This window comes from Phoenix dactylifera, chromosome 9, assembly GCF_051530095.1.
Source record: "Phoenix dactylifera cultivar Ajwa chromosome 9, Ajwa_hap1_PhDact_Kaust_v1.1, whole genome shotgun sequence".
Taxonomy (NCBI): Eukaryota; Viridiplantae; Streptophyta; class Magnoliopsida; order Arecales; family Arecaceae; genus Phoenix; species Phoenix dactylifera.
The window spans coordinates 19,444,533-19,516,621 of NC_143198.1; the positions used below are offsets into that span (position 1 = coordinate 19,444,533).

At 41.1% G+C, this 72,089-nt stretch overlaps 2 protein-coding genes across 9 annotated transcripts in view; one reads left to right on the plus strand and one right to left on the minus strand.

Annotated features, from left to right (window-relative positions):
- Positions 1–3,362: 3,362 nt before the first annotated feature.
- Positions 3,363–44,992, minus strand: LOC103721937 (Protein kinase superfamily protein). 5 transcript variants are annotated; one of them, XM_088704347.2, is made up of 20 exons: positions 44,450–44,992; positions 36,676–36,732; positions 20,879–20,906; positions 20,670–20,792; positions 18,324–18,435; positions 18,120–18,157; positions 17,952–18,005; positions 14,217–14,285; positions 14,009–14,125; positions 13,799–13,867; positions 10,094–10,173; positions 9,733–9,942; positions 9,383–9,629; positions 9,208–9,300; positions 8,938–9,105; positions 8,702–8,829; positions 8,452–8,581; positions 4,021–4,145; positions 3,760–3,900; positions 3,363–3,662 (listed from the first exon to the last, which is right to left on the minus strand). In XM_088704347.2, exons 1-20 carry the CDS (start codon positions 44,545–44,547, stop codon positions 3,623–3,625), a joined length of 2,127 nt encoding a protein of 708 aa, XP_088560473.2. In that variant the 5' UTR covers positions 44,548–44,992; the 3' UTR covers positions 3,363–3,622. The 5 variants fall into 5 exon arrangements, with proteins under 5 accessions (XP_088560473.2, XP_008810547.4, XP_026666161.4 ...); XM_008812325.6 differs by having other exon boundaries at positions 3,760–3,921; XM_026810360.4 differs by having other exon boundaries at positions 8,452–8,590.
- A 20,774-nt stretch (positions 44,993–65,766) lies between these two features.
- The window catches only part of LOC103721939 (ADP/ATP translocase 1, mitochondrial-like), a 6,543-nt gene continuing 220 nt past the window's right edge, over positions 65,767–72,089 (plus strand). The window contains exons 1-5 of one of the 4 annotated variants that reach the window (XM_008812328.5): positions 65,794–65,913; positions 68,042–68,214; positions 69,738–70,251; positions 70,338–70,709; positions 71,725–72,089. The exon at positions 71,725–72,089 is cut by the window's right edge and continues 220 nt beyond it. In XM_008812328.5, the coding sequence (XP_008810550.1) occupies positions 69,760–70,251; positions 70,338–70,709; positions 71,725–72,024 (1,164 nt within the window). In that variant the 5' untranslated portion in view covers positions 65,794–65,913; positions 68,042–68,214; positions 69,738–69,759 and the 3' untranslated portion in view covers positions 72,025–72,089. Of the gene's footprint in view, positions 65,914–68,041; positions 68,215–69,737; positions 70,252–70,337; positions 70,710–71,724 lie in introns of all 4 variants that reach the window. The other 3 variants (XM_008812329.5, XM_008812327.5, XM_008812330.5) reach the window with 3 other exon arrangements.

The following is a 72,089-nucleotide window of genomic DNA, read 5'->3' on the forward strand; positions in this document are numbered from 1 at the left end:
CCGGGCCGTGGCGGACGCGAGAGGGGGTCGGGTCGTGACCACCGGCGGCCGCAGGAAGGGGGAGAGGGAGGGGGTGCGACGGCGGGGCCTCGCAGACGCGGGAGGGGGGCCGTGGGACCTCCTTCTTCTTCGGAACCGTCCCTTTCCGTGACGGGGACATCATCGCCGGCGGCGGCCGCGGGAAGGGGAAGACCACCTGTCTTCCTCTTCTTCGGCACCTCCCCACCATGGGGGCGGGGGAGAGGGAGGGGGTGCGACAGCGGGGCCTCGCAGACGCGGGAGGGGGGCCGTGGGACCTCCTTCTTCTTCGGCACCGTCCCTTTCTGTGACGGGGATATCATCGCCGGCGGCGGCCGCGGGAAGGGGAAGACCACCTGTCTTCCTCTTCTTCGGCACCTCCCCACCATGGGGGCGGGGGAGAGGGAGGGGGTGCGACGGCGGGGCAGAGGGAGAGGGTGCGGCGGCGGGGGAGAGGGAATGGGGTTGGGTGGGAGAGGAAGAGACCGTGAGAATGTGAGAGAGAGGTTTTTGGGAGGAAATTTTTTTTTTAAATGGGGGTATTTTGGTCAAAAATACAGCGTTCCGAAAAAGCTGAAAACAGTATTTTCGAAAAGCTCCAAATTGGAGCTTCCCCCCAAAAGCTGTTTTCAGCTTCCCGCAAAAGCTGAAACAGCTTTTCAGAAAATTTACCAAACACCATTTTTTAGCTAAAAGTACTTTTGGAGAGCCAGAAAGTGCTTTTTGACCCTCCAAAAGCTCCCCCGAAACAGGGCCTTATTCTGGACGATGGTGTATGTGGGGTTGTCGAAGCTTTGCCAAATGGCGGAGCCGCCGCCGTTCTTGATAATGAGGTTGCCGGTCTCGCTGAGGGAAGCGGCTGTGACACCCTTGCCGGAGGTGTTGGACTGCCAGACGACGGAGCCGGAGCCGTTAGTTAGGCGGAGGTCGCCATCGGAGCGGAGCTGGAGTGAGGAGGCGGGGGCGCCGACGGCGGTCCAAACGTGGATGGCAGCGGACTAGGTGATGGCCGCAAGGAAGAGGGGGGTTCTCGGGGTCGGAGACGAAGCCAAAGGAGAAGGTCCTGTTCTCGGAGGTCCAGGAGGAGGAGTTGGAGGGGGGTGAGAGTGGAGCCCTGGGGGATGTCGGCAGCGCCGGCGAGGGGGAGGCGGCGGAGGAAGAGCAAAGAGGAGGGCAAGAGCAGGACGAGGGCAGGAGGGAAGGAGGATAAAAACCCCATTTCTCTCGGTCTCGGCTTCTCTTCTCGCTAGGTGGAGAGTTGGGTTAGAAATAGAGAAGAGGCTTTTCTCTCTCTCTCGCCATAATCCTGCTCATCCGCAGCTGCCAGATCTACGGCACACAGTCACGTTTAAGTAAAACCTAACGCTGGTATCGGTGGATTGGATGCTACGGATGGACGTGGTTTCAGTTGCTGCCAAAACGTGGAGCAGGCAATGGACCGGTCGAAGGCATGCAGTCTTGTCCGTCCGTAGCCCGGAGCCTTAGCCATCATCATCATCATAAGCATCTGGAAAGAAGAAAGGTGGAATCGGGCTACCGAGGGTGCGGGGCTGCTACAATGCGATCCCCTGAAAAACCTAGTGACGCGACCGCTCGATGTAAAGGCACGGAGAAAGGAAAGGCACAAGGAGAAACTCCGAGAGGGACATGATGCAGGGACAAGATTTTTTACTTGTGAACGTGTCGAGTCTCCATTGGCTGCATGGAGAATGGGGTCCAGGAGGATAGAAGCCCATGATCGTTCTTGGCTCCAATATCCTTGAAGGCAAAGGAAAGGAATCCATCTGCAGGGAGTGGCCTTGGGAAGGAGAGGGAGGGATCCACGGCATCTAACGGGGACGGTGACACCACAAAATCAGCGCATTTATTACGTTTGTGTAATAAACAGTAACTATGAATACTAGCATTTATTATCTTAGGGGTTGAAACCCGCACGAAATGAGAAGTTATTAGTTACAATAATATTTAATACTTTGCAAACGGGTCGCTCGGATCGGGCCTGAATTTATAAAATGGATCCAATTTTACAATCCGATCCAACCCCGCGGATCCTCCAATTCGGATTCGGATCGGATCTAACCAGATCAAATCAAATCGGGTCACGAATCAACCTGTCTCATTTGCAGCCTTATTTTCCATAAGGCCAACCCAATCAGCTAATAGGTTCGAGCTCAAAATTATGGCTCGAATAGGAAATCAGGTTGCATTGAAGTCAAGCATGTCCCAAGGCCTGGCTCGTTTGTTGCCTAAAGCATTAGCATACCCAACAAGTAAAGTTTATGCTATTCATTAATGAAAAAGGAAATAAAAAATAAAAAGAAATTAATAACCTACTCTCTTATGGTAGGTTATCAATCTCCCCATTTCTTATTGGATAAAAAATATCCTTGTTTTTTATAACTCTTAAGGGTATTTTATGTCTTTTTACAATCCCACATTAACTCACCCTGTCAACCTTCCAATTAATACTCTCTCCCTTTCTCTCTCTTCTGGTGTGTATGTATACGTATATGTATTTATGTATATACGTATGTGTATATATATACGTATGTGTATATATACACGTATGTGTGTATATATACGTATGTGTATATATACACGTATGTGTGTATATATATATATATACACGTATGTGTGTGTATATATATATATATATATATATGAGAGAGAGAGAAAGAGAGAGTATTAATTGGGAAGTTAAGAGAGTAAGTTAATACGGAATTGTAAAAAGATATAAAATATCCTTAAGAATTATAAAAAGTAAAAGTATTTTTTATCCAATAAAAAAAGAGTACATTGATAACCTACTATAACATAGAATAGATTATCAATCCCCAAAATAAAATAGGAACCGGCCTTAGCCTCACGAAGTCAGCCTTAGTCCCATATATCACCAAGCAACAGTTGTCAAACTCAATTTCGTAAATAAATCATATCAAAAATCTCCACAGCCTCCCACTGCTTAAAATATTTCCCTCGGTAAAAGAAATATCAAATTTCTTCTTTGATTTTCAACTTGCCTCACAACAGTTGCCTGCAATACTCACCGGCCACATTATTTACTTGTAATAGGGCAATTCTACCATTGTTGGCCCTTGTCTCTTCTGATGCCTATTATTCTTAATTGTCAGTATCTTCATTTTTATTTTCTAGAACCTCCTCTCTATTTTCCATATTATTCTAAACACTTGCATAAATTTTCATTTCCAAAACTTGAATCCTTCACCTCATCAAATTCCTCTTTAAACAGATTTGGAAACTAGTAGTTTTACTCAAGCAGCAACCAAACAAAATCTCTGATGAATAATAATCGCAACTTGAACAAAATAGTGGACAGGAGAAGGTTAAAACTACAAGCAGATGATTCAATTTTCATTGCTAGTTTCTTTAAACAGACAAGAAATTGCAAAAGATGAATTTTAGAAATACAATAACACAGATGAAAATGACAGAAATGATCAGGTACCAACAAGGCTGCTTGAAAGCAGAAATGTATAAAAAATAAAACAGAATTTTTCTTTTCAATTTATATGTACACTGTCAAAATTAATTATACATGTAAACCACAAATTGAACATAGATATTATCAGCATTTATGGTCCCTTCAAACTGAGTTAAGATCCTGAGAAACTTGGCTCTGCCATCTGCACCAGTAGATTCGTTTATTTAGCTTTCGCTTCATGCCAAACTCGAAAGAACTTGACAGGAGAAATGAATAGAAGTAAATTTAAGCACACCGACCTACTGAGAAGGAACCTGGCTAGTGGGCTTAGGCTCGGAGCCTCCAGTGATTGTGCATTCGGTTGTTTCTTGCCATCTGCCGGGTCGTTGGGTGCTCCCATTTTCTTTGTGAAAATGCTGGCTGCCAAATCATTAAGTCCCCTAAAGGAAGATTCCTTTGAGCTACAGAAGAGAATGCCCATCTTTCATATAGCTACAGAAGTATAATGCAGAAGGAAGTGGAAATTAAAAACATGAGAAAGAAGAGGCAAAAATTAGGACCTTCCCAGTTGTTGCAGCAAGTTGGTGACAAGAACTTCACAAGAGCCAGGTATCTGATACTCCAGATCCATCAGTGATTCAAGCACAGCATGGACAGTTGACCCTTCTGACTTATCACCAGTAGCCTGTAAGATAAAGGAGATTAAGCTAAACAACCTATATGCATTTAGATTCAGAATTATAGCCAAAGGACAGTAAAAAATGTTGCAACTTTAATTTTTCAGTTGTCCATTCTCAACAGCATAGATTTAATATACAAGACAGGGTGGCGTGTTCCATTCTCTTCACCACAGGATAGTGGTGCCCTATCTACATGTGGATTTGCATGTACTTCCCCATGGCTCGAAATAGTCAAGTAGTTACTCAATTGCTGCTAAAAACTGAAGACAGATAGGTGTGTATTTGACAAGAAAAATTGTAAAGAGTGTTGACATAGTTTACTGATGGAACAAATGATTGCAAAGAAAATGAACAGTAGCAGGTAGAGAATTGATATGGCAATCTAAGATTATTAATAGAAATGATGCAGTGATGTTATAGTCAAGATGGTATGTAATACAATGACAATTGCAACACATTCTATCTTATAGCACCACCGCTTCCAGACTACAGATGATTGACGACAGTGTAACATCTCTTAGGACCTACGCAGCTAAGCTCACAAGTGGATGAATTAAACATCCTTCAGAGGAGGTATATTTTGGTCATGAATTACTCTTCACCTTGAAGTAACATGACCCAAATATAAAGGCAATAAACACTAATGTTTGCTTCCCCTTATAATCGAACATTAAAGCTTTATAAGGTTGTTGGTGGTGTCCAACATCTGCTTTACATCTATCCAAAAAAATTTAATTCTCATAAGATCTTCTAAACTGTCGCTCAAAAGGTCAGATAATGTATGTACTTTGGACCTTTTGAGATAATTATAGATTCTGGAAGGCAATTCTGAAACATATGGCCAGTTCTGATGGAGGTGACTAATATGTAAATTTGTTAAGGCCAACTTAGAAGGCGTCAAAGAAATTAAGACCTACTTTGGGAATTAAGAGCCCAATGGTCTGGCTTTGAATGGAGAGACATAGTAAAAAGGCATTGAATGGCCTGGCTTTGAATGGAGGGGTGGAGAGACATAGTAAAAAGGCAATTATGCTTGATCATTGTAATCCACGATAGGGGTGCAATCGAGCCGAGCCGAGCCAAGTCCAGTAACTAAAGGCTCGAGCTCGACTCGATTCAAAATACTCGGACTCGAAATTCGACTCAAGATCGATCAAGCCTTATATCCCAGCTCGAACTCGACCCGATAAAAAAAAAAAGCCAATAATCAAGGTCGACTTGACTCGAAAATCAACCGAGCCATACTCGAGCTCAAGTTTGAGCTCAGATTCAAGCCTTGTTCATAATCAAAAAATATGGTTAAAATATAACACTATATTTTGAATATTAAATTAATAATATATATTATAAATAAAAAAATATTATTAAAAATATATTCGACTAGGCTCATGAGCCTTTGAGCCTAGTGTTTTGCTACTCAAGCTCGACCCAAAAAATTGTTCTAGCTACTCAAGCTCGGTAATAGTTGAATCGAGTCAAGCTTAGATCTGAGCCGAGCTTAAACAGTTCATTTAAGCTCGTGAGCTGCTCGGCTCATTTACACCGCTAATCCTTGAAGTCCAAGGACAATGAGGTCTAGGCACAAATATAGCATCGAGGAGCAAGTAGACAAGAAGACTTGGAGGATTCGGTTACAATTTAGAAGGGCTATATCTAGTTAATGCATGGGAAAATATGAATGTGCAATTGTTGTTGAGCATCAAGAAGTAGATTCTTTCTAGTTAATAATCGGCAACAAAATTGGAAATAGCTTTATCAATCCAAGGTTTGTAATACCGAAACCGGCACCCATGCCGGTAGACCAATGGTATGGTACAATACGCCCCCATGCCATGCCGTTCTGGCGTGAACTGACAGAAAAACCGGCAAGGGAGGAGGAGAAGAGAGGGAGGGAGAGGGAGAGGGAGAGGGAGAGGGAGGGAGGGAGAGCATCAAAATTTTCTATTGTTTTTTTCCGGTTCTGCCTTCCTTGATCCTATCCATGAACAATAAAGTAGGATGGACATATGACCATCAAAATTTTCTGTTGTTTTTTGACTCGCTCTCAACTTACATCACATGGACTCTAGTACAAGTGTCAGGTGGCGTATGTGTGTTTTAAGTCTTAGATCCTTCTAATCTTTAACACCATTTTTGGTCTAGAAATAGTTCTACAAAGTTACAAGGAAGGATAAAACGGAATGGATCTGTTCTTCCTTTTCATTCAAATAGTTTTATCTGAGTTAGGTAGAATAAGTGCGTAAAAAAAAAATGGGAAACTCACATATTGCTCATCCACCTGTGTCCTTTATTTCAGAGCAAAAATAGCTATTTCATGGAAAAAAGTGGAATAGAGGTTTATTCCAATTCATTCCGTGTTATCCACAAACCTTAGAAGTTTCTTATTTTCAATTGGTACCCACGTACCACAACCCCACCCCATTTATATATCATGTCAGTATAGGTAACAGTGAGTAAGGCAAAGAGACCAATAAAAATATGAGGGAAAATTAAAGACTCCAAGCAGGAAGTATGGCTCTCAACTATACATTAACCCTCAAGACTGGTGTTGAATATCTGGCCAAGGAATTTCTAACAAGACAAGCTTGCCATAAACTTAGAAGTCCAGTTGCTGGATTTGGCTATCTATCATCTTAGTAGCAGTGTGAGCTCATCCAACACAAGACCTGACAGGCAAGTATACTTCCCCAACCCTAAAGGCCCAACTGGCTCAATTAGAAAATTGGTTCCTCGAGTGAAAAACGAGGTATTTGTTAGGGTTGACTTTGTACAAGTCACCTAGCTTTGAGCTTCTTTCGAGTATATGCGAACCATTAGGCCTCAACAAGAAAGTTTAGTGGAGAAGTGCGTCAAATGGGGTCAAGTAGAGAAATTATTAAGCCGCTACTATTAAAATTCTCGTGAACCTTGCTACATAGTCACTATGGCTTATGGACAAGGTGTTTTTTGGTGCCACCAAGGTAACGGTCAGCAAGGTAAGTGGGTCTCCAACTCAAAAAAAAGGTTCCCGTATGCCTGTAAAGCCAAGGTAAGTTTTTCCCCCTTTTGCAGTAGGGTTGGGGGATGTGGAATTTGGGCATTTACTCTGTTGGGAAGCTAGAAATGCACTTTGGAGCATTGAAGTATGGTTATCAATGAGAAGCAACTCCTGGAAGGACCACGACTCTCCACTAGAACACTAGAAGCTCTTTTCCACCCCAGTTTTGTACTTATCGGGCCGTTCTTCAAGTCAATGGAAATTTCCTTATATAACTTTCTTGCATAAAAAAAACATCACCCACTATACCAATTCGTTTTTTTTTTTAAAAAAAAAAGAGGCTACTTGTAAGATATCAGCTAAATGAACCTTGTGTACACAATTCCAGAGTTCTCATGTAATCTTGTTCACCTATCTAGAGCATCTTCATATCCCTTTCTCCATTTTTCCTTCTACATTTTCCAAAGTCGGACTCTAATGGAAAATTATTAGAAGCCCTCTCATACAACAATTGTTTAAAGGCTGCTGTTGCTTTTCTCCTTGCTCAATCATGTCTTCACTCATTGAGTTCTAAATCCACCATCTAAAATGTTTTATGCTATAGAAAAATAGTCGAAAAGATATTATATTTAGAGTAGACTAAGCACCTAATGCAAGTTACATGTAGACATGACGGTCAATATAAAATTAAGAGTGTATTCCAACAGCATCACAAAAGTACTATGAATCTATCATTTAATCAAAATACAAACACATAAGTTCTCTAGCATGTTTCCAAGTGATAGAAACTAGCTTGTCTTTTGGAACAACATTATGACAAGGAAAAATTTCCCAAAATAAATAGTTGAGTGAAAATATTGCACATAATTTCCCATTTTATGATGGAAGATAAATTGTCTCTTCGTAATATATCAAAACTCAAGGGTCGAGGTATCAAATACCAACGGCATGATGGCCTGGATCTAGCACAGTACATCTAGAATTAGCATGTACATGTTGTGCCATACTAGTGCTTGGCATGCACTAGCACAGCTACATGCCAGTTCCAGTGCTGCTTGCTGGTAAGGTACCCCATCATGATATGTACCATGCTGTGACATGTTTGCTGATTGGCACTTTAACTCTATTCATATAACATGATATTTACAAGTTTTGATGCAACAATTATATATTCAGTTCTAACAAGTTGGAATCAGTATTTTGCTTAGATTCTAGTTGCCCCAGAAATTTATCAGACTTCTAATCAAGGTTTTCTACAAGCATGACTGTAGAATCATAATGATTAAAATAAAGTTATAGAACATAAAATGTATATATTAGCTTGTTACTCTGACCTCTTTCAGTGAAGGAATGATCAACAATGACAATGCAGGAGAAGCTGCTACTGCAGAAGCCCGGGCACTGGCTTGCACATCACTTGATTGACGTGATTTATTATGCAGTTTTTGTACATCAACATTCTCACTAGGATCTCTAAGAAAAACACATTATCACCAGAGATAAAAATCAACAGATAAATTGAACATTCTGTTGAATGATTAAAAGTAATTTAGCCATTAATTTGCAACACAATCAGTAATGTACCTAGAGGATTCAGAGTAACTTGACCGTTCTGCCATCTTAGTTTCAAGTGCATCCTTGCTGTGTTTGCTCAATAAGGGTCTTTCCCGAGCATTTCCTCTTCTTAGCCCCCCTTGCAATACAGCTTTTGCCTGAAATTAATCCAAGGGATGATCTCATGTATGAAGCAATAGCTAGCAATGAAATGACATTTATATGCATGGTATGAGTGATGGCGGTATACGTGTAACTGCAATCACCTCTGCAAGGTTTGCTGCACTATCTTCACGTGAAACACTTGATGCTTTTTCTTGGATTCCAAACCTAGACTGCGAAGCTTGAGGAGTCTCAGATTCGTCATGTCGGTCATGAAGAACAACAGTGCCACTGGTAGACATATCTTCAAATGAAGAGTATTTGCCTGTGGGCTAGTAAGAAAGGGAAAAAAGATTGAGATCATATGCAATCTCGATCACAAAGACAGACACATACTCCATAAAGCACCATCAATTCACAATAAAGACTTTCACCTTGGTACTTTGACTGCTTGATGCTGCATACATCTGACTTTCTCTTGAAGAACGTATAACAACAGTTCCCGATCCACTTATTGATAGGTGACCCTGGATATTAAGCACAACAATAGTTAATATTAGCTCATTATGCCAAAGTCCAAAGCTTAATTTTCATGGATAGGAAATCTACATCTTCTAAAGAACTTTCCAGTCTTTTAGAATCCTGTTCACTTTCGGCTTCTTTCCGCAATATGGTTCCAGAATTTGCTTCATCAAATGTGTTTCCCAATGCAGGCATCCAAGGATTTTCTCTATCTGCTGTCTTTCTTGTCACATTAGGATGATATGAAACATCAGATCTTTTTTCTCTCGCCATAGCAACTTGTGGTGGCTTTACAACACTGCGGACAGTCCCTGTACCCTGTGATCCATCCATGCTAACATACCAACTAGCATTTCTTAGGGCCTTCCATGACTAGAGTGAAATAGGAGCAAGTAAAAAGAAGAGAAGGAAATTAAGTAAATTATAAAAAATAATACCTCGAATGAGCATTTTCATCTCTTGCATCCTTCTTCACTTTCATGGTGCCCGTTCCTTCATCTCTTGCATCCCTGACAACTCTGATGGTACCAGTTCCTTCATCTCTCATATCCCTGACCACTCTGACAGTGCTTGTTGCATCCTCATAAACTTGTTGACCATTTCTCTGGGTGTCCATGCCATCCTTTAGATTAAGCTTTGGGCGCTCTCTATCAGCAAAGCAGCATGAAAAGATAATAGGTGCAAAACAAGTAGATAAAGTATGTAGACAATGCCAAGTAAAATCAGTTACCGTTTTAAGACAAAATAGTGGCAAGTAGCTATAAGGAGATGGTTATAGAAAATAAGACTAGTGTGAACCTTATTCTCTCCAATAGCCTTGGACTTTTTCTAGCATTTCTGATAAAACGATGCTTGAGAAGCTCCTTGGCACTAGGTCTCTGAAGTTAAGATGTTTAAGACCATATTTAGGCATGCAATATTGATTAAATAAATAAAAAATTTAAAAGCGGCCATACATTTCTCTAGCCTGTATGTATAGAGATAAAATTTGGTATAATTACAAAGTTGAAGCACTACACTTGGACTGGAGAAATTTAAAGTCCCTACCTGAGTCAAGATTTATCACAATCTCTTTTTGAGCGAACAAGATTTATCATAATCAAAAGGCTAAAGAGCAAATATAAAAGCAACAAAAACACTCTGTAATTCTTGCACAGAATCAGCCCAGAAAAATCAAGTTATGAGAAGCAACCACAGAGAGAAATTGGGTAACTAGGCGGTTGTAATAAACAGATAGGACGAAAGAGTGTCTTCATGACACATAATTAAGATTGATAGCTCATACTTTCCAATGAGTCTGATTTCCATTTTATAGAGGGCACAGATGAAGGCCTTTTTCTGAGGGGAGTAGGGGGAGGGATTGAAAAAATAGTATTAGTTAAATGCAAGGGATAACAATGGTATACTTGCAGTATTATTAAGAATTCCCTTCAACAAGTCAACAACAGCCAACAGGATTGAGGAAAATAATCACCAAGAGCTTTATTTGAGTTCTCCAAATAAGATGGTTGTGGCTTCACTAAATAAGTAAACAACCATGAAGGAACACCAACTATGAGATTAACAAGCTTCAGCTTCCCAAGGTGGAAAGATCAAGTTGATGCAATTAACAATAAGAATTAGATTATTCATGCCAAATCTCATTGTTACTGACAGATCAGGAGGTCCTTCTTAAGTTCTGTGAGTTCAAAATGTCAGCATCCACTTGAGGCTACCAAAAAATGGCAGCACTTGTGCATCTGCAGGACTGCAAATAATCCTACGGAAGCCAGCATTATATGCACATTTCCATTTATCAACATTCAGTTTGAATCATCCTGCAGTTGGTTCGTTCCACCTCTAGCTTTCAAGGTACTTAATTTTGGTTTCAAGATTTCTTCTAGACATAGTTCTGCATCTTGTATTTTGCTGATAGCATGTATACCCATATCAAGACTTAAGATTTTCGGAGAATATTACCTTTAACAATTTTGCTTTTCTTTTTCATATACTCCGAGCAAACTAAGATTGTAAAATTGTACTAATCCAGTTGCTTCAATGGACCTAGTTTTGAATAATCAGACTATCCTATGAAATTCATCCTTTGATGAAGGCCCCAGCTCTAAAAGTGCACCTTCCACAATATCCGATGAATAAATTTCACAATCATCTAAAGAAGCGCAGCACAAAACACATACAGAGGCTTCTTACATATGAACTCTTTGGCTCGTCAATGTTTTAGAATCCCAACCAACATAGCTTCCCACAAATTCTAGACCTGAGGTGGAAGCATTGTAGATATATACTACAAAAGCAGGGGCAACAAGGCATATATCAAAATCACAATATCAAGAAAGTAGAGTTTACTTTCCTTCAAAAAATGTAAAGTTTACAAAGAAACAATTCTTCTAACAAATCAGGGTTTTATATATATGAGTTGTTGTCTATGAAATTTCAATGGTCGTACAAAGCTCTGATACTAAACATTATAGAAATATATGCAAAAAGTATTTTGCTGGTGAGGTGCGACATGATGGTATGGATTGGCACCTAAAACCTTTCTATGTTGCATTTATTGTCATAGTAGCAGTTGCAATCTGCATTTGTTGTTTCCCTCCCTCTCAGGAAAGCAATCTCTTTCAATTCTTTATCATATGCTTGAGTAGGAATGGGCCAACAATGTATGTCAAGCTTAACATCCCCTTGCCAAGATGTGTGGCCTGGACTATATACATGGAGGAATTAACATGAGATATGTCAAGATGACAACCAGATTAGTTTAATAAATGATCGACTTAAGAGGGGATTTGAACCTACGACCTCCAACAACCTCAGCTCTCATACCTTGTTAATTAACTACTTGATCCCAAAAGCTTAAGCTGTTAAAGAATGAGTTAACAATGTACATCAAGTTTAACGAGATGCAACTTCCAACCTTTCCAGAGGTTGAATATATGCAACTTTACCTCAAAAATTTTTCCGAACTGGCCATTTTTCCTGGACTCTTAGTTAATCAACATACTTCTAATTTTTTAATAAAAAAAAGGAAAATTGCTTCACTCCTGCCTGTTTTGAGGGTGGCACCTGTTAAACTGCACCTTAACAAAGGATTGCACTTTAAAAGGCCGTGCCTTTGACCTCAACAAACTTACAATGGCAATTAAGACTAGTTTTTTAAAAAAAAATGTTTTAACAAAAGAAATAATGATGATAATTTATCTTAATTTTTACTATATCAAACAGTCACTCCAGTATGGAGCACACTAGTGTGCATTGCAAATTCTTTCTTTTTTAAAAACTAAATCAGATGACATTAGCTCAATGGAACTTGTATCTTCTATCATTCCAAATGCTGCTCTCACTGCAAGTGATTTATCTATATTAGCAAACTTATATGTTTTGTTTATCTTTGAATTGGCAAAGTATCTATCTTTTCATTTATACCCTTACATTTGATTTGCCAATTTACATTTATTTCCTCATTTAGCATTGCTCTTGCATCATCAGCATCCAAACAATTCTGATTAAAAAATTGCATTAAATGCTCCAACTACTAGTTTATTCCCTCACATAAAGTTTCTTGCAAGGTTTGCCAACCCGGTGCCAAGGCTCGTACAGACCGACAACCAATTTGATATGGAACGGGTTCATATCGTGCCATTCTAGGATGTACCAAAACAAGGATAGAGGGGTAGAGGGACAAGGAGAGAGAGGAAGTGACCCATACCGTACCATCCCGAGGCGCACCAAAACAGGGGAGAGGGGAAAGAAAGGAGAGAGAGGAAGAGAGAGAGAGGGAGGGGGTACCAGCTACAACGCGGTGAAGACAGGAGGAAGAGGGGAATCGAGCGAGGAGGAGGCCTGCTTGATGCAGCCTTGGGGGAAGTAGCCGGCAAAGGATCCAACTATATAGAGCTTGGTGGTGGGGCAAGCATACCAGATCAAGGGATCGACCGTTAGCAACTCGGTGGAAACATTGGTCGCCATTAGATTTAGGGTTTCTATAGTTCAAGACCTTGGCAATAAGAGATCAAGGGTTAGGATTTTGATCGCTCTATCTCTATCTCCTCTCTCTTGCTCTCGCTTGCTTCGATCGCCAACTTTCTTGAGTTCTTGGTCGAAGAGAGAGAGGGAGGGAAGGAGAGAGCCTCGAAGGCTCTCAAATCATCAAACCGCAGGGAGGGAATATTATTATAACTGAACCGAAACAAGGTACTGAACCATTCCAACTGGGTATGAACTAAATGGTTTCGGCGATCGCTGGTTAATTCCCTCACATAGCTTCTAGCTACTGGTTTCAAAGAATCCTCAAGCAATTAACTGACTGATAATATGAACTAAATGAGTATTGGCTATTAAAACAAACATGTAGCTACTAATATTATTTGTTAAGTCCTTAACTAGAACAACTGATTTTCTGCAACAAAAAAAAAAAAATCCTTCTCTAGTAAGCATTTAAGTTCATTATGTAACCTTCGAAAATAGAGAGAAGATAATGATTAAGTAATAAGAAGAAAAGATTACCTCAGCAGGAGTTTTCTTTAAACATAATGATACAAATTCCTTCATTGACCTAGAAAAGTGCTCATCAAGCTGCATCAAATCAACAAAATACTAATGTTTCTAAATGGAAATACCATTAACTTTCCAATTAGTAGAAAAATGTCAATATGGTTTAACTTCATAGGCCATAGCTAACAAAATTTGGAAATTATAGATATAGTCCGAGTAAACCTGGGGGGGATTTTCACGTGGTATCATGAAAAGAACTCTCATGGGATGGATATCCGCTAAAGGAGGTTCACCTTTTGCCATTTCTATAGCAGTTATACCTAAAGACCATATATCTGCCTGCATCAGAAATAAGATTTGTCTAAGAAAGAAAATCATCAGAAGTCTGAAAATAAATATAATGACAAACTATAAGATTTTTGTCAGGTACCTTTTCATTGTATCCATCTGAATTCTGAATTACCTCAGGGGCCATCCAAAATGGGGTTCCAACAAATGTCTGAGTAGGCTTCAACTTATAAGTATGAGATGCAAGGATAGTAGAAGTTGTTAAGCTAATAAACTCTTACCACTCAATATAGAATATAGATGCACCATTACATGATCAAGTCATGAAAATGCATCACAAAAAATCAAACAAACAGATCTTAATATACAAAAAAAGCAACCAGCACAATCTCCTTCGTCCAAAAATGAGAGTGCCCTTTCTTTTTAGGAAGATGTACATAGTACAATTAGAGAACGACTAGTTAATAAAGGCATGCCTAGAAGAAGACTAAATTTGAAGCCCTATGCTAAACTTTGAGTAAGAAGAAGAAAAAGAAACTCAAGCACCCCTCTTCCCCAACCGAGATAGAATCAAGAACAACTAAAAGGATAGTTTATAGCCTAGCAGGTCAGGAAAAGACAACCCAGGCAAATACGAATCCTTAGAGCAGGAACCTATTTAACCCTCATTCCAAAGCTACAGCAGTGAGCCTGTCCAACCATTATTGCAAAGTTACACTTGTGAACCTTTCTTCCTCAAGACCATTAATAAAAAAGTGGCCCTCAAATTTGATTATCCTTGTATAACTCCTGAATAACCGCATACTATTTCATAGCCTTATCTTTATATATTGTAGCATTTTTACAACTCCAATATTAGGATATAATGGCATTACTGCATCCTTTTTAAGATAAGTGTGATAACTCTTCAAAGTTCAAACGCTTTAACAGGTTTGAGATTTATTCCAAGAGAATGCTGCAATGCTGCAAATCAGCTAGCCAAATTTAGCAGAATCCACAAGTTAGCTAGAGACCGGTAACAAGGTCCCAAGAACAAATTTACCATTTAGTTTAGTATCATGATAATCAGTTGTAGCTCCTTTTATTATTGTATATGTTTAGTTTAACGATCTGGTGAGATGATGCATGCCCTTCCAAACTTGCTTAAATGATAAGGACCTAGGTTCAACATTTCAGGATTTTGACACTAGCTTTGGAGATGCAATATTGCGAGATATGGATGTTTATTCAAGATATCCAGTCTGAGATTGCATAATTCTGACCTCTTCATTGTCTTTGCAGAGTGAATGAATACAGCACAAACCTTTTAATTGTGTTTGTTCATGATGTGTCCATTTCTGGAATGTTCTAGAACCTCATTTATCGGTACAAAACAAGTATATCCATATTTCTTCCTTCTTGCATGGCCTTTCATTTTCAATAAAAAGTTAAACCATAAAATACTTATTTCTTACACCTCAAGGCTTATGCCTTGCCTGAACTGAAGTCTAATCACCTAACCCTAAGCCTTTGGAAAACCCTTAACAACGCTTCCAGTGATTTAGAAAGTTGGAGTCAGTCAGCTTGAAGGCCTGCCTCAACCATTGCTCATTTGTGAGGATAACTAAATATTTCATGTTGTTTCTACGGAAAAATAGCATTTAAAGAATCCAAAATTTTAAATTATTTTCATGTGCTCTAGGATTTTTCAAATGCACCAATGGGCATTTGCCAGTTATAATGCCTTTAGAATAGTTCTAAGAGAGGTTCTCTTTAAGTATAGTAATATTTGAAGTTCTTGAAATCCTCTTTAAATTCTTTATCATAAACTGCTAAAACCAAATTTATATAATAGATCCAAATTTTTTATATATTGTGTTTTTCAAAAAGAAGCTTCGTGCAGATAACAAGCAAATCTTTTACCAAATAAGGAAATGTAAGTCAATAAGTTCAAAAGGACGATATAAAGATGAGACGGAAGACCTACTATACCAAGCAAGACAGGTTCAAGTTCAACCATTCAAGTTTACACTTTATGGCCGATTTTACATAATAATATAGAAAAAGGCCTCCAAGATCATAAGAAAATAAATGAATATAGTAAACCTTGCTTGGAAGAGATGTAAGATTTCTAGGAACCATCAAGTGATCTCGTAATGGCCACTATGTATATTGACATGGAAAAGAAGATACGCATGTATGCTTGTATATATACCAATAAGGAACCCTGAGCATGCATCCAAATGTGCGTGCATGTACACACGCACATATGTAGAAACTATGCGTGGACTTAAATTGGGACCAATAAGGTAGTTTTTCTTACCCATTAACTGGCTTTCTAGACTTTATGGCAGACCTCTCTCTTGCCTAATGTTGGCTTGACAAAAATCCAGCACTAATTCATCAAGGGTTGGTGTCAGATTGACAACCGATCAGAAAATTTTGCTTAAATTTTTCCGTGGAGTATTCTCAACTTAGAGTAGTGCTCAAAGCTAACCAAATTTTGGTGGGGAAAAGGCTTGAATGATGATGAACACTGATGATAGTTATATATGAGCATTAACATAGTATGCAAAACTTGTACATGTGCATTCATGCATAGAGAGAAAAAGGTGAGAGGGAATATCATCTGCACATATTGGGAAATTTTAGCTAAATCTTGACATATTAATGGGGTAGATAGGAAACAGTCGATTTCTTTGAGGCTACGGTTACTTCTCCTATAGTGAGGTTTCATCACTCCATGCATAAAATGAGGTTACTTCTCAAATGACTAACGAAAGGTGCCAAGGAAGGCATCTCAAAATAATGATCAAGATATATCTACACACTCCTCATGCCCCAGTAGAACGATTCTTTTGGACTTAATTCCAAGCAACAGTATGTTGGACCCTTTGAGGTAGTATTTTGTGTTGCACTCCAAAGTCCAAGAATGTCTTCCTAAGTACTGGTCAGTAATAGTTCTAACTTCTAATTCTATAACCCATTGCTAACTTTAAATCTATGTTCATTACAAATTTTATTTTCCATCTTGCAGATATCTTTCAGTATGAGGAATGAAATTTCTTCTTAGATGCCCTATATCTCTACTCATCAAACTCCTTGCCGTGTTTTTCCTTGATAATGACTTGCACAAACCATATCTTTCAAAATCACTTGGCAAGAGAGTGTAGCTTGTAATTTTTGGCATTGTTAACCAAGGTATGCCATCTCAGTGCCAAGCCCCGTACTAGTGCCATCCTGTTACTATGTCAGCACACCTAGTACAAAGACTGGGTCAACATACCGAGTGTCGATACACTCCCTATACCGCATACTAGTACCAAGCCGGTACGGTACGGTATGCTCCATACCATCCAATTCAATATGGTATGGCATACCTTGTTTTTAACACGACCTTTCATGGAGAAGTGTATCACCAAATGGAATTCTAATTTTATGCACTTAAACCAGTGGAAATTTCATTAAATACGTCCCACTTTGCCACCAGAAAATAACAGATACTAATCATACAAGGACTTCACTGCCCATGACCAAAACCTTCCAAGGTTAAATCTTTGATCCTGGTGAAATTTTATACTCAAGAACCATTCTTTTGACATGTGTCTTAGTGTCTTTGGTGTCCAATCATACTTTATGCAAGCTAGCATTTGCCTTCTTAGCCGCTAGTAGTGTATCTTATGTCGTAAGCATTTTAAGGCATTTCATACGATAGCACACTCTCAAACATGTTTTGCTGCGAAAATATGCCTATATGATATTGCATTAGTCAAATGGTTTCTTTTTCTGTTTCTGATTTTAAAGTTATTGATATTGTATGGTTTCTATCATATTGTTCTTATTTTTGATTAGAACTATGTAGGCTTCGTAGGAGAAAAATATGTAACAAAAAGATGACCTTTCTTCTTGATATTGTTTTCGTCAGTTGTGCAGAAACACCAAAGTCCGCAACCTACAACAAAAAGGCAGCATAAAGAAGTAAATGCAACAGTTGACTGTAGAGTTTTACAGTGCTTCCTGTCTTTCATATAGATCAAGTACTCTTTAGGCAGTATAATTTTCGAACCTTGACCTCTCCATTTTCAGTAAGCAGAATGTTTGCCGCTGCAAAAGATCAGATAACAGATTGTGTTGGTATTTGTTATATTACTTGGATACAGACAAGACGAGATGGTCAGCATAAAAATCCAAAAGGCAAGTATTATATGTTTCAAACAATCTTGAAAATGGACTAATAAGCAACAAATAGGGACATAAAGCAAGTATAGACCTTTTATATCTCTATGAATTTTTCCTTCATTGTGAAGATAGTCAAGTGCATGCAGTAAGTCCCGTAGAATGCACGCGATAGACATTTCATCCAGCGGAGGACCAGTTTGAAGCTACAGGAGCAAAGACAGCATTATATATAAATTACTATATTATTAGAAGAAAAAAACGCCCTATTCAGATTTTCTTTTTTAACAACTTGCTCATGTAGAGCAGCAGTTAGAGAGAGATTAACAGCTTTTCTTTTGCTAGTAGAGAAAATAACATCATATTATTCTGGCTTCAACCACTAATAAATAACCTTTACTATGAATTAAAACTACACTTTCAGAAACAAATTAGGACCTCAGTAGCATATATACATCTATCACTCTCAAAAACTTTCTCTGGTTAAGTTCCATCACAGATCTCACCTAGAACTCCCTTAGAGGCTCAAGCAAATTGGAGGTGAAATCTATAGGTAATGATCTTTCATATAGCTAGAAGAATTTTTGACATGTATTTAAGAAAAAAAAAACTGGAAAAAATGCCAGTAGTCTGTAGAGAGATTCATTGGAACAGATTAAGCTAATCAAACTTGAAAAAATTCCACCATCACTAGTGTATCGTAGGAACCATCTTTTATTTAGTAAACTGAAAGCAGGTACAGTAAGAAATTTAAGAAGAAATCCTGTTAAACAAGCATGACAATAATCAGCACAAAACCAGTAGAGTAAGTGCAATGCAAAAATATGATGGTCAGGAATGATGCGAGATGATAATCCACATCCCACTACAGGTATTTACCAAATATGACCCACATTGACTATCAGGCAGATCCTCCCCACTGTGGTCCACATGTACTCAAGATCTTAAAACCACTTTAGGCCCTTGAACAAGGATCTGGTTTACAGTGTCGATTCCGCAACCAAGAAAGAGATGATATATTAATAATGTAATCTTCAGCGGAAAGTTTGGAAAAAACAACTTCCCACAACTCCAATGGAGCAATTAGACAAAGAATTTCTCAAGTTTGTATAATTCATCAACCACCCATAGAGGTAGTTTTTCCTCCTTCCAGGGACCTGCAAAAACTTCCTTTTTCTAGTAGAAAATAAACTTCCTTCAAGATCATCGCATGGCATAGCGATATTCATGCTTCACCAGGTACCAACCTTAGATGAATGTTCACCCTGTAGAACACCACCTAAAGTGGAATTCATATTCCCATGAAAAATCATAGATTATTTTCCATGTAGATTGCCTCAATAACCTTGATGACAAAGCATTAAAGGGGGCACCATATGATTAAGACAAAGTGTATGAGAAAGCCTCCATGTGGAGTTTATAGAAAGCAATACTGAAGAAGCGCTAAGTTGGAAAAAAAAATTGTTCTATGATTTATTAACAAAGGGCATTGGATGAGAATGTGACCTATAGTCCGTGCACCAGGGTCGGCAGAACCGTTCCGAACCAGGCAGCTCGGGTCGAACCAAGCCATCTCGGTGGCGGACTGGGACGGTTCCAGCAACGAAATGAAACCCGTCGCCGAAGGGGGAGGAGGAGAAAGAAAGAGAGAAAAAGAGAGAGTGAGCGGAGAGGGAGGGAGAGGAAGAGGAAGGAAGAGAGAGGTCGGCGGAAGGCCGGCGAGCCGCGCAGAGGAGGGCCCCTTTTTAATTTGGCGATTTTTAAGTAAAGTCGGCAAGCAATTTGCCGACTTCACTTAAAAATCGCAGAAATATAAAAAGGGTCAAACCTCTATTTCGAACGAAACAGAAAACCCAACCGCGGAGCCCTCCTCCGCCTGCTCCGCCCGGGTCACCAACTTCTGTCGACCCTCCGCCGACCTCTGCCACCTCCTTCTCTCTCCCTCCCTCTCTCTCCCTCTCTTTTCCTCTCTCCTGTTCACCCCCTCTCCCGCTTCCTTTACTGTGTCAATACGAGGCCGGCACGGAATAGTAGGGGGCGTACCTTTCCATGCCGCGGGGCAACCAGTCTGGGCCCTAGTTCCGGCACAGTAGACCCTACCCTACACTACATTCCCAAAAGAGTACACTAGCTTATAAGATCCAAACTTTGATTTGTTGATAGTCATTGCACTAAGAAATCCAACTTTCACTAGATCAAAAGAATAACAAGAAGACAGGGTTTCTCTAAATAGAAATCGGTCTTAAAAATAGGCAGTCATCGTAAATACTTGATAGTTTTATTTCTTTATTATTCTATAGGTACAATAAAATACCGTAATTTATTCTCAAATAAAGAAATAAGATAAAAATAAAAATAATATAACAAGCTGAACCAAGAACTGTGCAAAAATTCGATGAGTGAACAAATACCAAAAAGCAGAAGAAAAATATAAACCTACTAGGTCAGCAACGGAACCCCCAGCCATGTATTCCATTTCTATCCAGAGTTTGGTTTGATGCAGATAGGAGCCATAGTAGTCAGTAATATATGGAGACCGACATTGGGACAATACTGAAATTTCCTGCAAGGAGACAAAAGAATTATCAAAGTAAAATTCTGGTGATTTATAGTGGAGTTCATAGCAATGTTGTTATTTCCAAAACTAACCTTTTGAATATCTTCAATGTCATCCTCGCTACGGTAGATAATAATAAAAAAAACAAGCATGTATTAGTATATCGAAAAAAATCACATAAGAAAAAGATAGGTAGTATTGATTATTAAGTACTACTCAAGTTTTACATCAAACTACAGTGCATAAAATGCAATAGCAACTTATACGAAATATAAAGTATACAAGCTTCGTTGATGACTAATACCATACTCTATTCATCTCTTGTGAGGACCGAGCCTCTGGACTGGCCGAGAATGAGCCACAGTCCCGTGGATTGGCTTTGTTGAACCATATAGCCGATTACGACTAGTGAGCCGGGTGGCACCATCGTAAAGGGAGAAAAGACCACAGATTCTCCAGCTGGAAAAGAGGGATCGGTGCAAAATGTCTGCATGATATAAGGATTCGCCGTACCGGTACCGGACCTCGCATCGATGCCACAGTAGCATAGTGTTGGTACCAAGATCCGGCGTACTGGTACCGGTCGGTGTACCGGTGGCAGCCCGGACCGGTCCCGTACCGGTTCTTCAACAATAAACTACCGGTACCAGATTTCACGCTGATTCGGTACCGGTCTCAAGCCGGACCGGTACGGCAGACCATGGTTGGTACGATACGGTACCGAATTTTTTTGGCATACTGAGGGTCGGTACGCCACCCGTACTGGTACAGTACGGCACATCATGCCTGATATAGAGTGGATGAGTTTAGAACGATTGTCGAAGGCTTTGTCCTCCTTATGCATGTGTAAAACTATCCAAAACCATGGAGGCATGCGCGAGATCACTGGAAACCACGTCTCTTATTTTTTCCCTCCTTCCTCAGTTCATGACCACCATAGCTATTTCTAGACTTGATTCTCTCCCTACTATAGTACTACTGCTTTCCTCGCCAGCTTCTGCCCATCAATCGTCTGGAGGTCATCTCTCCCACTCCCCTATTTTCTCCTTCTTTCCCTCCCTGTTCCACCACCATGTCCCATCTCCTCTACTCCACATGCATCTCTCTCTTAGGTCCTCTTTAGCTTTCCTCGCTGCCACACTGAGTCAAATTCACCGACGGGCACTGCTTGCAATGCCAAAGCCTCAACCCCTATTCAGCTCCCCATTTTCTCTTCCTTCATCTAACTTGCCATCGTTGTCATAGATCCCTTCACTTTTTCTTCTTCGATCACCTCACTATCCCCTCCTTACTGAGATGGATCTTGCCAATAATTGTTTGACTGATCCCAGACCAATCCCAATCTCTTTTCTCCCTCCTCTGCTTTTGTCGCCCAAACACAAGCTTGCCGCATCGGCACTATCTCTGCTTGCTACCAGCCCTCCGAGCATTGTCACCAATGTATGCCGAACTTCTGCACCCTCGCCAAACCCCTACTTGACTGATGCATAGCCAGGCATGGTCCGCCATACTGCTCCGAACTGCTTGGTTTGGGTTATACCAAACCAATTGGGAACTAGGATAGTTCGCCATGTCGGCTCAATAAATAAGCCGAACTAGCTCTAATCGATTAACCCCCCCACCCTCCAACTTGGTTCAATTACCCCCTGCTCGGTTCAAGTAAACCCCTTCCCTGGCTTGCTAAAAAGCCTCTCCCACCCCATTCGGTTCACGATGTTTCAAGACACCTTCACCGCATGTGATAGTAGTAAACCCCCCCATGATGCTCACGACCCTTGGAGCATGCCCTATCAAAGCTTGACGCTCACCCTCAACCCCTCCCTTGGTGTCACCTATAAGTAGCCTCCCCCCTCCCTCTCTCTCTTGTTGGGAATTGTATCCTAAATGTCAATCGTCAGCATATTGATGATTGAATTTTGTAAATGAATTGACAAATTATAAAGTATTATTTGGCATTATTCATCATTTCATCTTCAAATGAACTCTTATATGATGAAGTCCTTAGGACTTATGTTATGATAAAGGAGGATTTATCTTTGAGTCCTTAAACTTGTTCGCGACCAAATGATATGTTGTTAGTAGGACGACAACATTATCAAGATTAGGTCGTTGTGTGACATATACGTTGGTTGTCCTCTTAACCAAGGAGTGTGGAGACACTGGTATGCCATACAGGTGAAGTGTAGGAGTACATTTCACTGAACGTGACCAATTCCGGAATGCTCTACTGTTGAGAGATGTTCCGAGTGGATATGGGTATAAGTTTGGCCCTCTGACCTGAGACCGCAACCTGTGACTAGCAAGCAACTCACTGTACTTTGGTACCGGACTACCTGAATTTCTAATTCAGTGACGGAAGGTCACTGGGTGCAGTCAAGTACTTGCGTAGTCAGTTATGCGTTAAGATGGAATTGACCCCTCCTGGAAACAGGAAATAATGTCTTGTGATTAATTTAGCAAAACCTTGGCCAGGGTAATCCCAGTGAGAAGTCACGGGATATCTAAAGTTAATCACATAATGGATGTACTAATTATAGGGTTGACAGTGAGCTCTAAGTCATCCTGGCATTAGTAGTCAAAGGGATTGAATTATACAGTAACCATAGTCCAGGATTCCAGAATATTTGCTTCGCATATATTCGGCCTATCCGGACGTCGGGTACCATTGCTAGATGGTCACATCGATTAGTATAGGAAGACATTCCTATACTACCGGCTTAGGTTCGAACCTATGAGGTCACACGCATAGAAGTTTTTAGGTTGATCAAATGGTTGATTGATGATTAAGAATCATTCAGGGGTAATTTGGTCAATTCGATTGACAAATTATCCTAAGCAAAAGTTGCATTAAAATAATTATTGAATTATTGGAGGATTAATTAGCAATTAGATTGCTAATGAACTCAATTTGATTGAGTAATTGGGCTTAGGTTGAGCCAAATTGAATAGGATTCAATTTGGGCTGCACCAGGGTTTGACCTAATTGGATTGGGTTCAACCCAAGTAGATTGAGCTTGACCCAATTGATGGGACTTGACCCAATTGGATTGGGCTTGATCCAAATCAATTAGAAGACCTTATTTGATGAGGATTATGAGTCCAAATAATCAGAATTGGATAAGGAGAAGAATCCCTAAATTTTAGGAACCCATCCTTATCTTCTTGGAGAAGAATGACACGTTAATGTATCCCCAATATATTCTACGCCTATCCTCTTTATTTTTGGCCAAAAATTGGTGTGAGAAGAGAGGACGCGTGGGGCTATATTTCTTATAAAAATGGCGCCTTAAATCTTTCTAGAAAGATTTAGATGAATTTCCTAATTTGTAGGGATTGCATGGCGCATGAAATAGGGTGGTCTGCGGCTGAACTTTGGATGCATGAATTCCTATCTTTTAGGGATCCAAAATGCACGAAATTTGGATATGTTTATCTCCTCTTAGCTGGCAAACCACCAGAATTTTTTGGGGATTTTATCAGCCAAATTAGTTGGCTAAATTAGGTGTGATACGTGGAGGGGTCTTTTGGCTATAAAAGACCCCCATGCCTTGGGTTCAAAATATACCATATTTAGAGGTTTCAAAAAATTCTGAAAAAATTCCCTGAGGGCCTCCATCCCTTCTTCTCCTTCTTCCTCACGTCCATCCTCCATATCCTTGAAGAACAATTAAAGGTTGAGTGTTTAGAAGGAGACAGCTTCAGCCATTGCAACGTTCCTGCGCGAGCTAGCACTCCCGCGGAAGACGATCTACCTAGAGCTTCGCGTGTACTTCTCGTAGAGGCCATTCGTGTGCGTGGCTGCGAAGTCAAAGATCAGATCCACAAGTTTCTTCCATCATAAAAGGTATTAATTCTATATTAATCTTTTTATTCTGGAGTCAGGGTCTAGGTCTGATTCCCCGAGGTTTTACCCTCCTTTGGGGCTCCTCACGGAGTTATCTCCAGAATCCATTCGATGGATATTCGGAGATTAATCGGAATAGAGTTCTTAAGTTTCAGATCTGATAGTTAATCATGCATGAAAGTTTTAGCATAATTGTTTAAACGATTCCGGCATAATCCTATGTGTTCTTAAGGTGCTGATTTCTAGATTTGATCTTGTAAGCATGCATGAATTAAATTGTTTGATTCGATTTTTCCGCTGCATTTTTGAAACTTAAAAAGAACTACGTATGGCTTGATCCCCCTTATGAAGGGGTACGTAGGCAACCCGATCAGGTTCAGCCATGATTTTTTAAAAAAAATGATGAAAAAATTCAGCATGCTAAACACCGAAGAACCTAGGATCCACTTTCAGTGGTATCAGAGCCAGGTTTCGTGTTTAAACTTTTATGTTTTAATTTTTGCAATTAAATCTGAAATTATGAGCATGCTTAGATTAGATCTAAGGTATTTTTTATGATTGATTTAATTGCTGATTATGCATGATTAACTAGATCTGAAATTTTGGATGCATATGATGCATATTTGTGTTAAGATTTGTAACATAAATAAATCTGAAATCATAATATTGTTTAGATTAGATCTAAATAAAGTTTATGATTCATATAATCTCTGATTTTAATGAACAAATCAGATCTGAAAATAAAAGTGAAAAAACAAATACATAAGATGTATGTTGTTTGAATTAATTCATGTTGTTATGTATATGTGATGCATGAACATTAAACATAATGACTTAAATATGAATTAAATCTGATTACATGTGATTAATTACAAAAACTCAGATCTGAAAATATGTTTTAAGAACTGAAAGATTGTAATTAATATGTAATTAAAAAGAAATATGCAATGATCAAAACTTTCATAAGTCTAAACTTAATTGAGAATTAAGTGTTATGAAATAGAATTGTAACTCAATTAATTGACATTGCATAATTCTTTGGGCATATGAGTTAGCTTGAATTAAGTTCCTAGGATTGGGTTAGACCTAAGGTTAGAATCATACATGGACAAATAGAATTAATTGATCAAATCTAATTAAGTAGTAACTAGATTAGGTCAAGAAAATTCTAGGTCAATTTACAATAGTTGTAGATGGATTAAGTCCATGTCTTTGATTAGACCAAGATGGAACTTGATTTAGGCTCAGAGGTGTAGCCTGAGTCATTTGAGTAATCAAATCGAAATTGATTAACCAGTCGGTGTCTAAGGTAAATTTGGCAGTTTTGACCGGTGGTTTTTAATTGGGAGCTACTCGCACTGATTCGTCTTTGTCGAGTTAATGGCATATCCCTTCCACCGATCTCACTTACCTGGCCGACATGGTCAATCACATTTTGATTGGATCACTTAATGATTCGAGTTAGCCCATGCCTATAAGAAAAATCAGTTTGACTGATTTAGGTGCCTCCTTAACCGGTTTGAGTCTAATCTGATTTGGTGAAGTCAGTGGGAGAAATTAGACTAACCGGATCTTCTCATTTATCCTAATTATGAAATCCTCTAAAATTATTAGGTCCTTAAAATGAAATGGTTATGGGGATAACTAGGTCATAGCCTCTCATTAAGTTGGGTGATAATGGATCCAATGTTTTGATAATTATTGGAGGCGTGACACGCCTGGTACTTATCAAGCATTGAAATATTCAATATATGATGAGTTAAGTGTACCTTCAATAGGCGGTCAGGTGAGCCGAGCCACACTCGGGCTTGGTCGTCTATTAGTTGATTAGACTTAACCCTATCATTTAATGGTTGGACCTGACTAGGGTATTCGGTGGAGGCGCCACACGCCTGCCGAAGAACCTAGGGCAAAATCATCACTAAAAGTTGCTTGGTGAAGCAATTGGCTAAGAACCTACCAATAGGTGCATATGGGTTAGCCGAGCCACACTCGGGCCTATATGCGATCTATTGGGTTCTAGTGCTCACTAAAGAATTAAGAGTAATTTTTCGAATTGAAGGTAGAGGCTACCAATTTGTATAAAATAGTGAGAGTACTTTTAGACTGAAGTCCAAGTCTATTGAGTTTAGTCAATTCATATACTAATAGCCAAATTTTCTTTTTATGCAGAAATGGCCACTAATTTGTCACTTCGCTCATTGTTGGACAATGACAAGTTGACTGGTCCAAATTTTAATAATTGGCATAGGAAACTGAAAATAGTGCTAGAGCATGAAAGGATCCTTTATGTGATAATGGATCCAGCACCTAAGCAGCCCGCTGCTAATGCATCAAGATCGGTCAGAGACACTTATCAGAAGTGGCTTAGTGATCGGATCACTGTTCGATGCATCATGTTGGCAGCAATGAGTGATGAGTTTAGTAGGCGTTTTGAGAATACGCAGCCGGAAGATATCATTCAAGTGTTGAATGAATCATTCGGTGTTCCTGACAACGTTGAGAGGCACAAAACTAGTTGTGCCATCTTCAGCGCCCGAATGAAAGATTGGACTTCGGTAACTGATCATGTACTGTACATGATTGAGTTGATCGAGCGTCTAAGCTCTCTTGGCTTTCCCCTTCATGATCAATTGGGGAAGGATGCCATACTAAACTTATTGCCTGGATCATACCGTCCTTTTCTCACTCATTTTCGTATGACGAAACCTATAGTGAATTATCACCAATTGTTGGGGTTACTACAGACGTTTGAGAATGATCACCAACTTCTTAAGAAAACGGTGAACTTTGTGGGAGGTTCATCCAAGGGTCGCCCCTTTAAGAAAGGGAAAAAGAAAAATAAAATTCAAAAGAAACAAGTGCACCATGCTCAGCCTAGTCAGAAAAAGAATAAAAAGGCTGATCAGAGCAAGGAGTGCTTCTTCTGCAAGAAGTAAGGACATTGGAAGAGGAACTGTCCTCTTTATATTGCATCCCTCGATCCGAACCGGCTTAAGAAAAGTGGGCAATCAGTTGCCAATCAAGGTACTTATATGATAACACCTTGCAATTTTTCTATTTGTGATAATTCGACCTGGGTATTGGATACCGGTAGTCCTTTTAATATTTGCAATTCGTTGCAGGGGCTACAAGTCAGTGAGAGGTTTGAAGAAGGAGAAAGGTTCCTGAATGTTGGAGATGGAAGATCAGTTCCAGTTCTAGCTTTAGGAATTCTTAAACTTGAATTCAGCTCTCATGTAAATGTCCTTAGTGATTGTCACTATTGTCCAAGTTTTTTTATGGATGTCATTTCTGTAGGCCTTTTGGCCAAAAATGGTTATGAAATATCAATAAAAAAGGATTATTGCAATATCATTTGGAATGATGCTGCTGTAATGAATGAAACTCTGAGTAATGGCATTTACATTTTGTCACAGCCTGTTCATGTAATGTACAAGTCCAATAAGCGCCCTAGAATAGATAATGTCACGGATGTCTACCTTTGGCATCATAGGCTAGGACATATTAACAAGAACAGGATGAACAGGTTAAGTAAAGAGGAAATCCTCGATGTTAATGATTGTGAATCATTGACAACCTGTGAATCATGCCTTCTTGGTAAAATGACCAAATCACCTATTACCGGAAAAGGTGAACGAGCCAGTGACTTATTGACCCTTGTACATTCTGATGTATGTGGGCCAATGAGCACAAATGCTAGAGGTGGGTATTCATATTTCATTACGTTTACAGATGACCTTTCGAGGTATGGTTATGTCTATTTAATGAGACAAATCTGAAGCATTTGAAATGTTCAAATTATATCGTAATGAAGTAGAAAAACAAACTGGAAAGAGTATTAAAATTCTTCGATCAGATCGAGGAGGTGAATACCTCACCAGTGAGTTTTTGACATATCTAGGAGAAAATGGAATTCTCTCTCAATGGACTCCTCCTGGTACACCACAGTATAACGGTGTATCAGAAAGGAGAAATCGAACTCTGTTAGACATGGTTCGATCCATGATGGGGTTTGCTAGTTTGCCCATATCCTTTTGGGGATATGCACTTGAGTCAGCCTGCTACATTCTAAATAAGGTTCCAAGTAAGTCTGTAAATAAAACACCACATAAGATGTGGATTGGACATAAGCCAATGCTTTCTCACCTTAGGGTTTGGGGGTGTCCGGCGTACGTCAAACGTTTGAAAACAGATAAACTTGAACCCAAGTCTGACAAATGTTTCTTTGTCGGTTACCCTAAAGAGACTAAAGGATATTATTTCTACTTTGCTAAAGAACAAAAGTTGTTCGTAAGCAATAGAGCTGTATTCTTAGAGAAGGAATTCCTTGGAGAAGGAAGTAGAAGCTCTAATGTTGAGCTTAGGAAAGTTCAACATGCAGAAGACCCGACACCATCCACTGAACCAATTGAGTCGGATTTGATTAGATCAGATCCAGAACCCATCTTAGATGCACTGTTAAGACGATCAGGTAAAGTACCACGTCAGCCGGACAGATACTACGGTTTCTTGATCCGGGACGGGGATCCTGTCGAACTTGATGAAAACGATGAGGATCCGATCACATATATGGATGCAATGCAGAGGTATGACTCTGATAAATGGCTTGGAGCCATGCAATCCGAAATGGAATCCATGAAGGTCAATGATGTATGGACATTAGTTGACCCACCCGAAGGGATTAAATCCATAGGGTGTAAGTGGATATTCAAAAGGAAACGGGGCGCAGACGGAAAGGTAGAGACCTATAAAGCCCGTCTGGTTGCCAAGGGATATCGTCAACGTTATAGTATTGACTATGACGAGACATTTTCTCCTGTGACAATGCTTAAGTCCATTCGGATTGTGCTTGCGATAGCAGCACATTTAGACTATGAAATCTGGCAAATGGATGTAAAGACCGCATTTCTAAATGGAGATTTAGAAGAGGAGGTATATATGATACAACCTGAAGGTTTTACATCTACAGATGAGTCTAAGGTGTGCAAGCTACAAAGATCCATTTATGGATTAAAGCAAGCTTCACGGAGTTGGAATATACGTTTTGATAAGGTAATCAAAACATATGGCTTCATTAAGAATGAAGAGGAACCTTACATTTATAAATGGGCAAATGGTTCAGTTATTATATTCCTTATTTTGTATGTGGATGACATTCTTTTAATCGGGAATGACATTCCTGCATTACAAGGAATAAAGGTATGGCTATCATCTCAATTTGCCATGAAGGATTTGGGAGAAGCATCTTTCATCCTAGGGATGAAGATCTATAGAGATAGATCTAGAAGATTGCTTGGATTATCCCAATCCACATACATTGATACTATACTGAAAAGGTTCAGTATGATTAATTCTAAGAAAGGCTATCTTACAATGGGCCATGGAATTAACCTCTCTAAAAGGGATTGTCCGACAACCTCTCAAGAAAGAGAGTATGGATAGAATTCCATATGCTTCGGCAGTGGGATCTATAATATATGCCATGACATGTACTAGACCAGACGTGGCATACTCACTAGGAGTAGTGAGCAGATACCAGTCTGATCCAGGTAGCAACCACTGGAAGGTTGTAAAAACCATCCTTAAGTATTTGAGAAATACTAAAGATCAGTGGCTTGTCTACGGTGATTCTGACTTAAAACTTAAGGGATATACCGATTCAAGTTTTCAGTCAGATCAAGATGATAGCAAGAGCATGTCGGGATATATCTTCACTCTTAAGGATGGGGCCATCTGCTGGAAGAGTTCCAAGCAGCATACAGTGGCAGATTCTACATGTGAAGCAGAATACATCGCAGCATCTGATGCAGCCAAGGAAGCCGTATGGTTGCGCAAGTTCATCACCGAGCTGGGAGTGGCACCTTCCATTGATGGTCCAGTTCCTATATTTTGTGATAACACTGGAGCCATAGCTCAGGCAAAGAAACCTAAAGCACATCAGCGGACCAAGCATATTCTGCGACGCTATCACCTGGTTCGAGAGATTATAGAACGAGGTGATATTGATCTTCAGAAGATTGACACAAAAGAAAATCTGGCTGACCCATTTACCAAAGTCCTCGGCATCAAAGAGTTCAACGAACACAAGTCGAAGATGGGTATTAGATACTGTGCCGATTGGCTTTAGGCTAAGTGGGAGTTGTTGGAAATTGTATCCTAAATGTCAATCGTCAGCATATTGATGATTGAATTTTGTAAATGAATTGACAAATTAATAAAGTATTATTTGGCATTATTCATCATTTCATCTTCAAATGAACTCTTATATGATGAAGTCCTTAGGACTTATGTTATGATAAAGGAGGATTTATCTTTGAGTCCTTAAACTTGTTCGCGACCAAATGATATGTTGTTACTAGGACGACAACATTATCAAGATTAGGTCGTTGTGTGACATATACGTTGGTTGTCCTCTTAACCAAGGAGTGTGGAGACACTGGTATGCCATACAGGTGAAGTGTAGTACATTTCACTGAATGTGACCAATTCCGGAATGCTCTACTGTTGAGAGATGTTCCGAGTGGATATGGGTATAAGTTTGGCCCTCTGACCTGAGACCGCAACCTGTGACTAGCAAGCAACTCACTGTACTTTGGTACCGGACTACCTGAATTTCTAATTCAGTGACGGAAGGTCACTGGGTGCAGTCAAGTACTTGCGTAGTCAGTTATGAGTTAAGATGGAATTGACCCCTCCTGGAAACAGGAAATAATGTCTTGTGATTAATTTAGCAAAACCTTGGCCAGGGTAATCCCAGTGAGGAGTCACGGGATATCTAAAGTTAATCACATAATGGATGTACTAATTATAGGGTTGACAGTGAGCTCTAAGCCATCCTGGCATTAGGAGTCAAAGGGATTGAATTATACAGTAACCATAGTCCAGGGTTCTAGAATATTTGCTTCGCATATATTCGGCCTATCCGGACGTCGGGTACCATTGCTAGATGGTCACATCGATTAGTATAGGAAGACATTCCTATACTACCGGCTTAGGTTCGAACCTATGAGGTCACACGCATAGAAGTTTTTAGGTTGATCAAATGGCTGATTGATGATTAAGAATCATTCAGGGGTAATTTGGTCAATTCGATTGACAAATTATCCTAAGCAAAAGTTGCATTAAAATAATTATTGAATTATTGGAGGATTAATTAGCAATTAGATTGCTAATGAACTCAATTTGATTGAGTAATTGGGCTTAGGTTGAGCCAAATTGAATAGGATTCAATTTGGGCTGCACCAGGGTTTGACCTAATTGGATTGGGTTCAACCTAAGTAGATTGAGCTTGACCCAATTGATGGGACTTGACCCAATTGGATTGGGCTTGATCCAAATCAATTAGAAGACCTTATTTGATGAGGATTATGGGTCCAAATAATCAGAATTGGATAAGGAGAAGAATCCCTAAATTTTAGGAACCCATCCTTATCTTCTTGGAGAAGAATGACACCTTAATATATCCCCAATATATTCTACGCCTATCCTCTTTATTTTTGGCCAAAAATTGGTGTGAGAAGAGAGGAGGCGTGGGGCTATATTTCCTATAAAAATGGCGCCTTAAATCTTTCTAGAAAGATTTAGATGAATTTCCTAATTTGTAGGGATTGCATGGCGCATGAAATAGGGTGGTCTGCGGCTGAACTTTGGATGCATGAATTCCTATCTTTTAGGGATCCAAAATGCACGAAATTTGGATATGTTTATCTCCTCTTAGCTGGCAAACCACCAGAATTTTTTGGGGATTTTATCAGCCAAATTAGTTGGCTAAATTAGGTGTGATACGTGGGGGGGTCTTTTGGCTATAAAAGACCCCCATGCCTTGGGTTCAAAATATACCATATTTAGAGGTTTCAAAAAATTCTGAAAAAATTTCCTGAGGGCCTCCATCCCTTCTTCTCCTTCTTCCTCACGTCCATCCTCCATATCCTTGAAGAACAATTAAAGGTTGAGTGTTTAGAAGGAGACAGCTTCAGCCATTGCAACGTTCCTGCGCGAGCTAGCACTCCCGCGGAAGACGATCTACCTAGAGCTTCGCGTGTACTTCTCGTAGAGGCCATTCGTGTGCGTGGCTGCGAAGTCAAAGATCCGATCCACAAGTTTCTTCCATCATAAAAGGTATTAATTCTATATTAATCTTTTTATTCTGGAGTCAGGGTCTAGGTCTGATTCTCCGAGGTTTTACCCTCCTTTGGGGCTCCTCACGGAGTTATCTCCAGAATCCATTCGATGGATATTCGGAGATTAATCGGAATAGAATTCTTAAGTTTCAGATCTGATAGTTAATCATGCATGAAAGTTTTAGCATAATTGTTTAAACGATTCCGGCATAATCCTATGTGTTCTTAAGGTGCTGATTTCTAGATTTGATCTTGTAAGCATGCATGAATTAAATTGTTTGATTCGATTTTTCCGCTGCGTTTTTGAAACTTAAAAAGAACTACGTATGGCTTGATCCCCCTTATGAAGGGGTACGTAGGCAACCCAATCAGGTTCAGCCATGGTTTTTTAAAAAAAATGATGAAAAAATTTAGCATGCTAAACACCGAAGAACCTAGGATCCACTTTCATCTCTCGGTCCTAACGCTATGACCTAGGGTTCCATTCCCTTGACGACGATGAGGGCTTTCGAGCCCACTCTCGGCCTCTCCCCCTCCCTCTTCCTCTTCTTCCCTCTGACTATTTTTCTCTCTATTTCTCCATCCCCCCTCTCTCTGACTCTCCCTGTGTCGATACGCTCTGAACCTATATGGTACAAATCCGTACCGTGCCGAACTGGCCACCGACCAGTACCTCCTCTGGTACCAATTCGGCAAACCTTGCCTTCAAGCCTCTGACATCTCTCTTTATTAACTCGGCCTATGGTCTCTCTTCCCCCATCTCTCCATTGAAAAAAATTGATATTTAAAAATTGATACAAATGCCAAGACCCCTTTCTCTCTTTCACTCTCTCTCCTTGATATTGAAAAAAAAAAAAAGATTTTCTATGTCTATGCAATCGCCTATCCTACCAACCTCCATCGCATCCTTTGCCTAGGCCTTGCTAGATCCTACCATTAGCAGCCCTTGCCATGCTCCCTTTGCCCGGATTGGGCCCTTACCCCTTGATCCAATCAATGGTCATGGATCTGGTTGGTTTTCGGCCGCCGGGCACAACCACCCAACTAGACTTACCTCTCATCTTCTTCCTCATTTTTGTCCCACTGTTGTCCTTCATCCACTCTTTATTCTCCTCTAATTATTGGTCTTGATTTTACATAGGGGCTCAATCATCTAGACAACAAGAAGATTAGCATAGGGATCTTTTACACTCTAATCCTTTAATTGAGGTAAAACCCTAACCTTCTTAATGAATAGCTTAAAATTGGGGATAGAAAGGATTCCTAGGTGATGAATTGGGCTTAGCAATGTGGGCATATATCTAGAAGAATCCTATATTGTGGAGTCTTGAGAATGCCTCGCAGCCTCGTGGGATCTTTCTTCTGCCCAAAAAATAAGTGTAACTATGTTTGGAGCCTTGATAAAGGAACTTGATAATCTAGATCTGTAAGTGGCTCCATCACCCTAGTGTATTTATGTTAATTTTTAGAAAAATTATTTTTGAAACTTGTATCTTAATCAACATGTTTACTCCTTAGTATAAAGTCCTTGGTATTTTGAAATAATAGCAGCTCTTGAAAATTTTACCTTATACAGTTAATAATAAAATGTGTGAAAATAAATATTATTATGCTTGGCTTACCCTGCATAAGAATTTTATTTTTAAAAAAATATAAGTCAAGGATGTACTTTTTTCGGCATAACATGATTATATTATTGATTTTGCATGATGGAAATGTGTACTGAGATGCCAAACTATGTTTAAAAAATGCATGGACATTTGAATTAAATGTTTACTCTCTAGTTTGACAATGATTCGGACCTAGCCAACAGGGTTGATCATTGGTCACACGTGTTCGAATACTAGTTTCTTTTGGGCCTATCCAATCAAGAATAGTCACTAGCATGTTTATGTGATTCAAATATAGTTCTTTTTGAGCCTAGCCAATCCAGGCTGATCACTAGCATACATTGATCATTGGCATATTATGTTTTCAGAAGCTAGTCTCTCTCTGACCTTGTCACAAGAATAATCGTGATTGCAGTTGCTAAGACTGAGAGAGGGCAAAAATTGTGATTTACTTTTGGTGATATTTTACAAAAAGGGTGTTCTCCATGAAACATATTTAAACTATTTTTTTACTGGCATTTTGAAAGGTAAAATTTTAAATTTTTTATCATCTGCATGTCGGTTGTGGATTTCCTTCCTGAAAATTTGCCAAATTAGTATCTCTTCCAATTGTAATGATATCCAGTAATTATCTAAGCACTTTTTATTTATACCTATGTACTTGATCCAACTAGAGGTATGGAGGCAACTTACTAAGCTATTAGCTCACTCATCTTTTTCTTTTCTTTTTACCATATGCCCAAGAGTAGCTCGAGTGGGGTTGTGGTCTAGGCACTGAAAGATAAGGCTTTAGCTGGTTTACTCACATTTGAATAAATTTGTACAGAACATATCGTGTAATTTGGAGGCAATGTCTCTTGTAACTAAACTTGATTTATGAAATCAATAATACTAGAATTTTCTAGATGCTCTATCTTCCACCATGCCTGCTCCAACGCATATTTGTTTCTAAATTGAGAAATTCAAGCAGGCCTTGAATGTCCTATGAGCCAAACCCTATGGGATTTGCGGTCGTTTGTCACATGCCCGGCTCATGTAGGTGGGTTAGGGCATGACATCTCTACTACAAAATATGGATAACAAGTTAGATTCCTTTATACCAAAGAAGACATGACTATATCTTCTTTCTATCAATGTCCCACAGCCTCTAGCAGTTTTTTCTTTGTATTGTACAAACTCAAGGTTTGATCCACCATGAGCTTGAAAGGGAATGGTAACTCATGTATACATTTCATATGATATACAACAATTAATCAAGATATCGTTGGTATATAATTTCATTAATCAGAAAAAAGGATTCGTTAAGGCATAGTTGAGTCGAGTTAAGTTAATCAGAAACAAGGATGATAGTATTGCATATCATGACATGTTAGTCCTCTGGCTAGTGTGGTAACACAATCATGCACTACGTGCTGATTCATAGAACAAACTGGCAAAAATTTATATGCAATCCCACAAAAAGTTTTGCAATAGATATCTATCATATTAATATACTGGCATATATTAATTTCATTAATTTCTGAATATCTATCATATTAATTACTTTATACCAGTGTTTAACTTTAAATTCAGCATTCTGGAGCAACCTAGATCTTTGTGCTAGTTGTTGTTCAACAAGTGAATTGAGTAAATTATACTACAAAATAATATTACACATTTACATTTAAACATCAACCACATGGGTAAGCTTAAGTTCAAGATAAAGAATATGACAAGACACATTACTATGTTTACTCATTCATAAATTATAACATGGGGTGTTTTACATATATAGTTGATGCTCTAGAAAGCTCATGCCCTCATGGTAGGGTGGAAAGCATATATAGTATTTCACTCCTTGAATTCTATCTTTAATTTGATGTGGAGCAACAATTCTGTGTTATGCATCCAATCCACAGATCAGGCCTTCCAATCTTCAAGAAAAGTAAGACAAGAACATAGGGAAGGCATCAAACCACATACTGGTAGCAAACAAGCTTGTATCGCTACATATCAGCCTTCAATATACATAGCAAATTGACACATACTGGTACAGACCGATACATAGCATTATGGGTCAGCATCAGTATATAAACATAAGCTGTACACATTTCTACCAAGCACAAAACTTGCCATAATGACCATTTTAGAAATTCAAATCTAAACACTTCTGGTTCTTTACTAATCCAATATCTTTCAATATCAAGATAGCAGAAAAAGTCGATAAAAGGAAGCCATATTTCCATGTTAAAGGTTGTAATAATAAGTGCAATATTTTTATGAAGTCATAAATTAAGAGAGTAACAATATAGATCTCTAAACTAGGAACTCACGCTTCTTCTAGATCAATCACTTTAATAGCAACCTCTTTGTTTAGCTCCTTGTCGAACCTGTAAAGCAAGAATTTCGTTAGAGAACATTGCAGATTCTATCATGAGCCAGGCATGCATTCTTGTTTAAGGAACTTGAGTTTTAAAAGCATTTGAGGATTGAAATGCATTCCAAAAGTAGTAGAAGAAATTGAATTATTGGATGGAACTTCAGTAAGATTTAAGCACAGTATCTAGTGTAGACTATTAGTAGTGTATAAAAAAATGTTTAAAACTACAATATTTTTTAATGAATACTCATCTTATCATTTTTAGCTAAATAATTTGCCTACTGATTGAAAGGGACAAATCCTCCTGTTTTAAAAGGAATCCTTTCCTTCTAAAAGAAGGTTGGTCCATACTCTCCACTCCCGATGTCGAACCCTTAAAAAAAGAAAAATTACAGTTTGACCCCCTCAAATTTACACGATTCTCAGACACACCCCTCATCTTTAAAAATTTTCAAAGACCCCCTTCAAGTTCCTAAATTATTCCAAAGTGGTCAGCATGGTATGCTCAACCGGTCCGTACCGGCCGGTTCAGCACGTACCGTATCAGTCCGGGCCCTGATCGATACGGTTCAGCCATAGAAACCAGTACGGTTCAGCCGTGGAAACCGGTGCAGGGCCCACAGATGCCGAACCTAGCCGGAGCCAGGGAAAAAGGAGAGAGTGAGCGGGGGAGGGAGGGAGGAGAGGCCTCCGCCGCATCTTTGAAAATTAAAGGAGGTCTTTGAAAATTTTTAAAGATGAGAGTGTGTTTGAGAATCGTGCAAACTTGAGAGGGTCGAACTGTAATTTTTCAAAATAAACAAGGGTCAGATTCCTATTGCATCCTTACTTTTGAAAAAAAAAAGCATCAAAGGAACATCAAGTTGGTTCTCTTCAGGCCTACTTGGCATCGCTTTTATTCTTGTTTTCTACTTTAAAAATAAAAATACAAAAATCCAGGCAAAAAAATGTTTGGCACCAAGGTCTGTAATCTTGATATCAAGTACCATACTAGTACATTAACGGTTCAGTACGGTATGGTCAGTACGATACAGTATACACTCCTTTCCGAAATAGCTTTCTACTCATTTTTCTTACTTTTTATCTTGGTATGCCTCGATATGAGTCAATACACACCTCGATATGCCTCGGTACGCCACGGTATAGGATCTGTACTAACATGAACTTGAGTTTCCTGCCGGTTTCAACCCGCTACGGCACGTACCATACCGAACAATACAAAAAGGTACGGGAGACCATGTTCAACACTATTGTTTCTATTTTCTATTTTCAAAAATTATTTTTGTTGTTTGTCGAAAAATAAACTCAACTCAACTATGCCTTCATCCCAAACTAGTTGGAGTCGGCTATATAAATCATTTTCCTCCATTGCGCTCTATTTAGAGCAAACTCTTTCTAATTACTTCATCCTATATGATTTTCGGACTACTTCTACCTTTCTTTTCTTCTACATATATCAAATCACTCCTTCATATCAGTGCATCTTTAGGCCTATGTTACACATGTCCAAACCATCTAAGTCATCTTTCTCTCAAATTTTTCTTAATTTGTGCTACCCAAAAATCATTGTGTCGGAACCAGAGCCCGTATCGGTCAAACGGCGGCACAATTCGGTACGCCCCCATGTTGGGCCCGTATCGACATAGTAGACAGGGCAAGCAAGAGGGAGAAGAGAGGAAAAGAGAAGGAGAGGGAGAGAGAGAGAGGGAGAGATGGTGAAGGCCGACGGAGTGCAACCCGAGAGGGCAGGAGAGAGAAAGAACGTGAGAAAGGAAGAGAGAGGGAGAGGAAGAGGGAGAGAGATGAAGGCTTTCGAAAGCCTACAGAGGGCCGAGAAATGGCACAGAGAGGCGGACGAGGGGCTCCGCCCTTCGGACCCCTATTTTGTTCGAAACAGAAATCCGTCATGGCCCCTTTTTTATTTTGCAAATTTTAAGTGAAGTCGGCAACCTTCTTTCTAACTTTGCTTAATATTTTCAAAATAACATTTTCAAAATAAAAAAGGCATCTTTTTTTATTTTAGAAACATTAAGTGAAGTTGGCAAGAGGGTTGCCAACTTCACTTAAAATTTTCAAAATAAAAAAATAGCCCCGATGAACCCCTGTTTCAAATGAAATAGGGGTCCGAAGGGCGAAGCCCCTCCTCCGGCCCTTCACACCACTCCCTAGCCCTCTCATGGCCCACTGGCAGCCTCCATCTCTCTCACTCCCTTTCCCGTTCCCTCCCTTCCCCTCTCTTTTCCTCTTTTCTTTCTTCCTCTCCCTCTCTTTCGCCGGCTTCTTGTTTTGAATGTCGAAACTATCTCAGTCCACCGCCAGCACGGCTCGGTACGCCCCAAACCGGACGGTTTGAAATGATTCCGCATTTCTTGGTGCTACCTCTACCTTTTTACAAAGGACTTCATTTCTTATTCTATCTTTTCAAATATTGCCATGCATCCATCTCAACATTACTCATTTCAGCTACACTCATCTTGTGCATATGTTGTTTTCTAACTAAACATTCTGTAACATAAAGCATAGAAGGTCGTATAGCTATCTTATACAATTTATCCTTCAACCTAATATGTGTCATACGATCACATAATATCCCAGTAATGCTTTTCCATCTTAACCATCCTACTTTAATACTATGATAGCATCCTCTCCAATCTTCCCTTCCTTTATGAACAATCAGTCCTAAACATGGAAAATGATCGCTATTCAGAACTTCATGATCCTCAATTTTTACTCCACCTTCATCTTTATTGCTATTTTACTAAACTACACTCTATGTACTTTGTCTTGTTCCTACCTAATCTAAAACCTTTACATTCCAATGTACTCCTCCAATATTCTAACTAACGATTAACTATAACTTTAAGTTCATTCACTAGGACTATATCATTCACAAATAGCATGCACAAAAAATATTGTCCTAAATATGCTTAGAAAGCTCATCCATAACTAGTGCAAAAAGATAATAACTTATAATAAATCCTTGATATAAACCTATTGTGATTGAAAATTCACTAATATTACAATAGTAATCCTCATACTAGTAATCGCTCCATTGTATATATCCTTAATCACATTAATATAACTAATAGAAACTCTTTTCTTTTCTAATGCCCACTATAAGACTTCTCTAGAGACTCTATGATATGCTTTCTCTAAATCAATAAAACTATATGAAGATCTTGTCCCCTTTCTCTATATTTCTTCATTAACCTTAAAAGGAGAAAAATAACTTCCCTGATCGACCTTCCTGACAAATAATCAAATTGGTTCACATATATTTTTATATCATATCTTAATCCTTTCTCAATCACCCTCTTCCAAAGTTTCATAGTATGACTCATGAGTTCAACACCACGATAGTTAAAACAATTTTGAATATCACTTTTATTATTATAAATCGGTCCAATAATGCTTTTCTTCCATTCATCAAGCATCTTCTTAGTCTTTAAGATCTTATTAAACAAATTAATTAACCAAGTTACCTCCACAACAACTAAACACTTCCAAATCTCGATAGGAATTCTATCAGGTCCAAATGTTTTTCCTATTTTCATCATTTCATAGCCTTCTTTACCTTAAATATTTTAATTCCATGCATATACTTGGCATTTCTATCCTCAATGAAACTAGTAAGGCAACCTAAATCCATTACATGACTTTCATTGAATAACTTACTAAAATAACTCCCACTTCTTTCTTTGATCTCATCCTTCTTGACCAAAACATTTTAATTGCATCTTTGATACATTTAACCCTGAGTCAAGTCTCCAGTTTTCTTTGTCCTAGTCTCGCAAGCTTATAGATATCTTTCTCTTCATCCTTAGCAAGGAGCACTGTGGCGGTACCGAGGCCTGTACCGGTCAGCCAGCGGCATGGTCTATATGCCTCCGTACTGTTCCATGTTGGTCCTGTATCGACACAGCAGAGAGGGCGGCGGAGAGGGAGAACGAGAGAGAGAAAGAGAGAGGGGGAAGGAGGGAGAGAGACGGAGAGGGAAGAGGGGAGGGAGAGACATGGTGAAGGTTGGCAGAGGCTAGTGGATCACAGCACGACACAGTAGAAAGGGCGGGGGAGAGGGAGAACAGAAAAGAGAAAAAGAGAGGAAGGAGGAGGGAGGGGGAGGGAGAGGGAGAGGGAAGAAGGGAGGAAGAGAGATGGTGAAGACTAGCGGAGACTAACAAAGGCCGACGGAGCACAACCCGACACGGTAGAGAGGGCGGGGGAGAGGAAGAATGTGAGAGAGAGCAAGAGAGAGGGAGAGAGGGAGTAAAAGAGAGAGGAAGAGAGATGGAGGCCGCCAAAGGCTGTTGGAGGCCTGTAGGGGTTCGGAGGGCGAAGCCCCTCAACCCCTCCGCGCCACTCCCCGGCCCTCAACGGCCATCCGACAGCCTCCATCTCTCTTCCTCCCTCTCCCTCTTTTTCTCTCTTTCCTTCTCCCTCTCACATTCATCAATTTCTCGTTTTGAATGCTGGAACCATCCCGATACGCCACCGACACAACTTAGTACGCCCGAACCGACAGTGTCGGTTCGAGACAATTCTGCATTTCTTGATCCTTAGTTTCTAACTTAGCTCTTCATATGCTTTCAATCTAGCCTCTCGTATCACCTTCTTAATTTCCTTTTTAGACATCTTATAACTTTCATACACTTCTATATTTAGATAGTCCTCTTTAGAGTATCTCTTTTAGCCTTAACCGCTAACTGAACTTTCTCATTCCACACCAGGTTCTCTTACTGGATGGCCATTTTTCTTTTCATTCTTTTAATATCTCTATAGCCACTTTCTTAGTACTATTAACCATCTCTTCCAACATAGTATTATTTTTCCCATCTATATCCTATTTTCTTTCCTTCAACATTCTATCCTTAAAAAACGTCTATTTCTCTCCTTACAAATTCCACCACCTAGTTGTCATATTCTTAGTTCATTAATCCTCATCTTCCATTTCCTAATATACACATCCAAAACTACCAATCTACGTTGGCTAGTTAAACTCTCACCCGATATAACTTTATAATCTTTAGGCAAAACTTGATCATCTTTCTAGTAAGAAAGAAACCTATTTGATTAGCATTATGCATTTTTTAAAGTTAAAAAGTGAGATTCCTTCTTTTTAAAGTAAATGTCAGCTAATACTAGGTTAGATATCATTGCAAACTCCAAAATGGCATTTCCTTGTTTCTATTTCCAAAACTATAGCCTTATGTACCCTTTCAAAACCTACACTATATTTCCTTTGGCCCATTAAAATCTCCTCCATAAATATCCTTCCTCTACTAGGAATCTCTTAAATTAGACCATCCATGTTCTCCTAAAAGCTTTGCTTGGTAGCATTACCCAATGCTACTTGAGGAGTATAAGCACTAATAATATTAGTATGCTCCTCTTCTAGCATTGATTTTATCAAGATTATTTTATCTCCTACTATATAAATATCTACAGTCTTAACTTTTAGACTCTAATCTTTGATAATTTCTACTATATTTTTATTCCTACCTTTCCCGGTATACCAAAGCTCATAATCCATCTTACCAACTTTCTTTGCTTCTTTTCCTATCTCTTAGTCTCTTACAGGCAAGCTATGTTAATTCTCCTCCTAGCTATCAATTTCTATCAATGACCTTCAATGTGCTAAATATATCCTACTTTTCCAGACTAACTTCTTCACCCAGAATGTCTATTAAAGTGTGAAAACTTATTATAGAAAAATACGAAAGAAATCTATGTTTTCAATATTTTCAAAAATAAAAAATTCATATATTTTACTACCACCAAAATATTGCCACCACCATCACTACCATCGTCTTTGCCACCTTCGCCATCGCCTCCACCGTCATGGCATGCCACCATCACTGGCATTGTCGCCTATGCCACAATGCTACCACTATCACAACCTCCACCAAATCCACCACCATCACCACTCTCGTCGTCTCCACTAAACCACCATCAACATTGTCCCCACCTTCGCCACATCACAGCCGCCACCTTCACCACACTACCACAACCTTTGCCACCAAGATCGTCGCTGCTGCCGCCTCTACCACCATTACTATCGTTGTCCTCGCCACACCACTAAAGATGAAAGTGGGTCGAATAATATCCATCCAAATCCATTTTCGTATATAAATTTATCTGGATATAAATAAAAATTTAAGCATCCGACTAATATCCGTATTCGTATCCATATCCGTCAAAAAAAAAATGGATATGGATAGACAACTACCTGATCCATATCCAAATATCCAATTCTCTATAATCCTATTAAATTTTATATAGCACTCATTAACTTTTAAGAAAAAAATGATCCTATTAATATACTATTAACTTGACTTACCATCCACTTAATAATATCTTTAATTTTATGGTCGTAAAGTTAATTATTTGAATTATATCCATATTTATATCCATATTTATATCCATGCTTCCGATATCTGATTTGTATCCATATCCGTTTAAAACAAATATGGATATAAATTTTTTGCATCCAACTAACATCCGTATCCATATTTGTATTCATCAAACAAAACAAATATTGATATGGATAAACTAATATCTGATCCGTATCCGATTGGATTTCAGCCCTACACACCACCGCGCAATCCTGCCACTAACAGCATCACCATTGCCGCCGCCGCCACCATACTTATATATTTTTAAAAAAAAATAACTATATCAAACATATTTATGGGTCTAAAAATTTATAAAAAATGGAGAAAAAAATTTGTTTCCTATTTCTGAAAAAAATAAAAGTGATGTCAGACAACATCTTTATTTTCCAATCATGTGTTGTATGCATAAAAGAAGTCGACCATTCATTGGATGGCTCTAAATGTATGAGGCGCCTTGGGAATTGTGTTAGCTAGACACTAGTCCAGCTTGAAGAATCGGTGTCGAATATGTATTGGCAAGTTGGCCACAGATCAAACAGAAAGATATTTATCGGATCTTTCATGATAGTTTTTAAAGATCGGCGAAGAGTTTGACTCTTTCAATAATGAGTTTGACCATGTTCATGCTAGAATTAAGCTTATAAACTTTCTACAAAATGTCAAGGATATGGGTGTAAAATAAGTTTATGAAATGTCATAGTTTATAATATCCTTAAGCTAACTTAGAAATTTGGATCAGAAATGCGTACATTTAAAGATCTTAATAAGTGATATGTTTATTTTTCTTTTTTTTTTAATTTCCTTACGGGGACCCATTATTCCCTTCGTTTTCTCTCTTCGCCAATCAGATGATTGGATAAATATCTGAAGCTGGTTCTTGCATCCATGCCCATGCAACACTGCTTAGGAAAGGAAAAGCAAGACTGCAAAACCTCGTCAAACACAGAGAGCAACTGATGAGACAAAAATTGATGAATTCAAATAATCAATGAAGCACCGTAAGCTGCCAATCAAAATTTTCCTAACTCGAATGCAGCACCATCCCAAAACCTCAATTTAACATCAATAGACACCAAGTTACCATCTTTACATTCCCAGAATAAGGCCCATCATTTCCTAATTGGTTTTCTTTTGAGTAATTACTAATGGTACATTAACCGCGAACAAACCCAATTCCCACCCAACATCTACATACCACTATTCTGTTTGGGTTCCTCAAAATCCCCAGAATCCATATATTTCCAGAAAATCCAATGTTTGGAAGCAGCACGATAAAAGGTAAGCTACCACGAAGAATAAGAAGAAAGAACGATTACACTGAAACTGAGAGATTACCCTTTGAAGACGTCACCGAACGATCCTCTCCCGATGAGTTCCAGATTGCTGAATCGGGCTTCAATGGCCGCAACCATTGCTGCCTCCGAATCGGACATGTTGGAAACCAGAAGATCCCCCAAGAATAAATATGGCCTCTCTCGCTGCTCGAAGACCCAAATTTACGGCACCGCGAGCCCACCAAGTCCCATCCAGCGATTGCCCGAAAGCCTCGCTACCGGAGTCGAACGAGAAAGCGACGGCGACGTCGCTTCGACTCGAAGGGAAGGGTTGCGATCCGGGATCTCGATAGAGATCAAGAAAAGGCACTTGATTCCAGCTCTTGGTGGATAGCGGGAGGCGACCAAGAGGAGAAGGGGGTGGAGGGGCGCAGATGGGGGATGGAAGTGGATCGGCAGCGAAATGGGCGAGGGTTCCACGGGAGAAGCCCTGCGGCCGTCGCTCTCGTCCGGAAGGCGACAATGCTGCCTGTCCGGCTGTCTCGCTCTTCTCTTCCTTTTTTTTTGGCCTTCGCCGAAATGAATAATGGATCGATGGGGAGGTGAGGATGTTATCGTGTCAAAAGCCAGAAGGCTCGGACTACGTTGACTCGGAGGCGAATGAGGTGAAGTGGGTTAAGCCGGAGTCTTGGTTGAGCATGACTCAAATACGAGTTGAGTTTGGCCTGGTTTTTGGCACCAGTGCATCGAGTTGAGTGAGGTCAAGTCTCATTTTTTGATGGACCTAAGTGTTTGCAAGGTTTTAATTTGAGCAATGCTACACCGGCATACGACTTTGCATTTCTAATTGTGAAGTCACTAAGTAGGAAATACGACTTTTCCCGTTATGCAGATGAAAATTTGCCTGTTTGTTTGTTTGTGACTCTTTATGATTCCAATTTCATTGCTCGAACTTGATTTGCTAAGTTTATGTTAACAATATCAGTCAAACAATTAAGCACAACAATTAAAATTTTAGGGTTAAATTCAAAAGAGGTGAGTTATTCTGAAAAATGCTTTAAAGTATAAGAGCAAAGTCCATATTAGACCTAAGTAAGCTCCACCAATTTACATGCTGGATGCATGTTTTGCATATGAGTTATTCAAGTGGAAAGAGCATTAGAAGTCATCATGACTTCATCGACCATTAGCAATAATATTCTTGTTTCCAAAAAATTCTATTTTGCCCTTCACCAATGAATATTCAAAATTTTTCTCCAAATTGCATTTACATGTGCAATTCAAATATCAGAGCATTGTTCTACAGTTTATTCATAGACTATTAACAACTAGTCTAAGAAAGTATAAACATTTTTGGATACCAATTTTTTATGCTTTTTATTCATTCATTTTTACCTTCCCATGCTCATTTTCTAAGAAAATAAGCATACAAATATTTATCTTACACTTTGTGATTTTATTTTATTTTTTTGTTTTTGGTTATCCAAATTCTTTAAGAATTTTTAGTGAACATTTCTCCTGAATTTTCCAAATATTTGTAAATTTATTTCTTCTTAATCGAACACTAGATTTGTGACTATGATATTAACCATACTTTAATTGGAGTAGCTGTAATAAATATATTTCTAGATTTAACTTATCCACCTTTCTACCCTTCTTAGTCATTTGTTAAAGCATATGAAGGTGGAGACCAATAGAGTTGCAAATTGGGTGGCCTCATATGTGACAAATTACTCTTAAAGAGTTCTCTGAATTGGTGAGAGGAAGCTGTCTAAAGCGCTCCGAGATTTGTTATTTTTTGATTTCTTTGGATGTATTCCCACTAGAAATGTGAGTCATCTATCGTAGCAAAAATAAAAAACACATATGAGGGTGTATTTTCCAAGAAGAAGAGTATGCTTTGAAACGAAGAGAAAGAATGCAAGAGATGGCCTCACATAAAAACATCAGCCTCTTTTTGGCATACAGAACACCCAACGACATTAAGCATCAGAATCATATGGAGATTGTAAAAGAGATGGTTGAACCTTCAAAATATGTTACTACAACCCTCAAAAAAAAAATATGCATTTTGGCAGGGATGTGATGGTATGCATGGTTCAAGTGGATGAGCATCCACGTCTTGGTATCCATCCGCTAGAATTCTTTTTCTATTTCTTAAGTAATCAAGTACATCAGCTCAACAAATATATGCCTTCGAACATAGCAACCCAAGGCCTTTTAATGAATTCCTTATTGCTTCCTTCTTCTACACCTTCACATGGAAGGAAACAAGGAAAAGGGAAAGAACTTGCCTCTTGTTTGAGTTGCTAAAGTGGAGAAGGTCTCAGGATGTATCTTTCATGCGAAAGAATGATTCACCTTCTTTCGTGACGTCAACTATTGCATCACGCACTAGCCATTTTGAGATTTGTACAGGTGAGGAAGAAAAAAGTTAAAGTTACAGCTATGCAATACACGATCCAATGGTTGAAGTCACGAAAGCAAATCAATCATTCTTTCACGTGAAAGATACGATCCAAACCTAGTGGAGAAACTGGTCGATAACAACAATTCGTGTTTGTCTTATGATTTTCTTTAATTTGTGCATTTTGGTGTGTTTCCTACACCACCTCCTATGCTTCTCTTTGAAGAGCAATCTAAAGAACCCGTCCAAAAGAAGTTTATCATTCTATCCCTTGTCTAAGGTAGTGTTACCTTAATGCTGCTCAATAATGCCCGGCAAATGATAGTTATAATGAAGCCCAGAAGAAAAGGGAAGCCATCACATAACAATACATGTTCATTTGACTTGTAGAAGAGCGCAAGAATTAATAACTATGATCCCCTCATCATACCCGCTATAAAAATGCAAGGGCAAACAGAGCAGATCTTCTAAAGAGAACAGAATAGAATTTTTATATCAAAGAACATAGACATGGAATCTAACTTATGTAATTTATCTAGTCCTTTGTTTCTCATATATGTGCCTTGCTAGAATGAACCATCTCATGCTCAACATCACCACCTTCACTAAGCAGAAACACAGCCCCAGAAATAATAATTAAGCAAACAAAATTCCAGGCTCTCTGAAATCAAGTATGGTTAACATTATTATTTATATAACAACTGTTGGGGAAAAAAATGGATCGCCCCGAAATGCGTGGACGCATCGCCGGCACGTGATGACAGGCGCCCCAGCAACAACCCTCTGAGGCGCCCGACCTGCAGGCGCTCGACCTCCAAGCGCCCGACCTCGAGGCGCCCGACCTCGGCATCCCCGACTTCGGAAGGCCGAACCCAGCTCAGCAAGCCAAGCCGACCTCGGAAGGCCGATCTTGTTGTCCACCTGCAGCGGCCATACCCTGCAGCAGCTTCACCGCACCATGCTTCGCTCACTAGCTCAACCAGAAATCATGCCCTGCTACAACCATCAGCAATTAATGCGCATGGTCTCCACAGATTTCCGGCTTACTCAACAATTAATGTGTATGGTCTCCACAAATCTCCTGCTTACTCAAAATCTCAGGCTATCCACGGCAACTAGCTGATTCACTCAACCACGCCCAATCATGACGGCGACTCATTAATTCGCCCAGTCACTTCTCAGGGAACCCCGTATCCCTTCTATAAAAGAGGAACCTCTTCTCCTAGATCGGAAACTTTTGACTCTGAAACTCTGCCTGCAGTCTCTCTCTCTTTTCCCACAAAAGCCTCCTCTGACTTAAGCATCGGAGGGCCGGCGCCGGAAACCCCGGCCACCGGCTTCTTGCAGGTCTCCCAGAGGATGCAGCCCGCCGACGTACCGTCCGCACCGGAGCTCCTCCTTCTCAGCCAAGTGGCCACCCTCGGGTCCAATTTTCAGCAACAGTTGGCACTAGAGGAAGGGCTCGAGTCGTGACCATGAAGCTAAGAAGCAAAGGAGCCTCCAACGCCTCCCGGCGTCCCGCACTAAGTCATGGACGTTCGGTCCAAAACTCACCACCAAGGCCCCCGGCGGATCCAGTCTCTCAGGTCCAACCAGAGCAGTTCAACACTCTGGTGCATCAAGTCCAAGCCTTGGCTGCAGTAGTCCAAGGCCTGCAGCACAGGGAGGCCCCTCCTACGCCTCCTCAAATTCAGATCCAATTGGTGCTCCCTCCAGGTGAATCGGTTCTCCACGGCCAGGATCCCCATGACTCCTCGCGGGTCAATAATGAGGAACGACGCGACTACCACGGTTCAACCCGGGTGTCTCCCCGGAGAGAGACGCAAGGGAGAAACCTGGACAGACGGCCGCAGCCCTCAGAGGTCGAGTTAGCCCAGGGCGAACCAGCACCAGAGCAAACCACCGTAACAGTCCCCCAGGGAGGGGAGCTCGACAGGAAGGTCGAGAAGCTCGAGCGTCAAATCGAGGCGCCCCACAGCCAGAAGGCAAGGCGTGAAGGCGATTTTGAGTTCACCACCAACTCGCCTTTCTCCCGCCAGATCGAGGATGAATCGGTCCCACCCCTATTCAAAATGCTCTAGGTAGAGCCCTACAACGGGACTACCGACCCCCTCGACTACCTGGAGAGCTACCGGGCCCTCATGGCACTGCAAGGGTCCTCAGAGGCCGTGCATTGCAAGGCCTTCCCAGCTACACTCCGAGGAACAGCTCGGCTTTGGTTCTCCGGGCTGAAGCCGAGTACCGTGTCCTCCTTCGAGCAGCTCGGCAGGCAGTTCGCCACCAACTTTGCTGCCAGCCGACGTCAGCGGCGAACATCGAACTCCCTCCTCGATATTAAGCAAAAGGAGGGAGAGTCTCTCAAAGACTACCTCGACCGCTTCACCGCCGCAACCTGGGAGGTCCGCGAGCTCGATCAGTCGATAGCCATGTCAGCGCTAAAGACTGGAGCTCGATCCTACAGGTTTCTTTTCTCTATTGAGAAGAACTTCCCCGCCGACTTCACTAAGATGCTGGCCCGAGCTCAGAAGTATGCGAAGGCCGAGGAGGCTATCGCCTCCAGATGAGGCGCGACCGAGCAGACCTCAAAAAAGCAAAAAAGACGCCGCAAGGAGCGCGGCCGTCCGAGGAGTCGGTCACCCCGCCGTGAGAAGACTCTACCCCACCTAAGGAGTCCACCTCGATAGCGGGCACAGCTTCGACCGAGATCCTCGCCTCGGCCGAGGTCTTCGCCTCGGCCGAGAATGCCTCCGGGGAGGTACGAGAACTACACTCTCCTCAACGTGCTCCGAGCAGAAATTCTTATGGAGATAGAAGGTCAGGATTATTTCTGACCTCCACCACCGATGCGGGAGTCAGGGGCCCGACGCCCCTCTGAGAAGTATTGTCGCTTCCATCGGGGCCACGGCCATGACACAGAGGAATGCTTCCAACTTCGAGACGAGATCGATGCACTTATCCGCCGCAGGGTGCTCAACCGGTTTGTACAGAACCAACGGGAGGAAAGGAGGTTGGCAGGGAATGTTGTGCCACCCAAAAATCCAAATGATAATAGATCTATCGCTGGCACCATCAACACCATAGGAAGAGGCCTGGCCGAAGGGAGCTCGGCCGGAGAATTGACTGGGAGAAGGACCCCTCTGAAGCATATACGCATTTCTGAAGCCATTTCGTTTTCGGACGAGGATTTAAAAGGAGTTGAGACTCCTCATGATGACGCTGTGGTCATCTCCATGGTCATGAACAAATTTGATGTAAAGCATGTTTTGGTTGATAATGGAAGCTCAGCAGACATTCTGTATTATGATGCCTTCCAAAAAATGGGAATGACAGAAAGCCAGCTCTGAAGAATGAATGCTCCACTGGTCGGATTCACTGGAGACTCAGTCCCGGTTGAAGGCGAGATCAGCTTACTTGTTACCATCGGGCTCGCCCCTCGAGAGAGCACCATGAGGATAGACTTCCTAGTGGTCCGCCTGCCCTCGATCTACAATGCCATCCTTGGACGACCAGGGCTCAATAATCTCCGAGCTGTGGTCTCGACATATCACTTGCTCGTGCGGTTCCCAACCGAACAAAAAGTAGGCGAAGTTCGTGGGGACCAAATGACTGCCAGACAATGTTACATGGCAACCCTTAAAGCAAAGCAACCGGCTGAAACACCAAGCCGAGCAGAGCAGACAATTGAGGTGCAGGCCTAAGTTGCGGACCAGGCGCTGCCCATTGAAACCCTGGAAGTGCGGAACGAGCAACAGAAAGAACGGGTAGAACCTAGATACCCGGCCAAGCTCGGACGCCCCAGCCTAGTTCGAGATGCTCCATTGCGGCAACTCCGAGTTCGGTCTCCATCTCCATCAAAAACTCCGACCAAGCTCGGGATGCCCCGCTGAGCTGACAACGAGCCCAAGCTCCCTCGGTCTTGAGAAGCATCGCAGGGTCGATAGTGAGCCTCTCTCCCTCGACCTCGCGCATGATCCTCCGACTAAGGTCGGGATGCCCCGCTGCGTCGACTGTGAGCCCCGGCTTCCTTGACCTCGGGAAGCATCGCAGAGTCGACAGCGAACCCCAGCTCCCTCGACCTCGCGTATGATTCCCCAACTAAGGTTGGGATGCCCCGCTGCGTCGACCGCGAGCCCCAGCTCCCTCGACCTCGGGAAGCATCGCAGAGTCGACAGTGAGCCTCTCACCCTCGACCTCGCGCATGATCCTCCGACTAAGATCGGAATGCCCTGCTGCGTCGACCGCGAGCTCCAGCTCCCTCAACCTCGGAAAGCATCACAGAGTCGACAGTAAGCCCCAGCTCCCTCGACGTCGCGCATGATCCCCCAACTAAGATCGGGATGCCCCGCTGTGTCGACCGCGAGCTCCAGCTCCCTCGACCTCAGAAAGCATCGCAGAGTTGATAGCGAGCCCCAGCTCCCTCGACCTCGCGCATGATCCCCCAACCAAGATTGGGATGCCCCGCTGAGCCGACCGCGAGCCCCCGGCTCCCAAGGTTGGGATGCCCCGCTGAGTCGACCGCGAGCCCCCGGCTCCCTCGGCCTTGGGAAGCACTCCTGGGTGCTGCCAAGTCGACTCCGAATCAAGTCTCCCTCGACCATGAGTTAAATCTCGCTCAGCCTTGTGGCGATATCTCCACGACTCTTCGCCAACATTCAATGCTCCTCCGACAACACGCGTCGAGCTGAGTGGAGGCACCGTGCTGAGTCAACCACAGGTTGCTAAAGTCGACCTTGAGGTAGAATCGCTTAGCTCAGCTCGGACAACCCGACCCGAGACACTTAACTCCAACTCCATGAGAGGAATACCCTGCTCGGCACAAATATCTCACTATGCTTACCTGGTTATATTACAGGATGATCAACGGACGAAGCTCGCCTCCTACATGTATCTCCAATGAAGCCCCGACCAGGCTTGGGGCCCCCCGACCGAGGTCGGGATACTTTGCTGAATCGACCACGAGCCCAGCCTCAATCGATCTCGAAAGGCATCGCAGAGTCGACTGCAAGCCTAGGCTCCCTCGGCCTCGCGCGTGAGCTTCCGACCAAGCCCGGAATGCTCCACACCATCAATCTCCGGCTCGATCTCCACCTACTTCGGACTTCTCCAAATGAAGACCCGGCTAAGTCCGAACGTCAACCTAGGTTGAAGTGGCCCGCAATGACGATCTCGAGCTCTGCCCAGTCCCGACCGAGCTCGGGGATGCCGAGTCATTGGCCACAAACTCAAGTTCCACCTCTTGGCGCCTCGACCAAGTTCGAGATCAAAGAGCGTGAAAGCTCCGACGGCAGCCCAACCTCGGCCTACGCTGCCACTGAGCCCGAGCTCAAAGTTTTAACAAGGTTCTTCTGAAAGCCGAGCCCAAGAACTTGGCGAAATTTTCCTGATAGATAAGCCTAAAGGCTTAGCGGGACTTCTTCAGAGCTTGAGCCCAAGGACTTGGCGAGTTCTTCTAAAGTCTAGGCCTAGAGCCTTAGCATAATTCCTCGGGGAGCTGAGCCTAAAGGCTTAACAAATTCTACCAAAACCTAGGTCTAAAGACTCAGCCGAGCTCGAAGACTTGGTGAGATTCGCCAAATGGGGGTTCAACTCAACCAGCCGGGATAAAAGTTCATCAATTATGCAAATAGAAGCAAACACAAATACATACGGAGTTTGAAAGGAAGATGCTTCATTAATTGCAAGCTCGAAGGCTGTGTACAAGTTTTGATTTTGAGGACCGACTCATCTGGCCGCACAATGGCCGTAGAGGCCAACCTCATTTACAAAAGAAAAAGAAAAAAGAAAAGAAAAAGGAGGCTAAGTCCTCAGGGGCAGCAGCCGCTTCGGCATCGACCTCAGGGTCATCCACAATAATCACATGGGGGTCCTCAGCGGAAACTGCCTCAGGACCATCCGCGGTAGCCTCGGACGGGGCTTCACCAACAGCCTCGGGAGCGCCCCCAGCGACTTCCCCAGAAAGAGCCTCCTGCGCCGTTTGTTCGGCCGCATCAGTCTCGGCCTCAACGACCTCCTATTCAGCCTCGAGAATTGCGAGAACGTTGCCGATCCCATCGTCGGAGCTTCCGGGCTCGCTCTCGTCTTCGCCGACTTCCATCCTTGGCCGAATGCCCTTGAGGTCGAGCTGGGGGCAAAACCGCTACATTTGCCTCCGGAAGTTCTCGAAGCTGCGGATGAATCAGTCCATGGCCTCCTCCTCCATTAAATCATGGAACTCTTTCGACTCCTGCAAGAGTTACACCGCGTCTCGAGCCTCCTCCAGTGCTCTTTTTTCTCGAGCCTCGAGCTGCTCGATCTTCAAACGGAGGACCCCCTCCTCATACTTACGGCCGGCAATCTCAAAGCGAGCCTCGACTAGACGCGCCTCGGAGGCGCGCAACTCCGACCTCGCCAAAGCGTGCGAGGCCTTCTCCTCCTCGAGCTGGTCGATCGCCAATCGCCGCTCGTATTCTGCAGCCTCCATCCTCGCGACGGCCTCCCTCCGCGCGGCCTCGGACTCGGCAAGCCTCTTCTCGGCCCCCTCCTGCTGCCTTTGGCTCCTTTGAGCCTTCTCTTGGCACTCTGACGCTATGAGCACCAGCATGTTGATCTCATAAAGATGCTGTAGGAAAAAGTTGATGATAAGTAAAGGTCAAGGAGATGCGAAAATCAGGGCAAAGAAATAAAAACAAAAATTAACTTACTCGGATGGTAGTACAGTAGATCTAATCGACAAGGCTGCCGGGATCGATGGTCTCAAACTCAGCCTAGTCAGTTGGGAACAACGCACGGCGAAATATTTCGCGCGCAACATTGCTATCATGGAGGGCCGAATCGCCCTCACTGGTCAGAGACTCCGGGCCATCAGGCCCCCTCTCGGAGCGGCCTCCGACCCCGGGCGAGCTTGGGACGTCGGCCCTCGATGAGCTTGGCCGGCCCGAGCTCGGAGCAGAAGGATGAGAGGGGCTCGGGACTCCAAGGCCGTGGCCCAGTTTGGGACTCGAGCGCCGCAGGAGGACAACTTGCCGACCCGGCCGCTGGGAAATGGGGGCCGGACAGGCTGGGGGCGCCGAATCCCTTGCCCCCCTAGAGCCCGAGCCCGCGTGCTCGACAGATGGAGTTTCCTTCCGGACGAATCCAGAAGTCTCGGCTTTAGGACCCGCCCTCTCGACAGGAGCGGAAGTTGAGGCCAACTTGGCCTTCTTTTTGGGCTCGGGAGGAGCCCCACCAGCCTCGGCCGCCCTCTTCTTATATCGGGCGAAAAGAGCCGCATTACTGATCACCATCTGAGCGACGTCTGAAAAAGAGGAAAAATCCCAAATATCAGGTCAACAAAAAAATGATGATAAAAAAGAAGAAGAAATAAATAAGGCAAACGATGACAAGACAGGTGAGGAGCAGTGCAGCTGCCCTTACCCTCGGGGGGCGCCGAGCTCAGGCCAACATTCACCAAGGCCTCCTCGCTCAAAAGGTCGTTCAGAAGAATGTCTCCCCCGAGGCCGTGAAGAGCATCAACGACCCTCTGCTTGTCCGCCGAAAGTATTGGGGGCTTGTTAATGGCCTTGAGTCGGGATGCCCCCATCTCAAGTCAAATCCCCACGAATGCCTGGAGGAAAGAAAGAAAAATTTTTTCTTCCACCCACGAATGGAGGAAGGGGCACCTCAGAAGAACGACTTACCGCCTCGAAGAGTGAAGTAGAGCCATTTTCTGTCCACCGGGCTGGACTTCAGCATGAAGCACCGGCGGAAAACATTCACCGAGGTCGGTATCCCGTGCGCGAGGCAAAGGGATAGGAACCCGATGATGGTTCTCCACGAGTTCGTAGCAAGCTGTGCTGGTACGAGCTGATATGCCACCAGGAGCTCGTTCACGGACTTGTGTAGAGGGAACCACAGGACGGCCCAGAGTGTCTCTATGTACACCCCGATCCGACCCGGAGGAGGCCTCGTTACCTGGTCCTCCGACCTTGCGGGCTCAAGACAAAACCCACTCTAAGGGAAGAACCGGGAGCGGATCAATTCCAACTCCTCCTCGGTCAAGCTGGACCCAACTTTGTTCGGGCTGTGATCCATCCCCAAGAGAAAAATGAAGAAGAAAGAAAAAAAGGAAGAAGCAGAAAAACAAAAACCCTCCGAGCAAACGTAGGTAGAAGACCTACTATGGGTTCCACCGGAAATGCCGCCGACCACAAATAAGGGACCAAAACAACCGCCGGAAATCGCCTTAAGGCACCGCCGGGAAGAATTGGGCAACAACTGGAAGAAGGAAGAGAAGAAAAATGGGGGAAAGAGAAGGCGACAGCAGCGGCGGCCAAATAAGAGCTTTTAGGGCCAAGTCTGGGATTTATATAGACCCTTCCGACGGCCCAGATCGGCAGGACTAGATCCCGCCTTCCGTCCAAATCGCGCCACGTGTCAGCTCCGTAAATCGAAGCGACGTATCAACCTGGATCGACGCTTTAAAAGCAGAATCGAGGCGGCGTCCCGTCGAATCCCAGAGCCTCATCATGAGCCCACGGCCCGAAGCAACCTCGAGAAGCAGAAAGGCATCGCCCCGTCGTCTCTCATTAAAGATGCCCCAAAGAGCGCGGAACGGCGGAATGATTTAAAGCTGCCTGGCCCCACCAGCATAATAAAGGCAACTACTTCCTTCGTCCGAGCTCGTAAGCGGCTCGAACTCGAAAGTCGGAGGGTAGTGTTGGGAAAAAAAATGGATCGTCCCGAAACGCGTGGACGCATCGCCGGCACGTGATGACAGGTGCCTTGGCAACAACCCTCCGAGGCGCTCGACCTGCAAGCGCCCGACCTCAAGGCGCCCAACCTCCAGGCGCCCGACCTCAAGGCACCAGATCTCGGCATCCCCGGCTTCGGAAGGCCGAACCTAGCTCAGCTGGCCAAGCCGACCTCAGAAGGCCGACCTTGTCGTCCACCTGCTGCGGCCATGCCCTGCAGCAGCTTCACTGCACCATGCTTTGCTCACTAGCTCAACCAGGAACAATGTCCTGCTACAAACGTCAGCAATTAATGCGCATGGTCTCCACAGATTTTCAGCTTACTCAGCAATTAATGCGCATGGTCTCCACAGATCTCCGGCTTACTCAACAATTAATGTATATGGTCTCCACAAATCTTCTGCTTACTCAAAATCTCAGGCCATCCACGGCAACTAGCTGATTCACTCAACCACGCCCAATCATGACAGCGACTCATTAATTCGTCCAGTCACTTCACAGGTAACCCTGTATCCCTCCTATAAAAGAAGAATCTCTTTTCCTAGATTGGAAACTTCTGACTCTGAAACTCTGCCTGCAGTCTCTCTCCCTTTTTCCACAAAAGCCCCCTCTGATTTAAGCATCGGAGGGCCAGCGCCGGAAACCCTGGCCATCGGCTTCTTGCAGGTCTACCGGAGGACGCAGCCCGCCGACGTACCATCTGCACCGGAGCTCCTCCTTCTCAGCCAAGTGGCCACCTCCGGGTCCAATTTCCAGCAACAACAACATTTGTTCGTTGTTCTAAATTACAAAAACATCACATCTCTTTCTCTAAATCCAAAACCGTTTTTCTTAATCATATCTTGCTGTGGAGCTTCTCTTTATTAAGCATTTTTGGATCCTTGTGAGTAAGAAATTTGGAAAACGGAGATCCTTTCCTTCCTTGTTATTCTTTTCTGATGGTGAATCTGACCTTGGAGATGGTGCGGACACCAATGCCCAGATGGAGGAGTTTATTTGGTTTGTCTAAAACTTGTAATTATTGGGGGGGGGGGGGGGGGGGGGGGGGGGGGAATAAGAAAAGAGAATTGTATTTCTGCCTGTCAATTACAATGTACGGGAATAGCCTTTATATAGAATTAGGAGGCTGACGAAGTTTGGTAGGGCCGACTAAGTTTGGTACAATCAATCACTGTCAATTACAATGTACGGGAATAGCCTTTATATAGAACTAGGAGGCTGACGAAGTTTGGTAGGGCCGACTAAGTTTGGTACAATCAATCAATTAATAGTCGTACAATAATTTCAACATCCTCCCTCAAACTCAAGGTGGTAAAGTGGATACCATTTTGAGTTTGGAAACTGGATCACGAATGTACCGAAAAACTGACGTACTAGATAAAGAGCTGGATTAGTAGCTCAAAAGTTGATATAATAAATTAGAAGTTAAGAGAGAAGCCATGTAAATGTATGCCTCCATGATCGAGAGCAGGACCGTGCCTGTCGAGTTTACCTTCGCCAAGCTTCTGACGGTACGGTGTGGCGCGCTGCTCCATGCTCATATGGTCCTGTGGGGTTTGGAGCAGAATCGCGCTCTACCAAGTTCTCCTTTGCCAGGCTTCTAACGGTACGATATGGCGCGCTCCATCATCGCCTCTATGGAGGAACAGGAGCACCGGAAGCAGGTGCTTAGAGAGCTTACTCTCTTATCTCCAAAGAAACAAGAGCACTGGAAGCGAGTGCTCAAGGAGCTCAACTCCCTCAGCTCCAGAGGAACAGAAGCACCAAAAGCTAGTGCTCATGGAGCATAACTCTCTTATCGCAGGAGGAATAGGATCCCGTGCTCACCAAATCACCATCGCCTGTAGCCACAACAAATCTGAAGATCCCCCGAATTAGCACTCCGATCAAGGAAATTGGGAAGAGAACGAAGAGGTGGCTCTCCTTTTGTTTTTGCTCCCCATGAGCAGTGTGAGGTAGAAGAGCACTCTAAAGAAGAACCCCCAGGCCACGGTTACCCACAAACAATTCCACTTGCTGAGGTCGGTAATCCCCTGCTGCTTCAATATATCAGAGCCGATCGTGATGCATGTGTTGCCGGTTAAGCTATATCCCAGAGTGTTGTTCATGGCCTTCAGAACGTTTAATTTCACCACCGTCGGCAGGCTCCCCAGCAGTGTGTTGTCGATACAAAGAAGGACGCAAGCGAGCTCGTCGGTGAAGATGGCGTCGTTGCGATCAAGGTTGAAGACGGAGAAGGCATGACGGAGATCCTCGAGGGCGGCGGAGTCGTCGACGGTGCAGACCTTGAGGTCGACGAACTCGTCATAGCTGATGAAGCGCCACGGATCAAGGGACAAGCGGCACCGTGGAGCAGCGGCGTGGTCCCCGTCTTCATTGAAGAGATCGGAGATGGGGCATGTGGAGAGGTGCCACCACTCGTCTTCATCGAGGAAAAGGAAAGAGCACGAAGAGGAGAGGAGGAGATAGATTCTAGCTGAGTCAAAGGTTGGTAAGAAAACGGACAGATGGTTTTAATATAGAGAGGACGGAAGGGTTCATGAAAGAGGAAGAGGAAGAGTTTTGTATGGTATTAATATAGAGAGGATAATTTAAGAGAGAGTGAAAGGTCGGGACAATTTAATGGCAAGGCCACGGAATACGAGAAGAAGTTGGATACGAGAAGAACTCGAAGGCTATGGAAAGATCCCGACGAAGGAGGTTTTTCCTTTCTTCCATGCGGAAGCCTAGATCCGATGAATCGCGCTAGTCGGAGAAAGATCAAAGCGGACGAAAGGTGGCCAGGGTCGCCGCTGGGTGGACAAGCTTGCTTGCAGTACCTCCTCTCCAAAAAAAAAAAAAAAAAAATCAGAGAATCCACCGATGGGAAGGGATTTTTTTTTTTTTTTATTTGGCTTGGCTCCGATAACATGTTGAAAAAGAAGAGCGGGAGAGAGAATGTATTTCTAAAACTTGTAATAATGACAAATCATGTTTCCCTGTCAGGGATATAAAAGAAAAATATAGTTGAAACGAATTGCCTTCAAGGTACAGAGCTGTAATAAACATGCAGAACCTTTCGCTGCAAACAGTCCGAGCAAGCGTAAAGCCCACCTCAAAATTCAAAGATTAGGTCCCAAAGCTGTACGATGTATTAGCCCGCATGCTGGGCATGCTCCTCACGTGAGGGTCGACCCCGCGGATATATATATATATATATATATATATATATATATATATATATATATATGGAGGAATGGACCATCTCACAAATACAATCAGAGCATCCGAATCCGATGACAAGCATGACCCCGGCAAGCATGATCTCGACATGCACGACCTCAGCATGCATGAGCTTAGAAGGCTGCCGAGCTCAAAATGCATAGCTCAGAAGACCGAGCTCAGAAGGCAGAGCTCCACAAGCCGAGCTCAGAAGGCTGCCGACCTCAGAAGGCCGAGCTCAAAAGGCATGAGCTGAGAAGGCCGAGCCGACCTCAGAAGGCCAACCTTGTCGTCAACATGCTGCGGTCATGCCCTACAACAGCATCACCGCACCATGCTTTGCTTGCCAACCACGCCACAATATATCAAACAGGGACCATTCCCTGCTACGACTGTCAACAATTAAATGCGCACGATCTCCACGAACCTCCAGCCTGCCCAAAATCTCAGGCCATTCACGGCAACTTGTTGACTCACTCAATCTCGTTCAGCCATCCACGGCAACTCATTAATTCACACGATCACGCCCAATCATGACGGTAACTCATTAATTCGCCCAGTCACATCACAGGTAACCTTGGCACCTCTCCTATAAAAGGAAAACTTTCTCTCCTCAGGGGAGGGGGGACTTACTGACTTCTGACTTTGAGCTTTACGTGCTATCTCTCTCTTTTTCTCCACAAAAGCCCCTTCTGACTTAAGCATCGGAGGGCCGGTGCCGGAAACTCCGGCCACCGACTTCTTACAGGTCCTTCGGAGGACGCAGCCCGCCGACGCACTATCCACCGGAGCTCCTCCTTCTCAACTAGTGGTCGCCTCTAGGTCCAGTTTCCAGCAACAATATATATATATATATATATCAATCAGTCATTTTAGACTTTTAGTTGCATGAATACAAATACTGATTGCTTTAAAATTTGAAAGACAATATATTATAAAGTTATATTTTATTTGGTAAGCGCAAAACTAATTAATCAAATGATGAGTAAAAAATATTTAAACTAACCTCATCACATAGATAGCTACCACCAACTTACGCATAAGATAGTCTCTACGAGTTTATGCATGGGGTAACCTTAACAGACTTACGCGTAGGATTGTTGCCACGAGCTTACATGTAAAAACTATATTTTGCTAGTTACAAACTAAGATATAATCTTGGTTAGTTTAAAACCAGAAAGTTAATTATCACTAGATTCAAATCGTGATAATGAGAAATGGAAGATAAGGCAAATGAAACCATTGTTGAACAAGAAGGTTTTATTTTATGATATTTGTGATATGTATTATTTTCGAATAAAATGAATATTTGATAACAGATGACGTACATTTATGTATATATATATATATATATATATATGTATATATCGGTTTATTTGAGTTGCGTTGGATAGTTAGTATGCGATTTCATAATATTTGCATTTTTTGTTATTAATATTTTCTATTTTTCATTCTATATTATTTATACAGGAGTGGATGTATAGGAATTCTTATGGAGTTGTTAGCTCACACCATCTCTTCACCTTTTCTTTTAGAGTTGTAGGATACTTGGTACCTAGGTACACTTTGGGATCCTGATAAGAGGATTGAATGGTTAGAACGCTATTGATACCAGTCAAATAATGAAATTTGTAATTGGACAAGTCATATCACTTGTGCATAATGTATCATTTTATCTTTTTATAAAATGAGGTTCATATTATCTAATAATATTGAGGTTGTATGAAAATAAGAATATATGGAAGAAAAATATTATGGAAAACTTTTTCTACTTACCTCATGAGATAGTCATCATGTATATTTATAGTTGAAAATATACAAGAGATTACAACTAGGATGATACAAAGATAAAAAGAAATAATAAATAGATCCCTAGAATCAATCCTAAATTTATGCTATTTGAAATTCAAAATTCAAAATTCAAGATTTCTAGAATCATAGATCATTGATATGAGGTTTGATATGGGGCTAAGATGAAGATATTGTCAATACCTCCTCCGCAAGCCTAAGTGGGTACCACTAAGGGCTTGGAGCGCAACTATTGAAAACGTTGGGAGGCAAGCCCTTTAATGAATTTATCAGCGATTTGGTAGTTGGAGGAGATGAATTGGACATGAAGCTGACGACGAGTCATTCCCTCTCGAACAAAATGAAAATCAATTTCAATATGCTTAGCTCGAGCATGAAAGACGGAATTGACAATAAGATATATGGCAAATAAATTATCACACTAAAGTATAGGGGCTTGAGAAAGTGAGATACTCAATTTCTGTAGTAAAGATTGAATCCAAATTAATTCAGCAGTAGCATTGGCAAGCCCTTCATATTCGGATTCGGTACTTAAATATGCCATAGTACATTGTTTTTTAGCACTCTAGGATATGAGATTACGACCAAAAACAAATTGAAGCCATTTACAGAACACCAGTCATCAGGATCACCGGCCCAATTAGCATTGGAATAAGCATAAAGAGAAGAGGATAGGCCTTTGGTTAAATAAATACCATAGTCAATAGTATACTTCAAGTAGCGAAGAATACGCTTGACTATAAGCTAGTGCATGAAAGTGGGCCTACTCATGAACTGACATACTTGGTTGATTTCAAAGATAATGTCAAGACATATAAGAGTAAAGTACTGAAGCACACCCACCACACTCCAATATTGAGTTGGATCAGAAAGTGGCAAACCAACATAATAACAAAGTTGGGACGCAATAGATATAGGTGTCGAGATAGGCTTAGAACCATTTATGTTGGTTTTGAGAAGAAGATCAGAAATATACTTTAATTGGGTCAGATGGAATCCAAAAGTAGTAGTCTTAGCCTTTTATCCCCTTGTCATGCATAGTGCTCCAACCAAGAACATTCTAATCTAAATTACCACAGAAAATCCATCAGCACTAAATTGTTGCTATAAGAAGAGGATAATCACAACCAACAATTTTATTAACAAGAAGTTACAAGAACCATAAAAAATGCAATTTGGCATACGAGGCCTTAAAACAATTCGGAGAACATAGAAATGATAATAAAACAAGAGCAAACAGAAACAATAGAAAATATCTAAAATAGTGAGATGAAAATGAAAGATATAAGCACCAAAATACTCGATACTTTGCTGGAATTTTCCTGTTTACCAGTACATAGAAGATGCATGACCTGCAATCAGATGGAGGAATTTCATGCAGAATTATCCATGATGTTTTCTTGGAATTCTCTTTGTCAGTATCCGTATGTAAGTATAGCTACTAAGTACTCCTACCTACCAAGAGGCTCTCCTGAAACAAAATACAATGATGTTGCAGGAAGAGAACTCGCTTACGGAAGCAAGTCTTTTTAAAAATAAAAAGATGTCTAAAACATTAGTTAATTAATATCTCACACACAGCCACACACACACACACACAGATCCTTCTGGACTTTCAAAACTTCTGAAGAATTCCAGCCTTTTCTTGTTAGTGAACATCTTCTATTGTTGCATGTATTGATGATATCTTTATCTGGGCAAATTCCAAGCTCTATGAAAGATCTTTCTCCAGTGTACTACCTCCAAGGTCTATTGTTGATAGACTTGTCGCCAATCCATTTTATCAATCTCATATATCCTGCACATCTATGTTGTTTCACCCTTTTCGTTATTCAACTTTCTGATTTCATTCAAAGCATATGGTGCTTGATTAATATTAGTCCTCTAGACTTGATATCACACCACCCTGCAAGCACTTTTCTTCTCACCTTCCTCTAGTTCTGCTAGAAAGGCTTTTGTCTGTCTCACAATCTCAGTAAATGAGACACAAGTCTTGGAATTAATCGCTGTGGTGTATTTACTGAGACTCCTTGTGATTCCATTATCATCAAATTAAATGCACATTCTAATTTGGGTTGGCTAGTTATTACTCATTAAACCTTTATCTGCCAAACCTTTCTTCCACAACACATACACACACAGCATTGTCTAGTCAAAAGTTTAAGCTTTTTTATCAAATATAATGTCAAAGATTTTGCACTGAGAATAGCAAATATTGCGGGCCACATTAAGAACACGAGTAGTGAGATATTTGTATCTCGTCTTTTTGTCAATTATAAAACATTTGAGAGCTGCCTTTCTTATATTCAAAGTGCATCAACCGCAGATTGAAATGTGCTCTTGTGAGCGCTTAGGACCTGCAGGGTGCAGGAATAACCGAGGACATGTATCAGTGTTTCCTCTTAATTGATTTGATCGCTAGATGACAATTTTTATGGTCATGACGTACAAGCTAATTTTAAATATTTATTATCTCTATGATCACCGCTACAATTTTTGATCCAACAGATTATTCAGATCGGGTTGGATCCATGTATAACCCGGACCCAACCTAAAAAATTGGGGCCGGTTCAAGTTCGAGGCAGGTCCAATTCGGATTCTAGGCAAGTCCGGTTCGGGTCAACCCATCCATGGTTTCAAAACTTATGCTTACACCCCCCACGGGCTGCAGTTCGTGGGCCCAAATAATTTTGCAGATTCGGGTTGGATCAGATCTTAGGATTGAAAATCTAAAATTATCCAAATTTCAAATAAATCGAATCAGGTCAGAAAATTCATACCCGATTTGAAAAATGGAACTGGTCTAATTTTAGAATCCTATCCCGCTCTACGGGTCCTCCAAAATAGGTTGGGTTGGGTCTAAGCTGGTCGGGTTAAGTTATGAGTCAATCCGACCCATTTCCAGCCTTACATGCAATAAAACTAAAGCAATGGCGAAGAGTATTTTTGTGATATGAAAATTGGCATGGCTTTGTAAAAGATTGCAACCTAACGTGGATTTCATGAGTAACCTTACTTTTGTCCTTTCTCACGAGTTGTGGTTCTCAACCATCCACGTTATAGCTGATGAGATAATTATTGTTTGCTCTTGAAACCCTACTTCCTTACCAAATAAACTTATTCTTTTTATACTTTTCGGTTAGATTTAGAATCCACAATAAATTGGATATAGGTCAGGTCGGCCAATTTTTATACTCATCCCGCAATTAAAAATTCTGTACCCATATCCATCTTGTACCCATCTCAGGATCAGATAAAGTAGATAGGGTGGGTTGTGGTGGATCGGGTTGCATAGGCAAGATGGCTTGCGTCGGATAATTATAGCTTATAACTATAACTAATAAGACCGCATTTGCTATATAAATGGGAGAAGCTTACAACTTATTATTTTATGATCTAATTTTGGTCTAGATAGAGTGAATCTCAATGTACATCAATAATTACAATATATTTTAATAAGAAACAGTTATACAAAAGTCAAATTAATTGAGGGTTTAAAAATAAGATAAATAAAAATAATAGGATGTGATTTTTACAAAATATATATGTTTTCTAAATTCCAACAATAATAATTTTCTAAGTAAAAGAGGGAGGAATGACCGAGGTGCATGGGGTTGTGATGGCTATCATCTATCAAGTGAACAAGGAGAGAAATGGTGGATTAAGGTTATATTATTTTAGGTCAGGTTTGGAGTAGGGCATATCATTACTTGTATCCAAACTGAACTTGCTTAAGGTATTACATCTAAAACTCATATCCGCCCCCAAATTTAAACAAGTCAAGTAAAACCGCCTCATTTGAGTCGGATCGGGCTGGGTACCTTATGGACTAGCTAAAGTTGCCACTCTGCTAGATTTATTCAGCCAAAACAACTTGGTGACTTTAAAAAAAGCTACAGTGATGAAAGATACTCTTAAAATTTTGAAAAATTGGAATTTATCTTGTTTATTTATTTTGTTTTAATTAGCATTAAAATTATTAGGAAAGGAACAAACAAATAATTTTACTTGATGGATAAGGAATAAGCTTTTAATAAAACTATTGAGATATCCTGATTGAAAGGAATGGAAACCAAAGAAGAAATAATTATAATTGTAAAGGCTCTAGGCCACCTCTATATTATGGGCATATCATTTCGGAGTAGGGCATTACATTACTTATACCCGATCCAAATCTGCTTCAGATATTACATCTAAAACTCATACCTGCCCCCAAATTCAAACGAGTCAAGTAAAATGGGTTCATTTGAGTCAGATCGGGTTGGGTACCTTATGAGCCAACTAAAATTGCCACTCTGTTAGATTTATTTAGCCAAAATAACTTGGTGACTCCAAAAAAATTTTGACGATGAGAGAAACTTTTAAAATTTTGAAAAATTGGAAAACATCTTTGTTTATATTTATTTTGTTTTAATTAGTATTAAAATTATTAAGAAAGGAACAAACAAATAGTTTTACCTGATGGATACTGAATAAGTTTTTTAATAAAACTATTGAGATATCCTGATTAAAAGTAATTGGAAACTAAAAGAAGAAATAATTATAATTGTAAAGGCTCTGGGCCGCATCTATACTATAGTATCTTAACATGATTTGATTCTATTTTATTTCTATACTCAAATATTAAATAAGCTTAAATAAACTATGAACCCACGCGTAGAGAGCTGAATCATAAAAAGTGGGGGAACAAATAAAATTGGTAAACAATCTTAACAATTATAATGGCCAAATTTAATACCTATGATGTATGTAGCTATAGTATATAATGTCACGGGACCTTTGGATCTATTATAATAAGAGATGAAATGGATCGGATATAGATCTTACATATCAATATCTATTTTATTTAAAAAATATAGATATAAGTATAAATATTAGTCAAATTAAATAGATATAGATACATAATAGATATGGAAAGTTAGATACAAATATGGATATAATTTGAATAATTAAATTTTATGGTCATAGAATCAAAAATATTACTAAATAGATGAGAAATCAAGTTAATAACATATTAATATAATTATTTATTTTTTATATTAAAATAAATTTTAGATAGTGATAGAGTAGTCGTCTATATATAGCAATGAGATACTCAATTATTTATTTATATTCAAAAAGAGTTGAATATAAAAATAAATTTAAATACATTGGTGGAAAGCATCGAAAAGCCTGGAAAAAAATTTAGAAAAAAGCAGAAGGGTCCTCGAAGACGCGAGGGTAAAGTAGTCATTTAACATCCCAGCGGTGTGCAATAAAGTGTGCGCGCAAGTAGGGTTCTGTCCCCAAGGTGCTCGCTCTCCCTATAAAAGGTGCTCGCCGCTCCCAACTTTTTCCTTTCTTCCTCCTCACCAGTCAGAGATAGAGGGGGGAGGTTGCGCCCTCCTCGGCCTTCTCCAGGTGAGCTTGCACTTCCCTTCCTTTTTTTTTGTGGTTTTTTCCGCATATTTCGCGTTTTCGCCTTAGATCGTAGCGTCTTTCCTTTTGAATCAACGTCTGGAAGGGTTTGATCTCTCAATACTCGATTTCTACTGGCTATTGGTCGAAAAACGCTTACAATTTTAGAGGATCTGGCCGCTGCTTGTGTGTTTTTTGTTACTGATTGTGATGATTCAGTCATTTCTTAGACTTTTTTGTTTTGGGAATGTAATTCCAAGGAGTTGCTTCATTCATCAACGGCTTGATTTTTCTTTTAATTTTCTAGGTTAGTTTTTGCTTCTTTCTTCTAAGATCTTGTTGCTCGTGTTATATGTCTGACTATGATGCTATTGATGGATTGATACTCTTGGGAAATTTGTAGAATTAATATGTTTGAGCTTGATTACTCTTGAGTTTTATACTCCGTTTAGATTTCTTTGTGTGTGGGGGGGGGGGGGAGTTGTTGTTCCGTTGATGGGAACAGGGCATGTGACTTAGTCTGCAGTCCACCCCAGTCATCAGGATCTTAGTGGCTTAAGTGTCTAGAGAAAATATTTCGAGGTTTCTGAAACTTGTTAGATGATCAGATTTCAGCAACAGGTGGTGAGGCTTGTATTGATCTACCGTGGCAAAGTATCCAGACTATTTAAATTTGGTCTTTATATGTTCTATAAGATGTGGGAATCTGATAAACACTGGGTCATTGACTTAGATTGTCCACCGTGTGTCTTGATATAGGACATAAGTAAGAAATTCATGCCATGGGAGCAGTAAAGCGATGCACTTGATCTTATTTGACATAAATTTGTTTATAGGTGTATGTTGGACTTTTGAAGCCTTTAGTTCCCTTGTCCTGACTCGAATTCTTTGGGATCTCAACTACAATCATCACTAATAATTTTTTTTTGCCATCAATTATTACTTAAGATCAATTTGACAAATTCATCGGGGCGGGTTGGGGGGGGGGATGTGGAAAAGTAAGAGAACAATATGGAAATCTTATTGCCTTTATCTTAAAGAGCAATAACCATGTCGATGAAAAGAAAGAAGTCAAACACATTTTCTTGAGTAAAAGTCAGATCAAATTTTTATTGAGGATGAATATGGGTTAGAAATTCTGACACGGATAAAATTCTGGATGGCTTCAGGTTGGAATCTTGATCCAACTTGGGTCATGCGGGTGGCCTCATAATAAGAGAGTTGGGACTGTTTGGTTAGATTAATATATGAAGAATAGCACTCTGTCTTTTGATACAAGTTAATGGCTATATTGAAATCAACAAACACTTTGGGTTTTCAAAGAATATGTAACCATCCCAAGATACTCTCATGAACACCTCCTCGATATCACCCACCCACATATCCTCTTTATGCTATTGTAAGCCCTAACAGAGCATTCCTTGGACTCTCTTTCTATTCTGATTCGATCTCCATGAAACCCACCATACACTCCCTTTATTTCTTTTCCCACCATGAAACCTAACCCATGCACTACATCTTCTACCACCATTAGAATCAAATTGCATGAAGATTAGGTGGGTCGGGTCAGGTCAGGAGAGCTGACCCATGGGTGTGCTTGGGTCAAAGATTCAACCCAATCTTCAGTACGGTTGAGTATGGGACAGGTTTTTATGTGTAACACTTTTATCTCGATTTGGCCCAAACCCAACCCAACCCAATCCATTGATTACCCTATTAAGGCTTTTATTTGCTACAGGGATAGGTGATAGTTTTTCGTATTATCAAGAACCAAGGAATGTTCACACTTCTCAATTAGGTATTTAGGAGTAAGACCATTATACAGATATGGAGGTGAAAACAGATTTTGGACTAGAGGAAGTCATCTTCATTCTAGCAATCCTTGGATCTTGCATATACTCCCCAGACCTATGTAAAGACTATGTTATTGGCTAAGGATATATCTATGAACTGAACACCACCAACATGGGAAAAAAGTGTTGTCTATAAGATATGCATGTTGGTTTCAATATCACACTATCTTATCATTGAATTGGAAGATAGAAACTAGCATGATTCCTAAAAGTAAATAACGTCAGCATTACATGATTACTATAGTAGGTTTTGGTATCAAATGTGCTGTTGTTTACAGATCATATCAACTAGAGTCTACATCAATCCAAGAGCTGCTGTATATGTGAGTGATGGGGACATCAGAGCTGTTCGTTCAGACGATCGAGCCATCAGAGCCGCTCGCTTGCGCCTGCACCAGGGGATGACATCATTATGGCTACGAGAGGATCCTGAGCCATCGGATTGAGTCAGGTCCAGATCGGGTCCATTCGAGTCTGCGTCATGTTTCTTTGATTGCCTTATTAGTTGCTTTTGTTTGAGTCGATTTGGTTGTTGAGTCAAGTAATTGGATCAATTGATCAATGTAAGACCTAATTATAAAGGTTCAATTTTGGATGTGATCAATTGGTTTAATGATCTAATGTTAGTAAGATTTAATTTGGTATGTAATTAATTAATTGACTTAGTCAATTAATTGAAGGGTCCAAGTTTGGTTAGTTATTAATTGTTGACTTGGTCAATTCATGATGTAAGGCCTATATAAGGGCCACCCCGCTCATGAATTAGGGATGGAATGATTAAATAAAAACCCTAGCCTCCTTTCTTCTTCTTCTTCTTCTCTTCTTCCTCCTCCTCTATAACCTCTTCTTCCTGCGTCTCTATAACCTCTTCTTCCTCCTCCTCCCCTTCTTCTTTCTCTTTCTCTCTTCTCCCTGCAGTGGTCCGCCATCAGTGAGTTTGGACATAAAAGCTCATGGGTCTCACAACATGGTTAGAATTTATAGCCTCCATCTTTTTGCATACAGCCTGTAAAACAACATACAAGATGATGTTGCATGGGTAGCTTGTCATGATGGTCAAGTCTGTAAAGTATTGAAGATGAAAGATATAAGAAGCATGCTTCCTGTAGCGATCATCTATATGAGTCATTAATACAGTTCTAAGTGTGCTTTTTGCATCATCTGGCATTGAAATATTGGCAGCATTTTTTTTTTCATTCAAACTCCTTTGGCCAGCCCTATAGATGTTTGGGAGATTCCCTGTTCAGCAAGGACCTGTTTGGATGCTTTGCATCCACCATCACCGGATAGCTCACCATCTTACGGCAACATTAGAATGACAGAAGGGAGGAGAGGAGGTGGAAGAGGAGGAGGCTTCATTTTTTGTGTAGGCAGAGATTATCTAATCCCTAAATTTTAGGGCTAAGATAAATCACCTCTGATGAGGAATATGTAATCCCTGCGATTTCTAGATTGGGAGACAGTGGCGTATCATGCAACAATTGTTTTCTCTCCCTGCCACTATTCCATACTTCTCACTTCCTGTCAAACAGTAAGTTATCTGCAAATAGTGCATGCAAAGCATCCAAAAAGGCCCTAGGTGGTACTAGAGCTTTGGAACAATGACCTTTTTTAAAACTTGGTAATCATTTTTAGTAGTAGAGACAATCACAAGAAAATGGTAATCCAATAGCTGCAAGCAATCACTTGTGGCAATGTAGTTAGATTTTTGAGATATTCTCTGTTGACCAAGCAAAATCGAGAACTTTGGAACCATGAATGTCTATAAGCATGATACTTGTAAGCTGTAAAGACAATGACAAGAAAAAAGTAAGACAATAACTACGTGAAATTATCTCTCTTTGTATGTGACAATAACTTGTGCATGTGTTTTTAGTTACATTTTGCTTTCTTCAAGCCTTTTATATAGTGAATTTTAATATAGATTTCCTGTACTATAGCCTATTTATTTTGATTGTTGTTCATTTCTTGTAGGTCAGCTCATTGGTGTTCCAAAATGGCCGACGAACTGCATCCTCCATCTATAGTACAGAAGATACATGGGGAATCGTACTTGTTCTCTAGACTGTCTCCCTATTCGCAGGCCAGGAGTGCCAGCTTCCACAACTTTCCTGGCACCTACATCAATGGGGGCCTGAACAGCGCCTTGCTGAAATCATACCACAGCAACATTGAATCCCTTGGTTTCTCATCTTTCTCACATCTTTCCCCCATCTGTGCCTGTGCCCCCCAGGAGAAGGGTATTTCAGGATTTCTTATGGATTTTCTTATGGGAGGAGTTTCTGCTGCTGTCTCCAAAACAGCAGCTGCTCCAATTGAGCGGGTGAAACTCTTAATTCAGAACCAGGATGAGATGATTAAATCTGGCAGGCTCTCTGAACCCTACAAGGGGATTGGAGACTGTTTTGCCCGAACCATAAAAAATGAGGGCATGCTCTCATTGTGGAGAGGAAATACTGCAAATGTGATTCGTTATTTTCCTACACAGGTCTAGCTTCTTTTCTTCCATTCTTTTTTTGCAGTTGTTATTTGTCCTCTTCAATTATTGACTGATCCACTTATGTTACAAGCCAGGCCCTGAACTTTGCTTTCAAGGATTACTTTAAGCGTATGTTTAACTTTAAGAAAGATAGAGATGGCTATTGGAAATGGTTTGCTGGTAACTTGGCATCCGGAGGTGCGGCTGGTGCTTCATCTCTCCTCTTTGTGTATTCTTTGGATTATGCCAGGACACGTCTGGCCAATGATGCCAAGGCTGCAAAGAAGGGAGGTGAAAGGCAGTTCAATGGTCTGATTGATGTTTACAGGAAAACAGTAAAATCTGATGGTATTGCGGGGCTCTATCGGGGCTTTAACATCTCATGTGTTGGTATCATTGTTTATCGCGGGCTTTACTTTGGAATGTATGATTCATTAAAACCAGTGGTGCTGGTTGGTGCCTTGGAGGTTAGTAAAAGAAAGGTTGAATTCAAGCATATTTATATGTGCACATATGCCTGACACTATTTATTCTTAACACCCACTAGCCTGCTAGTTACAAGCTACAAAAACAATGTTCTAGTGAATTATTCTCTATACAGAATCTCTAAATATTCATAATCACCCTCACCCTTTAGTTTTAAAGATGATATTAGTATCAAAGTGAAATGCTTGCTTCAGCAAAGCTAAAGAAACAGCTAATGTCATCCAACAGGTGCCTTAGCTCAGAGCATTTTGATTTGTACAAGCATTTTTTGCTTGCACATAGTTAAATTTCTTGGTTTTAAATCAATTTGTAAAGGAACTTCCCTTGTAGTATTCTCTATTCATGTTTAAATCTATCTATCTATTAATTCTTAATGACAAAGCTCAGTTTTTCATTTTATTTTATTTATTTTATATATTTGGTTGGGGGAGTTGTGGCATATGGGTCAGATCTGGTCTGGTCCACTTTGGATCTGATGACTGATTGGTGTATACCCCTAATGCATGATACTTAGGGTCAATACATTAAATGATTAGGTTATGCCTCAGAAGGCTTTGTTTGTTGGGTCAACATGGTCAAGTTACCAAGCTGGACCTGGGTTTTTCACCTCAAATAGACCAAAATGTTGAACAGAATCAGGTTTTCGTGTGGGCCAAACTAATCCTTTTTCTTCCTTTTATTTCTTTCTTTCATGGTGGGAATTTTCATTTTGATTAGCAAAAAAACTTGTTATTATGAATCTTGTCACGCTAAGTTTGATCCAGCCATTTGCAAGTTGGGTCTACCAACCTCCGGGTACCCTGGCCTTTGATTTTTGAAGCAGGACTTGGACGCTGTTGGTTTATTATTTTTATTGGTTTTGGCGAGCATGTTGTGGGTTGCTTCCATATGCACATCTTCTGAGCATTAGGTTCCCCTGTCTGCATGTGCATCTATTCTCATGAATGCAGTGATGACATCATCTCTTATTTGTTGGGCTTTGTGATCTTGTTGCAGGATAATTTCTTTGCCAGTTTCTTGCTTGGATGGGGAATCACTATCGGTGCTGGTCTTGCCTCCTACCCCATTGACACTGTTCGCAGAAGGATGATGATGACATCTGGTGAGGCTGTCAAGTACCGTAGTTCGTTAGATGCATTCTCACAGATCATGAAAAATGAGGGAGCTAAATCCCTGTTCAAGGGTGCTGGTGCAAATATCCTCCGTGCAGTGGCCGGTGCTGGTGTTCTGGCAGGTTATGACAAGCTGCAGGTGCTGGTCTTTGGAAAGAAGTATGGGTCTGGTGGTGGTGGCTGATGCCATTTCTTGAGTTGCCGATGGCTAGATAATTTGATGATGATGAACAAGAGTATTAGGTGTTT

What these genes read in the sequence shown, in the direction of transcription:
- LOC103721937 (XM_008812324.6), bottom strand. Translation starts at nt 44,547, where the DNA reads ATGTCCGATTCGGAGGCAGCAATGGTTGCGGCCATTGAAGCCCGATTC. An exon ending in ACATTGAAGATATTCAAAAG is followed by an intron (nt 20,793 to 20,878) that starts GTTAGTTTTGGA and finishes GTCTCCTTGCAG; the next exon opens with GAAATTTCAGTATTGTCCCA. An exon ending in CACGTGAAAATCCCCCCCAG is followed by an intron (nt 13,868 to 14,008) that starts GTTTACTCGGAC and finishes GATTTGATGCAG; the next exon opens with CTTGATGAGCACTTTTCTAG.